At 45.2% G+C, this 71,329-nt stretch overlaps 3 protein-coding genes and 1 non-coding gene across 5 annotated transcripts; 1 reads left to right on the top strand and 3 right to left on the bottom strand.

Moving 5' to 3' along the window:
* Positions 1-1,737: 1,737 nt before the first annotated feature.
* memo1 (mediator of cell motility 1) lies at positions 1,738-27,165 on the bottom strand. Its single transcript, XM_031799295.1, has 9 exons — positions 26,691-27,165; positions 13,095-13,176; positions 12,791-12,859; positions 12,250-12,362; positions 9,947-10,058; positions 5,245-5,387; positions 4,461-4,537; positions 4,124-4,228; positions 1,738-3,001 (listed from the first exon to the last, which is right to left on the bottom strand). The coding sequence occupies exons 1-9, from the start codon at positions 26,749-26,751 to the stop codon at positions 2,870-2,872; spliced, it is 894 nt and encodes a 297-aa protein (XP_031655155.1). The 5' UTR covers positions 26,752-27,165; the 3' UTR covers positions 1,738-2,869.
* Positions 27,166-27,531: 366 nt separating this feature from the next.
* trnah-gug (transfer RNA histidin (anticodon GUG)) lies at positions 27,532-27,603 on the bottom strand. The gene has a single exon. It is a non-coding gene; the product is annotated as a tRNA-His (tRNA).
* Positions 27,604-30,651: 3,048 nt separating this feature from the next.
* LOC109881288 (protein dpy-30 homolog) lies at positions 30,652-36,739 on the bottom strand. Of its 2 annotated transcripts, none has more exons than XM_020473449.2 (4): positions 36,611-36,739; positions 34,663-34,703; positions 31,781-31,920; positions 30,652-30,974 (listed from the first exon to the last, which is right to left on the bottom strand). In XM_020473449.2, the coding sequence occupies exons 1-4, from the start codon at positions 36,618-36,620 to the stop codon at positions 30,902-30,904; spliced, it is 264 nt and encodes an 87-aa protein (XP_020329038.1). In that variant the 5' UTR covers positions 36,621-36,739; the 3' UTR covers positions 30,652-30,901. The 2 variants fall into 2 exon arrangements, with proteins under 2 accessions (XP_020329038.1, XP_020329037.1); XM_020473448.2 differs by having other exon boundaries at positions 31,781-31,923; positions 36,611-36,737.
* Positions 36,740-37,386: 647 nt separating this feature from the next.
* Positions 37,387-66,683, top strand: LOC109881287 (spastin). Its single transcript, XM_031799141.1, has 16 exons — positions 37,387-37,764; positions 38,007-38,090; positions 38,196-38,279; positions 39,807-39,967; positions 42,481-42,617; positions 43,309-43,402; positions 49,593-49,667; positions 49,850-49,921; positions 53,293-53,368; positions 54,070-54,161; positions 56,023-56,102; positions 61,943-61,985; positions 62,139-62,218; positions 62,332-62,402; positions 63,620-63,660; positions 63,790-66,683. Exons 1-16 carry the CDS (start codon positions 37,647-37,649, stop codon positions 63,913-63,915), a joined length of 1,434 nt encoding a protein of 477 aa, XP_031655001.1. The 5' UTR covers positions 37,387-37,646; the 3' UTR covers positions 63,916-66,683.
* The last annotated feature ends 4,646 nt before the right edge of the window (positions 66,684-71,329 follow it).

The raw sequence follows: 71,329 nt of genomic DNA, 5'->3' as shown, positions 1-71,329 counted from the left end.
AGACAATAGGTAGAGGGTGGACAACAGGAGATACCATCTCAGACAAAGGTAGAGGGTGGACAACAGGAGATACCATCTCAGAAAAAGGTAGAGGGTGGACAACAGGAGATACCATCTCAGACAATAGGTAGAGGGTGGACAACAGGCGATACCATCTCAGAAAAAGGTAGAGGGTGGACAACAGGAGATACCATCTCAGACAATAGGTAGAGGGTGGACAACAGGAGATACCATCTCAGACAATAGGTAGAGGGTGGACAACAGGAGATACCATCTCAGAAAAAGGTAGAGGGTGGACAACAGGCGATACCATCTCAGACAATAGGTAGAGGGTGGACAACAGGAGATACCATCTCAGAAATAGGTAGAGGGTGGACAACAGGAGATACCATCTCAGAAAAAGGTAGAGGGGGACACAGGCGATACCATCTCAGACAATAGGTAGAGGGTGGACAACAGGAGATACCATCTCAGAAAAAGGTAGAGGGTGGACAACAGGAGATACCATCTCAGACAAAGGTAGAGGGGGACACAGGCGATACCATCTCAGACAATAGGTAGAGGGTGGACAACAGGCGATACCATCTCAGAAATAGGTAGAGGGTGGACAACAGGCGATACCATCTCAGAAATAGGTAGAGGGTGGACAACAGGCGATACCATCTCAGAAATAGGTAGAGGGTGGACAACAGGCGATACCATCTCAGAAATAGGTAGAGGGTGGACAACAGGAGATACCATCTCAGAAAAAGGTAGAGGGTGGACAACAGGAGATACCATCTCAGAAAAAGGTAGAGGGTGGACAACAGGAGATACCATCTCAGAAAAAGGTAGAGGGTGGACAACAGGAGATACCATCTCAGAAAAAGGTAGAGGGTGGACAACAGGAGATACCATCTCAGAAAAAGGTAGAGGGTGGACAACAGGAGATACCATCTCAGAAAAAGGTAGAGGGTGGACAACAGGAGATACCATCTCAGAAATAGGTAGAGGGGGACACAGGAGATACCATCTCAGACAAGCGATCAGAACAGATCATATACTCTACTGTGTACTATAGGGCATATTAGGAGATATATTTCTGGGCACTAGGTGAGAGCAGAACTACATGTCAGGAGGTAAACAGTCTCAAATGAAAAAGCAAACATACTATATATATATATATATATCTAATAAAAACATACTATATATATATATATATATATATATATCTAATAAAAACATACTATATATATATATATCTAATAAAAAATATAACACTTTTTTTTGTTGGTATTTTACAGCAGAGGGTTAGTTAGTGAACTGGTTATCTATATCCCACATGGCACCCTGATCCCTTTATAGGGCACGACTTCAGACCCTATAGGGCAGTAACCTGATCCTCCCATCCTGAACACTGCCCTCTCGTTTCACTTCAATCCTTCAGAAGTATAGTATAGTATAGTATAGTATAGTATATATATATATATATATAAGCTTACGAGATCCGGATGGCCAAACGACTCCAATGGGGAAGTGCACTAGATAAGCTATAGGGTGCGATTTGGCACACATGTATTGTGTATGTTAATATGTATCTTAATATGTTAAACAATGGTGGAAGGTAGTAGCCACCTAGGATGCTATTCTCAGTTTGTCCCAAATTGCACCCTAAGGAGACTGGTCAAAAGTAGTGCATTACATAGGGCACAGGGTGCCATTTGGGACTCAAAGGAGGGTATAACTACTAAGACATTATAATAGCTTGTTAAGCAGTCAGTCAATTTATTTCCTTATCATCAGGGATCACTTTTCCATTTCCATTTGCAGTCAGATTACATGAGCACAGGTCTGTAAATCAGATTACATGAGCACAGGTCTGTAAATCAGATTACATGAGCACAGGTCTGTAAATCAGATTACATGAGCGCAGGTCTGTAAATCAGATTACATGAGCAGAGGTCTGTAAATCAGATTACATGAGCGCAGGTCTGTAAATCAGATTACATGAGCGCAGGTCTGTAAATCAGATTACATGAGCACAGGTCTGTAAATCAGATTACATCAACACAGGTTTTTAAATCAGATTACACGACCGTAGGTTTGCAAAGAGAGCAAATGTAAAGATTCATTAATGCTTATACATTATTTAAAATTGTAATATTCATTTGACTTTTCTCATTCGGGAAACCAGGGTCATATGGAACAAGTCGAGTGCCCTACAACAGCCCCAAATACCCCCCCTCCTTAACCCCCTACAAGACCCCAAATAACCCCCTCCTTAACCCCCAAATACCCCCCCTCCTTAACCCCCTACAAGACCCCAAATACACCCTCCCCTCAACCCCCTACAACAGCCCCAAATAACCCCCCACAAGACCCCCCTAAACGAGCCCCAAATACACCCCCCTTAACGAGCCCCAAATACACCCCCCCCCCACAACCATCCCTGCTCCATGCCAAAATAACACTCCTTCCCTTCAATCTCAAAAACTGCAACTGCACTCCAAGCAAAAGGTAAGACAAAGAAAAACTCTCCGACTCACAACTGCGGAGAGGGGGAGGGCAGGTAGGGGGTGCTGTGAATATAATATCTCTCCTCATTGGCTAGTCCAGATCATCGTTATGGCGATAGAAGTTTGGGTAGTTTAGAGCTGCAGTGGCACCCTATTCCCTATATAGTGCACTACTTTTGACCAGAGTCCTATGGACCCTGCGATAGACTAGCGTCCTGTCCAGGGTTTGTACTTGTATATCAAGCTGCCTCGCCGCTACAGAAACAGGAGATGGGCTCCTGACCTACGGGCCATTCCGGCTTGGACAAGGCTACCATGAGCCCTGGTCAAAAGAAGTGCACTATATAGGTAATAGGGTGCCATTTGGGACCACATCAATGTACAATGAGGGCCCCAGCTGCGTAGCTAACAGAGCTGTCCTGCCAGTTCCTGCACTGGGACGACTGGGCATAGTTCAGGAAGGAGAAGTTCATCTCTGTTCCACTCTTCCTCAGCTCAGACACGGCCTGGAAAACACAATCAATCAAGTAAGACAGGCATCACGTGACACGGGAGCAGTCAGACAGGCATCGCTGTTGTACCCGTATGCTAGCTGTTGTACCCGTATGCTAGCTGTTGTAACCCATATGCTAGCTGTTGTAACCCATATGCTAGCTGTTGTAACCCATATGCTAGCTGTTGTAACCCATATGCTAGCTGTTGTAACCCATATGCTAGCTGTTGTAACCCATATGCTAGCTGTTGTAACCCATATGCTAGCTGTTGTAACCCATATGCTAGCTGTTGTAACCCTATGCTAGCTGTTGTAACCATATGCTAGCTGTTGTAACCATATGCTAGCTGTTGTAACCATATGCTAGCTGTTGTAACCATATGCTAGCTGTTGTAACCATATGCTAGCTGTTGTAACCATATGCTAGCTGTTGTAACCATATGCTAGCTGTTGTAACCATATGCTAGCTGTTGTAACCATATGCTAGCTGTTGTAACCATATGCTAGCTGTTGTAACCATATGCTAGCTGTTGTAACCATATGCTAGCTGTTGTAACCATATGCTAGCTGTTGTAACCATATGCTAGCTGTTGTAACCATATGCTAGCTGTTGTAACCATATGCTAGCTGTTGTAACCATATGCTAGCTGTTGTAACCATATGCTAGCTGTTGTAACCATATGCTAGCTGTTGTAACCATATGCTATGCTAGCTGTTGTAACCATATGCTAGCTGTTGTAACCATATGCTAGCTGTTGTAACCATATGCTAGCTGTTGTAACCATATGCTAGCTGTTGTAACCATATGCTAGCTGTTGTAACCATATGCTAGCTGTTGTAACCATATGCTAGCTGTTGTAACCATATGCTAGCTGTTGTAACCATATGCTAGCTGTTGTAACCATATGCTAGCTGTTGTAACCATATGCTAGCTGTTGTAACCATATGCTAGCTGTTGTAACCATATGCTAGCTGTTGTAACCATATGCTAGCTGTTGTAACCATATGCTAGCTGTTGTAACCATATGCTAGCTGTTGTAACCATATGCTAGCTGTTGTAACCATATGCTAGCTGTTGTAACCATATGCTAGCTGTTGTAACCATATGCTAGCTGTTGTACTTGTTATGACTCACGTTTAGCAGCACTCCAATAGGGTGACGGCCACAGATGGTGTTGTGGTATTTCTTCAAGTAGTTGGTGAAGGACATGGGGTCCAGTGTTTCTATAATGCCCATACCCTGGAGAGACAAGAGAGAGAAGTTTAGAACCCAGTCTGAAAACCCTAACAGTTAGCTATATAACCCTAACCCTGGAGAAACTAGAGAGAGGGGTTTAGAACCCAGTCTGATACAGTAAACTATATAACCCTAACCCTGGAGAGAGGTGGTGATGTCTCAATTATATACATGGAAGGAGAGGAGGGGTTTCATGTTACAACTTGGTAGGAACTGAATATCAAAATGTGTTAACCATTTTATCAAGGTGTTCAATGGATCTGTGGATCTCTCCTTGAGCCTCGTCATAGTACGTGTAGCGGAACCGTTGGCCTGTGGGAAGGAGGTAAATATATTAAAGTCAGGCCCAACCGTGAAGGAGAGGGTTTTTCAAGGAGACAGAACCATTGTTTCTAGATTTAGAACCCCTTTCACAAGATTGTCCCGAACCAAACTGTGCTGGCTTTTCATATCTCTTGTCCCAAACCAAACTATGCTGGCTTTTCATATCACTTGTCCTGAACCAAACTGTGCTGGCTTTTCATATCTCTTGTCCTGAACCAAACTGTGCTGGCTTTTCATATCTCTTGTCCTGAACCAAACTGTGCTGGCTTTTCATATCACTTGTCCTGAACCAAACTGCGCTGGCTTTTCTTCTCTCTTGTCCTGAACCAAACTGCGCTGGCTTTTCATCTCTCTTGTCCTGAACCAAACTGTGCTGGCTTTTCATATCACTTGTCCTGAACCAAACTGTGCTGGCTTTTCATATCACTTGTCCTGAACCAAACTGCGCTGGCTTTTCATCTCTCTTGTCCTGAACCAAACTGTGCTGGCTTTTCATATCACTTGTCCTGAACCAAACTGTGCTGGCTTTTCATATCACTTGTCCTGAACCAAACTGTGCTGGCTTTTCTTTCACATGGTCTTTCCAGCACGGTTCCAGCAACTTCGATGAATGGATGTATAACCAGACTAGCGCAACTCAGCAGTGTGAACAGGGTATAATATATTGATCTCTACCAGTCCTGTTCAGTACGTACCCCAGTGGCAGAAGTCCGAGGAGATGATGAACAAGTTGGAGGGATCAGCCAGATACCTGCTGAGCAATTTCCCATAATCCTGTTCTTTAGACTCACTGAGGGCTCCAACCAGCACCGGGACAATGCTGAGCTCATCTTTATGACTGCAGTAGGAACCAGAGACAACACATTACAAGTCTGTATGGGTGTGGTGCACTGGGCAGTTACCTGACCGAGATGGTAGAAGCTGTTACAGGGACTGAACACATGTAAACCAACCGAAGGTATCTGTATTAATTAAACAGTGTGTGTGTTAATTAAACCCACCTCATTAAACAGTGTGTGTGTTAATTAAACCCACCTCATTAAACAGTGTGTGTGTTAATTAAACCCACCTCATTAAACAGTGTGTGTGTTAATTAAACCCACCTCATTAAACAGTGTGTGTTTTAATTAAACCCACCTCATTAAACAGTGTGTGTGTTAATTAAACCCACCTCATTAAACAGTGTGTGTGTTAATTAAACCCACCTCATTAAACAGTGTGTGTTAATTAAACCCACCTCATTAAACAGTGTGTGTTAATTAAACCCACCTCATTAAACAGTGTGTGTGTTAATTAAACCCACCTCATTAAACAGTGTGTGTGTTAATTAAACCCACCTCATTAAACAGTGTGTGTGTTAATTAAACCCACCTCATTAAACAGTGTGTGTGTTAATTAAACCCACCTCATTAAACAGTGTGTGTGTTAATTAAACCCACCTCATTAAACAGTGTGTGTGTTAATTAAACCCACCTCATTAAACAGTGTGTGTGTTAATTAAACCCACCTCATTAAACAGTGTGTGTGTTAATTAAACCCACCTCATTAAACAGTGTGTGTTTTAATTAAACCCACCTCATTAAACAGTGTGTGTGTTAATTAAACCCACCTCATTAAACAGTGTGTGTGTTAATTAAACCCACCTCATTAAACAGTGTGTGTGTTAATTAAACCCACCTCATTAAACAGTGTGTGTGTTAATTAAACCCACCTCATTAAACAGTGTGTGTGTTAATTAAACCCACCTCATTAAACAGTGTGTGTTAATTAAACCCACCTCATTAAACAGTGTGTGTTTTAATTAAACCCACCTCATTAAACAGTGTGTGTTTTAATTAAACCCACCTCATTAAACAGTGTGTGTGTTAATTAAACCCACCTCATTAAACAGTGTGTGTGTTAATTAAACCCACCTCATTAAACAGTGTGTGTGTTAATTAAACCCACCTCATTAAACAGTGTGTGTTAATTAAACCCACCTCATTAAACAGTGTGTGTTAATTAAACCCACCTCATTAAACAGTGTGTGTTAATTAAACCCACCTCATTAAACAGTGTGTGTGTTAATTAAACCCACCTCATTAAACAGTGTGTGTGTTAATTAAACCCACCTCATTAAACAGTGTGTGTGTTAATTAAACCCACCTCATTAAACAGTGTGTGTGTTAATTAAACCCACCTCATTAAACAGTGTGTGTTAATTAAACCCACCTCATTAAACAGTGTGTGTGTTAATTAAACCCACCTCATTAAACAGTGTGTGTGTTAATTAAACCCACCTCATTAAACAGTGTGTGTTAATTAAACCCACCTCATTAAACAGTGTGTGTGTTAATTAAACCCACCTCATTAAACAGTGTGTGTGTTAATTAAACCCACCTCATTAAACAGTGTGTGTGTTAATTAAACCCACCTCATTAAACAGTGTGTGTGTTAATTAAACCCACCTCATTAAACAGTGTGTGTTAATTAAACCCACCTCATTAAACAGTGTGTGTTTTAATTAAACCCACCTCATTAAACAGTGTGTGTTTTAATTAAACCCACCTCATTAAACAGTGTGTGTGTTAATTAAACCCACCTCATTAAACAGTGTGTGTGTTAATTAAACCCACCTCATTAAACAGTGTGTGTGTTAATTAAACCCACCTCATTAAACAGTGTGTGTTAATTAAACCCACCTCATTAAACAGTGTGTGTGTTAATTAAACCCACCTCATTAAACAGTGTGTGTGTTAATTAAACCCACCTCATTAAACAGTGTGTGTGTTAATTAAACCCACCTCATTAAACAGTGTGTGTGTTAATTAAACCCACCTCATTAAACAGTGTGTGTTAATTAAACCCACCTCATTAAACAGTGTGTGTGTTAATTAAACCCACCTCATTAAACAGTGTGTGTGTTAATTAAACCCACCTCATTAAACAGTGTGTGTTAATTAAACCCACCTCATTAAACAGTGTGTGTTAATTAAACCCACCTCATTAAACAGTGTGTGTGTTAATTAAACCCACCTCATTAAACACTCAAACAGGAAACAGGAAGGATCTGTCTTATTTCTGTAGATTTTCACAACATGATCAAAGGTATGTGGACACTCATTGAACATTTCATTCCAAAATCATTTTGGGTCTAGAGTGTCTCCCCTTTGAAGAGGGGGATGATCGAAGCTGCTTTCCAATCTTTGGGGATATCAGACGATGCGAAGGAGGTTGAACAGGCTAGTAAATAGGGGTTGCAACAATTTCGACAGATCATTTTAGAAAGAAAGGGTCCAGATTTTGCAGCTCTTTCAGAACATCAGCTATCTGGATTAGGATGAAGGAGAAATGGAGGAGGTTTGGGCAAGATGCTGTGGGAGGTGCCGGGCAGTTGACTGGGGTAGGGGTAGCCAGGTGGAAAGCATGGCCAGCCGTAGAAAAATGTTAATTGAAATTCTCAATTATAGTGGATTTATCGGTTATCGGTGGTGACAGCTGCCTCAGTGCAGTGGGCAGCTGGGAGGAAGTGCTCTTATTCTCCATGGACTTTACAGTGTCCCAGAACTTTTTTGAGTTAGTACTACAGGATGCAAATTTCTGTTTGAAAAAGCTAGTCTTGGCTTTCCTAACTGACTGTGTATATTGGTTCCCAACTTCCCTGAAAAGTTGCATATGACAGGGGCTATTCGATGCGAATGCAGTATGCCACAGGATGTTTTTGTGCTGGTTAAGGACAGTGAGGTCTGGGGTGAACCAAGGACTATATCTATTCCTAGTTCTAATTTTTTGGAATGGAGCATGCTTATTTAAGATGGTGAGGAAAGTACTTTTAAAGAATAACCAGGCATCCTCTACTGACGGAATGAGGTCAATATCCTTCCAGGATACCCGGGCCAGGTCGTTTACAAAGGGCTGCTCACTGAAGTTTTTAAGGGAGCGTTTGACAGTGATGAGGGGTGGTCGTTCGACCGCAGACCCATTACGGATGCAGGCAATGAGGCAGTGATCGCTGAGATCTTGGTTGAAGACAGCAGAGGTGTATTTGGAGGGCAGGTTGGTTAGGATGATATCTACGGAGGGTGTCCGTGTTTACGGATTTGGGGTTGTACCTGGTAGGTTCGTTGATAATTTGTATGAGATTGAGGGCATTTGTAGGATGGCCGGGGTATTAAGCATGTTCCAGTTTAGGTCACCTGACAGCACGAGCTCTGAAGATAGATGGGGGGGCAATCAATTCACATATGGTGTCGAGGGCACAGCTGGGGGCAGAGGGGGGTCTATAGCAAGCGGCAACGGTGAGAGACTTGTTTTTAGAGAGGTGGATTTTTAAAAGTAGAAGCTCAAATTGTTTGGGTACAGACCTGGATAGTAGACAGAACTCTTCAGGCTAACTCCACCCCCTTTGGCAGTTCTATCTTGTCAGAAAATGTTATAGTTAGGGATGGAAATGTCAGGGTTTTTGGTGGTCTTCCTAAGCCAGGATTCAGACACGGCTAAGACATCGGGTTGGCAGAGAATAAAACAAAAACGTAGGGAGGAGGCTTCTGTTAACATGCATGAAACCAGGGCTTTTACAGTTACAGAAGTCAACGAATGAGAGCGGCTGGGGAATAGGAGTGGAGCTAGGCACTGCAGGGCCTGGATTCACCTCTACATCACCAGAGGAACAGAGGAGGAGTAGGATAAGGGTACGGATAAAGACTATAAGAACTGGTCGTCTAGTAGGTTCGGAACAGAGAGTAAAAGGAGGAGGTTTCTGGGCGCGGTAGAATAGATTCAAGGCATAATGTACAGGCAAAAGGTATGGTAGGATGTGAGTACATTGGAGGTAAACCAAGGCATTGAGTGATGATGAGAGAGATATTAATATGGAGTTAGTCAAGAACATTAGTGAGGTCTGATGTTAGGCGATTAGGCCTGGCTCAGTCGGAGGCTCCAATTCATCCCAAAGGTGTTTGATGGGTTTAAGGTCAGAGCTCTGTGCAGGACAGTCAAGTATACACCCGTCAGCAACATTTGTGGCTGAAAAATCCACTAATTTGAAGGCGTGTCCACATACTTTTGGCCATGTTGTGTATTCCTGATAAAAGGTGTGTGTGGGTTCATATAGTGGGCCTATTAATTGAGCATGCAGACCTTACTTCATTAGTAAACAACCAATCATACGCCATAGTAAAGACTCAAACCATCATGGAACTGGGGGGAGGGGGGAGAGAGCGCTTAACAAAATGTCAAGACAAACCAGTCATGAATACCTGCTGGCTCCCACCACCACCCCTCCCAGGCAGACAGGCTAGGTCTGTAGAGCCTCTCAGTCCTATGTTACTGTACTCTCTACTGATGGATGGCTTAGTGATTATTGAAGCAGACAGGTCCTTTTTTATTTTATAGCTGCAGTGTGTTAGTCTGTCTTACCTCTCCATGGCTTTAGCAGTGTAAGGCAGATGCATTTCAATGCTGTGCTCCTCCTCGTCTGTCTGAAGACTCATCCTCTCAAACATCCCAGTCTTCCAGAGGTCAGCATAGACTAGAGGGAGGTGAGGATTCAATATACAGGAGGTCAGCATAGACTAGAGAGAGGTGAGGATTCAATATACAGGAGGTCAGCATAGACTAGAGAGAGGTGAGGATTCAATATACAGGAGGTCAGCATAGACTAGAGGGAGGTGAGGATTCAATATACAGGAGGTCAGCATAGACTAGAGAGAGGTGAGGATTCAATATACAGGAGGTCAGCATAGACTAGAGGGAGGTGAGGATTCAATATACAGGAGGTCAGCATAGACTAGAGGGAGGTGAGGATTCAATATACACATATTCATTATTACTGGCCATGTCATTATTACTGGCCATTTGAATTAGCATATTACAACGAGTCATTAGTTTAGACACTAAGGGGTGTAACCAGTGCGGACCTGGGTTCGGATACATAAAAGGAAAAGCAGGCCTGAGGGCTACGCTGCCTTGTACGCCACGACTACAATGATCAGAAATACAGTGGACATTGTTCATGTTGAAAATGACTATTGTAGCTGGAAACGGCTGATTTTGTATGGAATATCTACATAGGCGTACAGAGGCCCATTATCAGCAACCATCACTCCTGTGTTCCAATGACACGTTGTGTTAGCTAATCCAGGTTGATCATTTCAAAAAGGCTAATTGATCATTAGAAAACCCTTTTGCAATTATGTTAGCACAGCTGAAAACTGTTGTATTTTAGACTAGTTGAGTATCTGGAGCATCAGCATTTGTGGGTTCAATTACAGGCTCAAAATGTCCAGAAAATCCTCAGTCTATTCTTGTTCTGAGAAATGAAGGATATTCCATGCGAGAAATTTCCAAGAAACTGAAGATCTCTTACAACGCTGTGTCCTACTCCCTTCACAGAACAGTGCAAACTGGCTCTAACCAGAATAGAAAGAGGAGTGGGAGGCCCCGGTGCACAACTGAGCAAGAGGACATGTAGATTAGTGTCTAGTTTGAGAAACAGATGCCTCACACGTCCTCAACTGGCAGCTTCATTAAATAGTACCTGAAAAACACTGATAAATTTTATGTTATTTAAAATAATTGAAATTTATTCCCCCCGCTTTAAAAAAATAAAAAATCTAAGTGACACCAAACTTTTGAACGGTAGTGTACATCTAAGCTGAGAAAACATTTCAGGCTATTCCGTTATAACAACTAGAGCTGACACAGTCGTTGTAATCAAATCTTAAACTTGTACATTTCAAACTGTCTTTTTGAGAGATGCAGTGGGGATATAGTTCTGTACCTTGGTGAGTGGGTCGGGTTGATAAACCAGGAGGATTCTCCATCATCTTTTTAAATCTCCAGTTTGGGAACATTTTGGGTTCCCAGTAGATTACAACGGCGATGGACAGAAAGTTGTGGATAAAAAGTTTAACAGTATGTCGCCACGCTCAACCAGAATAGCCTGAGCAGCTGCCGACACCTCAAACACGTCGACACATTTGGGCCGACATCACCCCCAGTATCCTTCCACAGGAGCAAGACGGAAACACAAAAACGACACACCATCTCCCCTCTGCAATCAAGCAGCCCTTCACAGCCGATTCTGACCAGGCCAAAGAAATTACAAGATCGATAGCTATGTTTATAGCCGCAGATATGCACCCATTCTCAGTGGGTGAGAAGAATAGGAGTTTCGGTATCTCGTTAAAGTGCTCGAACCATGTTACGAACTTCCCTCCCCCATCCATTTCAGCAAACAGGAAGTAAATGCTCTATAGAAGAAAGCTAAAGCCGAAGATGTCATGGAATTGGCCAATTCACCCTGTGTTGGGCTTACTACAGATGGATGGACCATACCCGGGCCGCGATCCCAAAACATACCCGGCCCGCGATCCCAAAAGCACAACACATACCCGGGTCGTGATCCCAAAACATACCCGGGCCACGATCCCAAAACCACAATACATACCCGGGCCACGATCCCAAAACCACAATACATACCCGGGCCTACTAGACACACTGCAGCTTGTTTGGCAGCGCCAGTCAGATGGTTGGGTCCACTGAGGACATTTACGTTCCCCCCCCTACACGTGTCAAGCTTCACCGTTTAAAACAAAATCCACAGAAACATCAAAACTACCCTTCTGGTCAATCCAGAGATTGCCGAGTGGTGTTTTTAAACCTCAGCAGAGGACAAGGCACAGAATAGAATGTATGTATGCATGCATGTATGTACCTACCATTCTGGTCAATCCTGAGATCGTAGAGAGGTGTTTTATAAACCTCAGCAGAGGACAGGGCACAGCGGGACAGAGGAACATGGTGAGACGGGCCCAAGATGAACACCCTGCGACTACAGGGGGAAGAGAGGAGTCCGTCACCTCACTCTGTCACCTTTACCTCCCTGACTCACATTAGCATAGCAGCTCAGTGGACCCAGTCATTAGTAGCCTCGGCCCAGCAGGCTTTGCTCACGTCGTTCCAAGGTGAGGCTGTGACAGAGGCTAGGCCAATACTGCTAACTACTCTCTGTCTGAGGTAACTAAGGGGCAGATAGTTCCTTCAGGGTGAAACAGGGCAGGCAGATCTAAGGTTTGATAAGGAGGGAAAATGTAGAAACGAAAAAAAAACAAAAAAACAATACATTTACATTTTAAAACATCTAAAATTTCGATATAATATTATTATACTTTACACGGAAATTCATTTGGTTACTGACAAAAGCTGTTCCGTTTAGAAAGTTCCCTGGACATTTTTAACTAAACGTGGTAAATGACTTACGTGACAGAAGGGTCTATTTGTTTGTAGGCGTGTGCAGCACAAGCACCACAGTAGGAATATCCAGCGTGCCTGAAAACACAAATGTCTGTTAGGAGGAAATGACATCATGGCAGGCCAGACACCATTACAACACAAAACATGACATCCTTTGAGGATGTTCGACCCCCCCCCCCCCCCCCCATCAACATGTACACATTTTAGTCCTTCATACACCATTATCAAATCATATTTAGGAGTGACTCTTGATGACCAAGATGAGGCCTTTTCGCGTGACTGAGATATTATAATCAGCAGTGGAGCTTACGGTGCTATGATGGCTCTAGCGGGGCTGATCGTGGATTGTGCTTGAGACAACCAACCTTCTAGTTGTGTATTCAGCTGGGAGCCTGCAGAAAGGGAAGAGGGGGAAACAATTTGAAGAGAATTACACTTCACACAAAACAGAAATTAGTCTTCTGCTGTAGCCAACCACACTTATACAGCGCCTTCAGAAAGGTTTCACACCCCTGGACCTTTCCCACATTTTGTTGCGTTACAGCCTGAATTTAAAATGGATTACATTGAGATTGTGTCGATGGCTTACACACAATACCCCATTAATGTCAAAGTCTAATTGTTTCATATATAACACAAACTCAGCAAAAAAAGGAAGAAATAACTCCCCCTTTTCAGGACCCTATTTTTCAAAAGACAATTCGTGAAAATCCAAATAAGTTCACAGATCTTCATTGTAAAGGGTTTAAACACTGTTTCCCCATGCTTGTTCAATGAACCATCAACAATTAATGAACATGCACCTGTGGAACGGTCATTAAGACACTAACAGCTTACAGACGGTAGGCAATTAAGGTCACAGTTATGAAAACTTAGGACACTAAAGAGGACTTTCTACTGACTCTGAAAAACACCAAAAGAAAGATGCCCAGGGTCCATGCTCATCTGGGTGAACGTGCCTTAGGCATGCTGCAAGGAGGCATGAGGACTGCAGATGTGGCCAGGGCAATAAATTGCAATGTCCGTACTATGAGACGCCGAAGACAGCGCTACAGGGAGACAGGACGGACAGCTGATCGTCCTCGCAGTGGCAGGCCACGTGTAACAACACCTGCACAGGATCAGTACATCTGAACATCACACCTGCGGGATTGGTGAAGGATGCATCAACAACTGCCCGAGTTACACCAGGAAAGCACAATCCCTCCATCAGAGCACAGACTGTCCTCAATAGGCTCAGAGAGGCTGGACTGAGGGCTTGTAGGCCTGTTGTAAGGCAGGTCCTCACCAGACATCACCGGCAACAACGTCGCTTATGGGCACAAACCCACCGTCGCTGGATCAGACAGGAATGGCAAAAAGTGCTCTTCGCTGACGAGTGATGGTTTTGCATACCAGGGGTGATGGTCGGATTCACGTTTATCGTCGAAGGAATGAGTGTTACACCGAGGCCTGTACTCTGGAGCGGGATCGATTTGGAGGTGGAGGGTCCATCATGGTCTGGGGCGGTATGTCACAGCATCATTGGACTGAGCTTGTTGTCATTGCAGGCGATCTCAACGTTGTGCGTTACAGGGAAGACATCCTCCTCCCTTCCGGCATGACCCTCCAGCATGACAATGCCACCAGCCATACTGCTCGTTCTGTGTGAGATTTGCTGCAAGACAGGAATGTCAGTGTTCTGCCATGGCCAGCGAAGAGCCCGGATCTCAATCTCATTGAGCACGTTTGTGACCTGAATGTGCAAATAGAGATACTGGGGTGCAAAAGGAACACATTTTTTTTTTACAATATGGGGATGAGGGAGTTGGATGGGCCATGTACAGGTGCAGTGATCTGTGAGCTGCTCTGACAGCTGATGCTTTAAAGTTACTGAGGGTGATATGAGTCTCCAACTTCAGTGATTATTGCAATTCGTTCCAGTCATTGGCAGCAGAGAACTGGAAGGAAAGGCGGCCAAAGGAGGAATAGGCTTTGGGGGTGACCAGTGAGATATACCTGCTGGAGCGTGTGCTATGGGTAGGTGCCGCTATGGTGACCAGTGATCTGAGAAGGCAGGGCTTTACCTAGCAAAGACTTATAGATGACCATGAGCCAGTGGGTTTGGCGACGAATATGAAGCGAGGGCCAGAATACAGGTCGCAGTGGTGGGTAGTATATGGGGTTTTGGTGACAAAACAGATGGCACTGTGATAAACTGCATCCAATTTGTTGAGTAGAGTGTTGGAGGCTATTTTGCAAATGACATCGAAGAAGTCAAGGATCGGTAGGATAGTCAGTTTTACGAGGGTGTGTTTGGCAGCATGAGCGAAGGATGCTTGTTGCGAAATGGAAAGCCGATTCTAGATTTAATTTTGGATTGGAGATGCTTAAAGAGTCTGGAAGGAGAGTTTACAGTCTAACCAGACACCTAGGTATTTCTAATTGTCCACGTATTCTAAGTCAGAACAGTCCTGAGTAGTGATGCTGGACGGGCGAGCAGGTGCGGGCAGCGATCGGTTGAAGAGCATATATTTAGTTTTACTTGCATTTAAGAGAAGCTAAGGGGGAGAGTTGTATGAAATTGAAGCTCGTCTGGAGGTTAGTTAACAGTGTCCCAAGGGCCAGAAGTATACAGAATGGTGTCGTCTGCGTATAGGTGTATCAGAGAATTACCAGCAGCAAGAGCGACATCATTGATGTATACAGAGAAAAGAGTCGTCTGAGAATTGAACCCTGTGGTCCGGACAACAGGCTCTCCGATTTGACACACTGAACTCTATCAGAGAAGTAGTTGGATGAACCAGGGGAGGCAGTCATTTGAGAAACCAAGGCTGTCAAGTCTGCCGATAAGAATGTGGTAATTGACAAAGTCGAAAGCCTTGGCCAGGTCGATGAACACAGCTGCACAGTACAATCTTTTATCGATGGCGGTTATGATGTCGTTTAGGACCTTGAGCGTGGCTGAGGTGCACCCATGACCAGATTGCATAGCGGAGAAGGTACGGTGGGATTCTAAATGGTCGGTGATCTGTTTGTTCACTTGGCTTTCAAGGCCTTAGAAAGACAGGGTAGGATAGATATAGGTCTGTAACAGTTTGGGTCTAGAGTGTCTCCCCCTTTGAAGAGGGGGATGACCTCAGCAGCTTTCCAATCTTTGGGGATCTCAGACGAAATGAAAGAGGTTGAACAGGCTGGTAAATAGGGGTTGCAACAATTTCGGCAGATAATTTTAGAAAGAGAGGGTCCAGATTGTCTAGCCCGGCTGATTTGTAGGGGTCCAGATTTTGCAAATCTTTCAGAACATCAGCTATCTGGATTTGGGTGAAGGAGAAATGGAGGAGGTTTGGCAAAGTTGTTGTGGAGGGGTGCAGGGCTGTTGATCGGGGTAGGGGTAGCCAGGTGGAAAGCATGGCCAGCTGTAGAAAAATTATCGAAATGCTAAATTATTGTGGATTTATCAGTGGTGACAGTGTTTCCTAGCCTCAGTGCAGTGGGCAGCTGGGAGGAGGTGCTCTTATTCTCCATGGGCTTTAGTGTCCCAGAACTTTTTCGAGTTTGTGCTACAGGATGCAATTTCTGTTTGAAAAAGCTAGCCATCACTTTGCTTTCCTAACTGCCTGTATATATTTGTTCCTAACTTACCTGAAAAGTTGCATATTGCGGGGGCCTAATCCAAGCTTATAATTATAAAAGGCTAATTGATTGTTAGAAAACCCTTTTGCAATTATGTTAGCACAGCTGAAAACTGTTGTCCTGATTGAAGAAGCAATAAAACTGGCCTTCTTTAGACTAGTTGAGTATCTGGAGCATCAGCATTTGTGGGTTCGATTACAGGCTCAAAAATGGCCAGAAACTCCTCAGTCTATTCTTGTTCTGAGAAATGAAGGCGATTCCATGTGAGAAATTGCCAAGAAACTGAAGATCTCGTACAACGCTGTGTACTACTCCCTTTACAGAACAGCGCAAACTGGCTCTAACCAGAATAGAAAGAGGAGTGGGAGGACCCCGTGCAGAACTGAGCAAGAGGACAAGTAGATTAGTGTCTAGTTTGAGAAACGGACGCCTCACAAGTCCTTAACTGACAGCTTCATTAAATAGTACCCACAAAACACCAGTCTCAACGTCAACAGTGAAGAGGCGACTCCGGGATGCTGGTCTTCTAGGCAGAGTTGCAAAGAAAAGGCCATATCTCAGACTGGCCAATAAAAAGAAAAGATTAGGATGGACAAAAGGACACTTGACAGAGGAACTCTGCCTGTAATAATACCACTGTAATTACATGTTTAATATGATTTTTGAATGACCATGTCATCTCTGTAACCCACACATCCAATTATATGTAATGTCCCACAGTGGAGCAGTGAATTTCAAAAACAGACAACCACAAAGACCACGGAAGTTTTCCAATTCCTAACAAATAAACTCCAACTCTACCCATTGGTATTTGGGTAAAAAAGAAAAGGGGAAAAAAAAGCAGACATTGAACACCCCGTTGAGCTGAAGTTTTTAATTCCACTTGGATGGTGTATCAATACACCCAGTCACTAACAAAGATAACTGAGTTGCCAGAGAGGAATGAAACTTCTCAGGGATTTCACCATGAGGCAAATGGTGACTTTTAAAACAGTTATAGAATTTAATGGGTTGTGATAGGAGAAAACTGAGGATGGATCAACAACATTGTATAGTTACTCCACAAACCGAATCTAATTGACAGAGTGAAAAGGAAGCCTGTATCCAATACAAATATTCCACAACAAGGAACTAAAGTAATACTGCAAAAAAGTTGTGTTTGGGACAAATCAAATACAACACATTACAGAGTACCACACTCCATATTTTCAAGCATTGTGGTGGCTGCACCATGTTATGGGTATGCTTGTAATCGTTAAGGACTGGGGAGTTTTTCCAGGATTAAAAGAAATGGAATGAAGCTAAGCACAGGCAAAATCCTAGAGGAAAAGCTGGTTCAGTCTGCTTTCCACCAGACACTGGGAGATGAATTCACCTTTCAACAGGATAATAACCTGAAACACAAGGCCACATCTACACTGGAGTTGCTTAGCATGAAGACAGTGAATGTTCCCGAGTGGCTGAGTAACAGTTGACTTAAATCGACTTGAAAATGACTGTCCAGCAATGATCAATAACCAATTTGACATAGCTTTTGAGCATTTGAAGGGCAAATGTTGCACAATTCAGAGTGGAAAGCTCTTACAGACTTACCCAGAAAGACTCAAAGTTGTAATCGTTACCAAAAGTTATTTTACAAAGTATTGACCCAGGGGTGTGAATACTTCTGAGGTATTTCATTGGCAAAAAAAAAAAATCCTAAAATTTCTAAAAACACGTTTTCACTATCATTATGGGGTATTGTTTGTAGACGGTTAAGGGAGAGAAAAAAAAATGTCTTCCTTTTTTAAATTCAGGCTGTAAACACATTTACAGAAGGTCAAGAAGTCTAACTGTAACCGTTAGCTAGCTAACTAACGACTCTATTTAGAGTCCGCTCTCATCAATATCCGCAGCGGCATCAACGTCAAGCTCAGCACCAGGAACTAATGCAAGTCACCTCTCGATCACCTCACCTGGCGAGCAAATATATACACTGGAACTACGCATAGTCAAGTGTTCTGTTGGGTGAGTCTACAATTCAACTGCAACTTCTGCTGTCGTCATTTCTGTATTATTTCTGAGCATGGAATCGCTTAGCTGATTGGTTCATGTAAGGCTTGAATTGGAGAAAAGGGGGTATTCATAAGAGGGGATGGTGTGGGTGACTGACTGGTGTCTGTTGGACGTGAGTATTGTGTGTGAAGGTCAGTCAGTACACATGATATATTGACATGAGGGGGTGGATATAGTGCCTTGTTTGAGTGTGTATTGATAGGGACAAAGTAGTCAAATGTTGGCTACTGTGTACAGACTAACCCTGCTGCTGATAACACCAGCTTTAGTAGCACATGGTTTATTGTATGGTTACACATCCTCACAATCAGTCTTCATGGTCTTTCCAGGACAAACAAATCTGCAAGAGGTCGACTATAGAATGCCTATTACTAGCTTTTGTGTACAGGGCATTCAGAAAGTATTCAGACCCATTCACATTTGTGTTACGTTACAGCCGTATTCTAAAATGGATTAAATAGACCCCCCCCCCTCATCAATCTGAACACAATACAACAATGACTCTCATACTCCAGGCCTGGAGTTTAGTATACTACCACTGGTGTGCCATCCAGGCCTGGAGTTTAGTATACTACCACTGGTGTGCCATCCAGGCCTGGAGTTTAGTATACTACCACTGGTGTGCCATCCAGGCCTGGAGTTTAGTATACTACCACTGGTGTGCCATCCAGGCCTGGAGTTTAGTATACTGCCACTGGTCTGCTATCCAGGCCTGGAGTTTAGTATACTACCACTGGTCTGCCATCCAAGCCTGGAGTTTAGTATACTACCACTGGTGTGCCATCCAGGCCTGGAGTTTAGTATACTACCACTGGTCTGCCATCCAGGCCTGGGGTTTAGTATACTACCACTGGTGTGCCATCCAGGCCTGGAGTTTAGTATACTACCACTGGTGTGCCATCCAGGCCTGGAGTTTAGTATACTGCCACTGGTGTGCCATCCAGGCCTGGAGTTTAGTATACTACCACTGGTGTGCCATCCAGGCCTGGAGTTTAGTATACTGCCACTGGTGTGCCATCCAGGCCTGGAGTTTAGTATACTACCACTGGTGTGCCATCCAGGCCTGGAGTTTAGTATACTACCACTGGTGTGCCATCCAGGCCTGGAGTTTAGTATACTACCACTGGTGTGCCATCCAGGCCTGGAGTTTAGTATACTGCCACTGGTGTGCCATCCAGGCCTGGAGTTTAGTATACTGCCACTGGTGTGCCATCCAGGCCTGGAGTTTAGTATACTACCACTGGTGTGCCATCCAGGCCTGGAGTTTAGTATACTGCCACTGGTGTGCCATCCAGGCCTGGAGTTTAGTATACTACCACTGGTGTGCCATCCAGGCCTGGAGTTTAGTATACTACCACTGGTGTGCCATCCAGGCCTGGAGTTTAGTATACTACCACTGGTCTGCCATCCAGTCCTGGAGTTTAGTATACTACCACTGGTCTGCCATCCAGGCCTGGAGTTTAGTATACTACCACTGGTGTGCCATCCAGGCCTGGAGTTTAGTATACTACCACTGGTGTGCCATCCAGGCCTGGAGTTTAGTATACTACCACTGGTGTGCCATCCAAGCCTGGAGTTTAGTATACTACCACTGGTGTGCCATCCAGGCCTGGAGTTTAGTATACTACCACTGGTCTGCCATCCAGGCCTGGGGTTTAGTATACTACCACTGGTGTGCCATCCAGGCCTGGAGTTTAGTATACTACCACTGGTGTGCCATCCAGGCCTGGAGTTTAGTATACTGCCACTGGTGTGCCATCCAGGCCTGGAGTTTAGTATACTACCACTGGTGTGCCATCCAGGCCTGGAGTTTAGTATACTGCCACTGGTGTGCCATCCAGGCCTGGAGTTTAGTATACTACCACTGGTGTGCCATCCAGGCCTGGAGTTTAGTATACTACCACTGGTGTGCCATCCAGGCCTGGAGTTTAGTATACTACCACTGGTGTGCCATCCAGGCCTGGAGTTTAGTATACTGCCACTGGTGTGCCATCCAGGCCTGGAGTTTAGTATACTGCCACTGGTGTGCCATCCAAGCCTGGAGTTTAGTATACTACCACTGGTGTGCCATCCAGGCCTGGAGTTTAGTATACTGCCACTGGTGTGCCATCCAAGCCTGGAGTTTGGTATACTACCACTGGTATGCCATCCAGGCCTGGAGTTTAGTATACTACCACTGGTCTGCCATCCAAGCCTGGAGTTTGGTATACTACCACTGGTATGCCATCCAGGCCTGGAGTTTAGTATACTACCATTGGTGTGCCATCCAAGCCTGGAGTTTAGTATACTACCATTGGTGTGCCATCCAGGCCTGGAGTTTAGTATACTGCCACTGGTGTGCCATCCAGGCCTGGAGTTTAGTATACTACCACTGGTGTGCCATCCAGGCCTGGAGTTTAGTATACTACCACTGGTCTGCCATCCAAGCCTGGAGTTTGGTATACTACCACTGGTATGCCATCCAGGCCTGGAGTTTAGTATACTACCACTGGTCTGCCATCCAGTCCTGGAGTTTAGTATACTGCCACTAGTCTGCCATCCAAGCCTGGAGTTTGGTATACTACCACTGGTATGCCATCCAGGCCTGGAGTTTAGTATACTACCATTGGTGTGCCATCCAAGCCTGGAGTTTAGTATACTACCATTGGTGTGCCATCCAGGCCTGGAGTTTAGTATACTGCCACTGGTGTGCCATCCAGGCCTGGAGTTTAGTATACTGCCACTGGTGTGCCATCCAGGCCTGGAGTTTAGTATACTACCACTGGTGTGCCATCCAGGCCTGGAGTTTAGTATACTACCACTGGTGTGCCATCCAGTCCTGGAGTTTAGTATACTACCACTGGTCTGGCATCCAGTCCTGGAGTTTAGTATACTACCACTGGTCTGCCATCCAGGCCTGGAGTTTAGTATACTACCACTGGTCTGCCATCCAGGCCTGGAGTTTAGTATACTACCACTGGTGTGCCATCCAGTCCTGGAGTTTAGTATACTGCCACTGGTGTGCCATCCAGTCCTGGAGTTTAGTATACTACCACTGGTCTGCCATCCAAGCCTGGAGTTTGGTATACTACCACTGGTGTGCCATCCAGGCCTGGAGTTTAGTATACTGCCACTGGTGTGCCATCCAGGCCTGGAGTTTAGTATACTACCACTGGTGTGCCATCCAGGCCTGGAGTTTAGTATACTACCACTGGTGTGCCATCCAGGCGTGGAGTTTTCCCTGGTCTGCCATCCAGGCCTGGAGTTTCCCCAGACTTAAAGGCTTTAATTGCATCAAGAAGTCCCTCCTCTGTAATTCGTCCTTCACATGAGTCTTTCTGTACAGATGTTAATTTTACATTATTAAATAGAACATAAATCTTTACAATTAACTTTGGTTAGTGGAGATAGAGACTGAGACGAAAACATATGTTTACAAGTACTCTGCTTCCTCTTTCAAAAATTAGTTTGGTGAATCATGGGTGACTCATTTTATCCAGTTCACTTTATTTAAAAAAAAATATATATATATATATTACACATGATCTTTCTTGAATCAGTTCCTCCATTCCTTTTTGTTTCTCCTCTTAACTTATTCTCTGCCTCTACGGTTCAGTTTTTATTGCTGTCTAACTGTTAGTCGCCTTATTTCCTTCGCTCATATAAACTCGACCTAAAATGCTTTCGTTTTAAAGACGAGCACGGAATGGATGGCAGACCAGTGGCAGTATACTAAACTCCAGGCCTGGGTGGCAGACCAGTGGTAGTATCCACAACTTAAATCTAAACAGATATGATATCCCTTCTCTTTTAGCCAGATAAATACTGATAGTATTTTCTGCTAAGTCATTACAATTATAACTGGCTAAGAGATGCCAAAGTTTCAATTATATTTATCATAATATGAGTGTCCATTTTGCTGTACCAAGATATTTGTTCTCCACTATACCACACGCTAAACCCCCCTAATCCCATATTGGGTTGTCGTCCCAGTGACTGGCTCCCCATCCATCCCACCTGGATCCTACAATTTTACTGCTAAATCAAAACGATGCAGGGAGTTGGTGTATCATTTAATCTTGTATTTCTTGGCAAGTAAACATGTTTCAATAAACCAGTAGATTAGTCTGTCAATAAAGCAAATAAGGTTTTGTATTCAAGACAGAGTTTATTTCCTCTGGAGACCAAGGTGAGTTTACACAGCAGTATGCAGGAACGATGATGACACACATACATACAAAAGGAGTGACATATAGGGAAGGAACCAAAGGGAGTGACATGGGGCAGGTAATCAAGGAGGTGATGGGAGTCCAGGTGAGTGTCATTATTTATGCGCTGATAGACGTAATGATGGAGGCACGTGTGCACCATAACGAGCAGCTTGGTGACCTCGAGGCCGGAGATAATAAATATGCAATGATCAGATTAACAATGATGTGTGTGGACGTGCTGACCAAATTAATGCACACCAGTAGACCTTTCCAAAAGCAATCAAAAGTTACAACTGACCACGGAATAAAGACCCACCTGACCACGGAATAAAGACCTACTGACCACAGAATAAAGACCCACTGACCACAGAATAAAGACCCACTGACCACGGAATAAAGACCCAAAGACCACGGAATAAAGACCTACTGACCACAGAATAAAGACCGTTGGAATAAAGACCTACTGACCGTGGAATAAAGACCTACTGACCACGGAATAAAGACCTACTGACCACGGAATAAAGACCTACTGACCACGGAATAAAGACCGTTGGAATAAAGACCCACTGACCACGGAATAAAGACCTACTGACCACGGAATAAAGACCTACTGACCACGGAATAAAGACCTACTGACCACGGAATAAAGACCGTTGGAATAAAGACCCACTGACCATGGAGTAAAGACCATGGAATAGAGACCGTGATGACTTATGTGAGCAGCTCTACACCACACGGGTCAGTATAATAAACGGTGATTTGATGTGTACCGGCATGCTGTTACGGAGCTATAGGACTGAGGAGTGTGTTTCCACACTCTTGCTCTATAGGGCACAGCTTTAGTCTGTATGCAACAGCGCGCTGGTTTACTGGGAGAAGAGAATTCCCCTACCCAAGAATAGTAAAGTACTGGTTCTAACAACCGACCAATCAGCTTGCTGCCAACTCTTATCAAACTTCTGGAGAAATTTAAATAAATAAATGGTGTTCAACCAGATGCAATGCCATTTCTCTGTAAACAAATTGACAGACTTACAGAATGCACTGCACTGACAACAAACGACCGATGATTGGTTGAAATACATCGATAATAGAATTGTGGGAGCTATAGTGTTAGATTTCAGTGCAGCCTTTGATGTTATTGACTATAACCGGTAGGGATGAGATCTGGAGGTTTAAGGACGACATGCTGCTTACTTAGCGAGTAACAGATTTCATCTGCTACACTAATCCCTTCAAGATCTAGCAAAGTTAGTCATCAAAACAGAAAATAGTGCGGTTTGGTGACCCACGCTTGTGTGATGAGATACTTGGCAGAGACCTGAAGACGTGTTAGTTAGACAAGTCTCTTGCAAGAGTACTCATTATAAAAGGGGTAATGTGACTGACTGGGTTAAGATGGTTAGCCTACTGAGCTAAAGCCTAGGCATTGATTCTGTCTCTTTTGAGGTCAAAAGGTACCTGGTTCACACCCAGTCAGTCAGAAGATCAAGATGAATTAGGGAGTGTTATTGGTCTATGACAGGGCTATTCACACTCCATTATAACGTGTCTATAGAGGGGAACAGAAGGCTAAGAGAGTCTTTCAGAAATGGGATCATAACAGTGGATAGGCAAACGGTTCAAACGCTAGAGCCAATTTCATTGGAAGCAAATAAATGACACTTTGAGGAACTTGAAATTATAGTTTGGAAACTTGATACAAACAATGCATGTAATATTTACCGTATTGAAACTGAATAATTATTGAATTTCAAAATGTAATTAGAAATTTAAAAACTGAATGCAATATTAATTCAATTCAGTTTCAAACCATGAAATACAAGTTACATTTATGATTTAAAATAGAACATTTGTGCATTTCCAAACTATTACTTTAAAATTCAATATCCAAATTCAAAAAATATTGAATTCAAATGCAGTTTCTTTTGGCACTGAAATTGCTCCGTAGGGGGCTCTGTGTTGAAGCCACAGTGCCTCCATCTTGGTACTCCCTCATCATTGTGTTGAAGCCACTGTGCCTCCATCTTTGTACTCCCTCACCATTGTGTTGAAGCCACTGTGCCTCCATCTTTGTACTCCCTCACCGTTGTGTTGAAGCCACAGTGCCTCCATCTTGGAACTCCCTCACCATTGTGTTGAAGCCACAGTGCCTCCATCTTGGTACTCCCTCACCATTGTGTTGAAACCACAGTGCCTCCATCTTGGAACTCCCTCACCATTGTGTTGAAGCCACAGTGCCTCCATCTTGGTACTCCCTCATCATTGTGTTGAAGCCACAGTGCCTCCATCTTGGTACTCCCTCACCATTGTGTTGAAACCACAGTGCCTCCATCTTGGAACTCCCTCACCATTGTGTTGAAGCCACTGTGCCTCCATCTTTGTACTCCCTCACCATTGTGTTGAAGCCACAGTGCCTCCATCTTGGTACACCACCTATTGTAAAAAATATTTTTGGAAGCTATAGAAATGAATTCATTAATGTCTACATTCGTTTTATATATTATATTACAGACAGATTATTGCAAACATGTAATATAATTTTAGATTATTAATGCTACTGTCCCTACTACAACAAAAATAATTAAATATATGAGATTTTGTCCTTGAAACACTTAATTGAAACACTATAGAATTCCATCCATTCCTATGGAGGACTGCTCCTACTGGGGGTGCCAATATGGCCGACTGGTGGCTTCAAAGCCTCTCACTGGCCAATACGTAATATCAGCAATCTAAGGTTTATATGACCAGTCCATTTCATCTCGCCAGGACAGAAAAAAAAAAAAAGACAAATAAACATTTGCAGGTTTTGTTGCTCTCAACCAACTGAGAGAGAGCACGGTCTGTCCTTTCCTTCCTCCTTCTGCTGCTGCTATCCTCCTCAATTAGTCAACTAGCTAGCAACCCATCTATACTGAACAAATATATACATGCAACATATAAAGTGTTGGTTTCATGAAATAAAGGAACTCAAATGTTCCATACGCACAAAAAGCTTACTTAGCTCAAATTGTGCACATGTTTGTTTACATCCCTGTTAGTGAGCATTTCTCCTTTGCCAAGATAATCAATCCACCTGACCGGTGTGGCATATCAAGAAGTTGATTAAATAACATCATTACACAGGTGCACCTTGTGCTGGGGGGTGATAAAATACCACTAAAATGTGCAGTTATGTCAGTGCCACATATGTCTCCAGTTGAGGGAGCGTGTAATTGACATGCTGACTGCAGGATTGTCCACCAGAGCTGTTGCCAGAGAATGTAATGTTAATTTCTCTACCATAAGCCGCTGATTTTAGAGAATTTGGCTGTATGTCCAACCGCAGACCACATGTAACCACGCCAGCCAGCATCTGAGACCATGAAAGCTGATGAAATTGAGAGTATTTCTGTGCTCCTTACCAGTCATGTGAAATCCATAGATTAGGACATAATTTATTTATTTCAATTGACTGATTTCCGTATATGAAGTGTAACTCTGTAAAATAATTTCCAGGACACCAGCCCAGAGAGACTAGTCTGCAGCTAGGTAGGCTTGCTATAGTAACCCTGCTAACTAGGTACTACCCCTCACAACAGCCCCTGAAAGACAGGTCAGCTAGCTAGCTTGGTTAGCTAACCCAGCTAGGAACTTCCCTGGACAACAACTCAAACATTACAGAGACCAGTCTGCTAGCTAGTTAGCTTGGTTAGATAACCCTGATAGCAACTTCACTGGAAAACAACCCAAACATTACAGAGACCAGTCTGCTCGCTAGCTAGGTTAGATAACCCTGCTAGTAACCCCCCTGGACAACAACCCAAACATTGCTAGCTAGCTTGGTTAGCTAACCCAGCTAGCAACTTCCCTGGACACCAACCCAAACATTACAGAGACCAGTCTGCTAGCTAGCTAGCTAGCTTGGTTAGCTAACCCAGCTAGCAACTTCCCTGGACACCAACCCAAACATTACCTAGACCAGTCTGCTAGCTAGCTAGGGTAGATAACCCTGCTAGCAACTTCCCTGGTCTCTGGCCCATTCCCCCGGTTCAGTTCTATACCTGAGGCGGCGTACCAACTGCCAGCGTGACTTGCTTCTCTGCACACTGTTCGGTTAGACATCTTAACTCCGGAGCTGCCAATCTTGGTAAACTGGAACCTTGTCAGGTAGAAAAAGTTAAAACTCCGGGAGTGGGGGGGGAGAGAAAAAAAACAACTGGCCAGATAGAAACCACCAACAAAAACAAAACGTCGACTAAGACAAAGAAGGAATGCAAAAAAAAAAATAGGAAGTTAGCCAGCCAGCTAACGTTAGATAAAAAAAAATGCTGAGAAAAGTGATTCTATTTGATAGTTAGCCAGCAGACTACTTTAAAATACAATACTTTTAAACGATAATTACGGATGAACAAAATCTCAATGCAGTGTTGTCAGTTGGTTGTCATAAATAACACCATTTTACTTGACTAAAACCGGTATGACATAAATCGGGATAGCTAGTAGCTCACTGGGCATCAGATTCTTTTTACGCCTGCTGCTTTCGTTAGATCCGACTCCAAGTAAATAACAACCAGCCATTGGCCGGCACCATATTTTACTTTACACGGATTGGTTGCTTCTTGATGGCAGGTAATAAGGCGGTGTTAAACGTTTACTAAAAATGACGTAAGGCTGCGTGGATTGGCTGCTCGAAGAGCATGTGAAACGATTCGTTAAAAAAACATGTGTTAGGCGTGGCTATGACCCAGCTGTAGAAAGAGTCGGTTCACCGGCATAACAAATATGATATATTTCTTAATTTCTTCCCATGAAATACTTAAATAGATATGGTAACAAAGAATAGTTATTACGTTTTGAAGCTATTCAAAAAGAGCCCTTTTGCCGTGATATTGTATACCGCAATGCCGTGACCCGGATTCGAACCGGGGTTGCTGCGGCCACAACGCAGAGTACTAACCACTATACGATCACGGCGAGCTACCAGGGCATATATGTACATGGGATATATCCCCCTCCCATAGAACGCGCATTCACCGCATTTCGTTGGAAGTGTTGCTTATCCTGTAATTCTCATTTAATTGAAATCATGGTACAAAGCTGATTTTTCTCTAAGTTAGACAATTTTCGGGACATCTTTGGGACACCATGGCCCGGTTCCCCGTTTGAGTGGAGATTTCAGTTAAGGACCAACGGATTGATCTAAAATGTACAAACTCTGCCCACCACTGGGCCATGCAAAACGAACTCGCCCATTGTTGTGTATAAATAGGCGGATTCGATTTTGCTGAGCGGCGGGCACCGGACATCTGCTCGTTTCATCATCGGGAATCTGTGCCACTCCGTAATTTGGTCAACAAGGGCAGAAACATAAAATAAAGGTTTTAATTGTCTAACTTGTCTTCATTCGGAAAGGCAGATAAAGCCCAAAAGCAATCACTTTTACATGTGAAAACAAAGAGGGCTACTCATTACTCCACATGTCCTTTAAATCACTTTGTTTTAAGCCTATTTCGCAGTGGGCTTTGAATCAATAGGAATAAATAATCAATAAATCAGGATGTTGCCTTGTAGACCGTTTCATATATAAGGCTCCCTGCAGACAGCCTACTAGGCACCGTCCTGATTTATCAGTCTCTGAGGCTGCTATTGAATCTGATAAGCCTGCCAGGAATAGAGCCCACCCAGTCTTGATCATATACATAATGCACTGACTGCTAATCTGCCTGCCAGGAGCTTTACCTATGAAATTGCCTACAAGGTAGAATCCTGATTTATCAGCCACTGAGACTGCTATTGAATTTGATCAGACTGTCAGGCATGGAGCTCACCCACTGTAAATATAAATATTATCCATAAAACATGAAGTGTCCCTTACAATTATACACATATCAGTTATGCATGCTAAAAACTAGCATATATAACTAGCTCGCTAACTAACAAGACTACCTGGCTAGCTAGCTCGCTCACAAGACTAGCCAAGTTAGCTGCTTGCATGCGATTGGCTTTGGTCTTGGGGGTGGCATGCAACCTGGGAGGCTTAGTCGCCTGTCAGGCATTGTTTAGGGCTCAGATGCCCCAATCTCTTAGCTCACGGCAAGGAACATTTAGCCTGCTAACACTCTAATGTATAAACTGATAATGAGCACCAAACACAAATGAAAGCATAATGTTAGCATGACATGTCTAGTGTAGCAATCAATTAAAACACGTCCTGATCCACAGTGGGCTCTGCCGGCTCAACCATACTGTCAACCTATCATAAATTATTATATTCCTATTTATAGAGTTAATCTCGAAAAAAAAAAAAGTGGAATGTCATGATCATGAGAAAATTATCTCGTGACCTTGACAAAACAACTTTTGTTATGTCGTGATCATGAGATAAATAGTGATCTAGACATGAAGGAATAATTTTTGTATCTCTATGTCCTCTGTGGGCTTCTGTAGTATTAGCATACATCTCTTCTATAAAACAAAGTAGCCTATCACCGGCCCAGATTCATATGTAACGGATGTGAAACGGCTAGCTAGTTAGCGGTGGTGCGCGCTAAATAGCGTTTCAATCGGTGAGGTCACTTGCTCTGAGGCCTTGAACTAGTGGTTCCCCTTGCTCTGCAAGGGCTGCAGTTTTTGTGGAGCAGTGGGTAAAGATGCTTCGTGGGTGACTAATGTTGATGCAGAGGGTCCCTGGTTCGCGCCCGGGTATGGGGGTTATAAAGCTATACTGTTACACACACCAAGGCAAAAAAGGTTGACCAATGCGCAATAAAGGCGGGATCTGCATTGAATAGTAATGCAGAGTGGGGATTCATTTCCTGAATCTGAATTGTTTATGTTTGTTGACCCACTAGTCTGTCAATCTGTGCATTGCGGAAAATTGAAAATGCGCCAACCTGAACGCACATGATTCCAAGTTAAAGTAATTCACACTTTTAAATATTATGAATCGTTTAAAAAAAAATCTACATATCAGCCATCATGGCCTTTTAGTGCATGTCTGTGTGCTGGATGTGAACCAGCGTGAGGATAGAGCAAGCGATATTTCAGCAGCAGGTATATAATAACGACTAAATAGATAACCAATTAAAAACTTAGCTATAGTTACCTAACGAGAACTGCTATAAGTTAACTAAGCATTCATGTTGACCCCTTTCTGCCGGCACAGTAGATAGCCTAAATAAATATGTACCGTTGGAAAGCTGGGCTTCCCCTCAATTAAACAGTAGCCATGTATATTCGATAAGGTTCAAAAATATAAGAATAGCCTAATGGACAAATAATTTGCTGTGCATAGATCTCCCCTGGAACGTGTATATTAGAGCATACTATATACTGTATGTGAACATGTCTAGTTAGATACAGTTCCTGGCTCTAAAGTAGCTGACCTTATCCATTTGATCCCCTGATTCATTGAATGAGGGAATAATATGGTTGTAATATTTTATATCAAGGGTGGCAACCATCCTCCAGGATAGCTACTGGGTGTGCAGGTTTTTGTTCAAGCCCTGCTCTAACCACATTGTAGCCTAAACATCAGCTGCTCAACAGGACCTTGGGCAGACTTGGGTGTTTCAGGGTTGGATCAAAAGCCAAGCCTTCACTAAACAGGAGCTCTCCAGATGGAGGGTTGACCACATGTTGACAAGGGCACAACGACAGGAGATGGTAGGCCTACATGGGAATCAGACACAGCAGCCTTCAAAATGTCAATAATGCTTACTTTTCCAGGCTATAATGAAAACGTGGTTAAAAGTAATTTGAGAAGTAATGGAAAATGTGTATGAACCCTTAACAGTGAATTATCAGAGGTTTCTATATAGCATAATGTCATTTGTGAATTTCAGTGAACAGATTTGGGAAATGACAGCTCCTGAACTTATTTCAACCCAAGTCAAGCACTGCTTACGAGCAATGATTTAGCTGATCGTTACTTTACACGATTTAAGTTTTTCTTACCATGACTGTGATATTTGGTTCTCTTATGAATGCAGAATGTTCTGAATCAGAATATCAGACATTTGATATCAGTCATGGGTGTTTAATGGGAATATGTGGGGAAGTAACACTAACACGTACAGTCAATTACAGAAACAAACAAAAACAAGTGTTTGTTCAACAAACATGTATGATAGAAAATAATAAGAAATCAGTATACTCCAGCCGGTACATACAGTATAGGACAAAAAATAAAAAAAACGTTACAATTCAGATGCTAAATGAAAACACACAGCTTGTCTCTGATAAGTCGAGCAGTGTAGTTTCGTCAGAGGGGTTAGATGCGGTCCTCATATTGAAACTGGTTCTGGTGGAGATGTGCAGCTAGAAATTCAATGGGATTATGAGGCCTAGAAGAGGAGAAGAGCTAGGATTAATACAAAAATCAGTCATCAAATAAAACGTAAATAACACGATACAAAATCTTTATTGGTCCATTATACAGAAACTGAAATGTGTTGTTTTATTTGGCATAGTGTTCAATAAAAACAACGAGGGCATTATTCAGTGTGCGGGTATCTATTCTTCATTTCAGTGCCCAGCCTGACCACACAACACAGGCTGATGTTGTGAGACTGGGGTTATACAGCATAAAAGACAGGGAAAGGACATGTCCATCCAATCTACCTCATCCCCATACTGTATTTATTTATCTATCTATCTAGCTCCTTTGCACCCCAGTATCTCTACTTGCACATTCGTCTTCTGTACATCCTACCATTCCAGTGTTTAATTGCTATATTGTAATTACTTCACCACCATAGTCTATTTATTTCCTTACCTCTCTTATCCTACCTCATCTGCACAAGCTGTATATAGATCTACTGTATTATTGATTGTGTTTGTTTACACCATGTGTAACTCTGTTGTTGTACGTGTCAAACTGCTTTGCTTTATCTTGGCCAGGTCTCAGTTGTAAATGAGAACTTGTTCTCAACTAGCCTACCTGGTTAAATAAAATGTATTGGTGCCTGGGTTCGTCTATTTTTCTTCCTAGGTTCCTGCCTTCTAGGGACTTTTCCCCCTAGCCATTGTGCTTCTGCCTCCGCATTGCTGGCTCTTTCAGGTTTTAGGCTGGGTATCTGTAAAGCACTTTGACGTAAAAAAAATAAAAATAATAAATAACTTTATAAAAATGTGATTTATTTAAGCCCACCGTTCTTTGGCTAACACAGAGAGCCCCTGTAGAAGGACTGGCACAACAGTCTGGTCCAGATATGCCCGTGTTGGGAGAGACTGAAGATCCACTTTCTGTTTAGACGACTTCTCCGTGTTGGACCTCTCGGTATCCTCCATCTTCTGGAGGGGAGGAGTAATGTAGAAGCATGTCAGCCTGCATTTCCCTAGCTTCACAAGTTAGTGCAGACAGTATACAGTATGATCGATGTCTATAACATGTGTTAATAGTTCCCTAGCTTCACCATCATGTAGACAGTAGTTATTATTAAACAGTAACATTGGTCTATAACATGGGCTAATATTTTCCTAACCTCAGTTCAAGGCTTCATTCACTTTGAGGTGAAACACTGTAGCAGAGGCTAATATTTCCCTAAAACAGTCTCACACACACACACACACACACACCAGCATCTGGGCTTACAGGAGACGTTAAATATGACGATTCTCCTTTAAACCCAAGAAGCATCCATTCAACTTACCATTCACCAGCTTTTCAGGTTTAGCCATGTCAAAATATGTTCGAAGAAGAGGTTCGCTGAGCAACTATCGTCATTACTGTCAGTATGTACATCCAAAACAGGTTTAAATAAAAAGTTACAAGGCAACTGGAAAATTGTCTTGTCTGGAAAGAATATGAGTATTGTATTTGACCATCCGTCAAATCCACCTCTTCTGCCTCTCTTGCAATATTAGTCATATGATTAAAATACACTGAATAAATCCCATGTAGAAACATACAATCACTGTAAACATGTATCCTAGTGTCTACTGAATAAATCCCATGTAGAAATATACAATCACTGTAAATATGTATCCTAGTGTCTACTGAATAAATCCCATGTAGAAATATACAATCACTGTAAACATGTATCCTAGTGTCTACTGAATAAATCCCATGTAGAAACATACAATCACTGTAAACATGTATCCTAGTGTCTACTGAATAAATCCCATGTAGAAACATACAATCACTGTAAACATGTATCCTAGTGTCTACTGAATAAATCCCATCTAGAAATATACAATCACTGTAAACATGTATCCTAGTGTCTACTGAATAAATCCCATGTAGAAACATACAATCACTGTAAATATGTATCCTAGTGTCTACTGAATAAATCCCATGTAGAAATATACAATCACTGTAAATATGTATCCTAGTGTCTACTGAATAAATCCCATGTAGAAACATACAATCACTGTAAACATGTATCCTAGTGTCTAGTGAATAAATCCCATCTAGAAACATACAATCACTGTAAACATGTATCCTAGTGTCTAGTGAATAAATCCCATCTAGAAACATACAATCACTGTAAACATGTATCCTAGTGTCTAGTGAATAAATCCCATCTAGAAACATACAATCACTGTAAACATGTTTCCTAGTGTCTACTGAATAAATCCCATCTAGAAACATACAATCACTGTAAATATGTATCCTAGTGTCTACTGAATAAATCCCATGTAGAAATATACAATCACTGTAAACATGTATCCTAGTGTCTAGTGAATAAATCCCATCTAGAAATATACAATCACTGTAAACATGTATCCTAGTGTCTACTGAATAAATCCCATGTAGAAATATACAATCACTGTAAATATGTATCCTAGTGTCTACTGAATAAATCCCATCTAGAAATATACAATCACTGTAAATATGTATCCTAGTGTCTACTGAATAAATCCCATCTAGAAATATACAATCACTGTAAATATGTATCCTAGTGTCTACTGAATAAATCCCATGTAGAAACATACAATCACTGTAAACATGTATCCTAGTGTCTACTGAATAAATCCCATGTAGAAATATACAATCACTGTAAATATGTATCCTAGTGTCTAGTGAATAAATCCCATGTAGAAACATACAATCACTGTAAACATGTATCCTAGTGTCTACTGAATAAATCCCATGTAGAAACATACAATCACTGTAAATATGTATCCTAGTGTCTACTGAATAAATCCCATGTAGAAACATACAATCACTGTAAACATGTATCCTAGTGTCTACTGAATAAATCCCATCGAGAAACATACAATCACTGTAAACATGTATCCTAGTGTCTACTGAATAAATCCCATCTAGAAATATACAATCACTGTAAACATGTATCCTAGTGTCTACTGAATAAATCCCATCTAGAAATATACAATCACTGTAAACATGTATCCTAGTGTCTACTGAATAAATCCCATGTAGAAACATACAATCACTGTAAATATGTATCCTAGTGTCTACTGAATAAATCCCATGTAGAAACATACAATCACTGTAAATATGTATCCTAGTGTCTACTGAATAAATCCCATGTAGAAACATACAATCACTGTAAACATGTATCCTAGTGTCTACTGAATAAATCCTACGTAAAATGTGTCAACTAAATCTACTTACATAAAATATTATTACATTTAGCTCGGCTGAAACAGATTGTTGTGACGTAAAAACACTGTTGTTGTAGGTGATAAAACCCCAATGACCTTTCCTGCTGCTGGATCAGCCGACCTGTAGGTGGCAGTAATGAGTCATTTTTTATTGGAGGTGCAGAAGAGGTGGATTTGGACACATGCACACTTGGTCAAAAATAATACTTTGAATTTTTCCAGACAAGGTATTTTCCCCGGGCCCATGTAACTTTTTATGGAAGCCTTTTGTGGGAGTACACACCGGCTGCAATGACGTTAGTTGTTCAGCGAAACTACATTCTTTGTATGTATTTTGACATTTATTAAGCTTGAAAATGTGGTGAATGGCAAGTTGAACGGCTGATTTGTGGGTTTAAAAGAGAATGTTCCATGTCTCCTGTAAGCCCAGACTCTGATTCAACACACAGTACAGTGACTTACAGCTGTATGGCTCTCCCTGCTCTGGTCCATGCCTGTGTGATCTGAATGTCAACAAAACACAATGTGAGTAAAAAGGCAAAGATGTTGATCAGGTATCAAAGTCAGGGCTTGAAACAAAGTGACATAGCTATTCTATTTCAACGATAACATTGGTCTCCGTTCTGATCTAGGATGTCAAAGCAACCAACCAGCTGAACGCGACGGCGGGGTTGGGGAAGCTGAACATGACGGCGGGGTTGGGGAAGCTGAACATGACGGCGGGGTTGGGGAAGCTGAACATGATGGCGGGGTTGGGGAAGCTGAACATGATGGCGGGGTTGGGGAAGCTGAACATGACGGCGGGGGGGTTGGGGAAGCTGAACATGACGGCGGGGGGGTTGGGGAAGCTGAACATGACGGCGGGGGGGGGTTGGGGAAGCTGAACATGACGGCGGGGGGGGGTTGGGGAAGCTGAACATGACGGCGGGGGGGGGTTGGGGAAGCTGAACATGACGGCGGGGGGGGTTGGGGAAGCTGAACATGACGGCGGGGGGGTTGGGGAAGCTGAACATGATGATGGCGGGGAATGAAATTACTTCACACTGGAGGAAGTTAAGCTACACTAAAGCAATCCTTCATAAAAAATATAGTTTACTGAACTAAAGTTACCTCAGGAAATTAAAAATAAATAAAAATAAAAACATAAATATTTACTACACAACAGAGGATAAAAAAAAACTAAAGAATAACAAAAATGGAACTACTAAAAAGCACCGTAAGGTAAAGCAAATCTAAAAAAAGGTGTGTTTTAAGATCTCTTCTAAATATGTCCAGTTTCAGGCCCCCTCAGGTTCTCTGGCAGGCCGTTCCAGAGGCTGGGGGCGTAATAACTAAAGGCTGTCTCTCCATGCCTCTTGGTCCCCCTCAGGTTCTCTGGCAGGCCGTTCCAGAGGCTGGGGGCGTAATAACTAAAGGCTGTCTCTCCATGCCTCTTGGTCCTGGGCTTCAGGATAGTTAACAGGCCAGAGGATCTGAGGGACCTACTGGGTACATAACATAAAGCATGTCTGCTAGGTATTGAGTTGCACAATGGTGGATTGATTTAAAAACCAATAGTGGAATCCTAAAATGAATTCTAACACTCTCAGGCAGCCAGTGCAGAGACCTTAACACCGGTGTAATGTGTCCTCTCCATCTGGTCTTGGTCAGTACCCGTGCTGCAGCATTCTGTATGTTTTGCAGTTGACCAATGGCTTACATGAGTAGACCAGACAGGAGACCATTACAGAAGTCAAGCCTGCTTGTAATTAAAGCGATGAGTCTCTCTGTATCAGCCTGAGAGAGAAACGGCTGCACCGTGGCAATGTTCCTCAGGTGGTAAAAAGCTATTTTCGTCACATTCTTAATATGAAAGTCAAAATGCCAGCAACTTTACACAGCCATTGAAGACGAGTGGGACAACAGTCCACAGGCCACAATCAACAGATTCATCCACTCTATACAAACGAGGTGATGTGTTGCGCTGCATGAGGCAAATGGTGGTCACACCAGATACTGACTGGTTCTGATCCAAGACCCTACTTTTTTTTGTCCTCATTTTTTGTCCTTCTAAGGTATCTGACCAACAGATATTAGGAATCTGTATTCCCTTTCATCTTTAAAGCCATATATTAATGCCCGATTTATTTACATTGACTGATTTCCTGATATGAACTGTAACAGTAAAATCTTCGAAATGATTTAGCTTATATTTTCTTTCTATATACATGTAACGTTAAATTGTTAATTACTCCCCAACAATGGACAAGTCACCAACTACGAGCTAGCTAATGTTAGCTCGCTAGCTACTCGACGTGGTCTCTAATCTACGGTTTCCAAAAACGCTTATAAATCTGAAACTGGCTGCAAAATAAATATTTTCTACGTGATCTTAGGCGTTAGATATTCGTATAATCGTATTTTTGGTTACCTTCTGCCATGGTTTACGTTGGTTTCCTAAATTGATGTCGCCGCCGAAACAACTACAGCGGTGGAGAGATAACTGAGCAGGCGTCAGAAAATAAGGCGCTCTGATTGGCTATCCAAAACCCGGAAATGCGACATTTAAAGGGATAGTACTGACATTTCTGAACGCAGAGCCACAGATGATCTATGATGTATGACCAGATGCTCAAGTGACCGTTCAAACAATGAAAATAAATGTCTTCAGAAATGGAAGGCAGTCGGGAGGACGCAAGATCAGGTGGGACCAATGAGAGGGCAGATATGCGCTTGAACAACTCCGATTTAAGTGTTTTTCTCCCCTCAAAGTTGGCGGGATGTCACTTGTCCTACTTATATATCAGTACACTCGTAAGAACCTAAACATTACGACACGTTTATTCGATTAAATAAGACACAAGTAACAAATAAACCATTCAATTGTGTTTAATTAACCAAACGCGACACTCATTGACCTGCATACAAAACTCGCCGCTTGTTGAGCGGGGGAAAAAGTGCACCTGGAGATGACAGATTTTGTGTCCAGTTATCCCTCTCGCTTCGCATCTTCCCCTGTTATTTCTAAAATAAAAAAACGAATATTACATAACTTTTGGTATGCCACGGTAAACTTCCACCCTATTTATCTACTGTCAGTGCGTATCGATTTACGTGACCGTATTACATTATATTTGCGTCTATACACTTATTACCGTATTTAGGATCTTGTTTAAATGTTCGACAAGTGCGCTAGTTCCACGCATGCGTAACGCCAACTTCCTGTTTCAACAAAACACCGATGTCTTGGAACTGTGTGGACTGGGTCTCTGCATTGGTTTTGATATTATTGTAAAAATAGACACGTTTACGATCATCTGTCGGATATGAAAATGGTTAGAGATACAATAATACATTGCTGAGTTCGCGGACGCCCTTTTCTGGTGTTTAGATCTCTCTGTTTACTCCTGTATTTGAGATTCTGATGTAGCTAGCGACTGTAACTAGTTGTAAATTATTTCACTACCATGTCGGCCAAAGTTAGGGCGGGGGACAGCAACGACAACGGAGAAATCATTAGAAACTACCATAAACGAGCATTTGAATACATATCCGTGGCACTAAAGATCGATGAAGATGACAAAGGTTGAATGCATCTCCTTATCTTAAAATATATATATATATATATATATATATATATATATATTTGATATGTTTATCACACATTAGTAGCTTCAATGAAACCAAGAGAGTTTTACAATGTCAAAACTCTTGGTTGCATCGAAGCCAATCGTACATGTTGTGTGGCTTTGCAATGGCTCACTGGGAGTGTCTGTCTGTCTACTCTCTCACTCTCTGTGACTGAGCCTGTGGGTTTGTTATGGCAGGTGTTAAGGAGGAGGCAGTACAGTGGTATCAGAAAGGCATTGCAGAGCTTCAAAGGGGGATTGCTATTGAAGTCACAGGACAAGGTAAACTAATTCCTACCTCATTGTCTTTCAAGTTAATATGAGGTTGTTTTGCGTTGTGGCCGTTGGCCAGTGACCGCGTTTCGCTGTCTTTCACTTTCACTTTAGGAGAACATTGTGATCGTTCGAAGAGGCTTCAAACTAAGATGATCAACAATCTCACCATGGCAAAGGACCGACTCGCTCTTCTAGGTCAGCTCTCTGACGATGTTGAGAACGTTGTTTTAGATTGTATCACATCATGATGACTTCCCATACTGGTAATATATGAGGCATGCTGCAGTCTTCATGATGACTTCCCATTCTGGTAATATATGAGGCATGCTGCAGTCTTCATGATGACTTACCATACTGGTAATATATGAGGCATGCTGCAGTCTTCATGATGACTTACCATACTGGTAATATATGAGGCATGCTGCAGTCTTCATGATGACTTCCCATACTGGTAATATATGAGGCATGCTGCAGTCTTCATGATGACTTTCCATACTGGTAATATATGAGGCATGCTGCAGTCTTCATGATGACTTACCATACTGGTAATATATGAGGCATGCTGCAGTCTTCATGATGACTTCCCATTCTGGTAATATATGAGGCATGCTGCAGTCTTCATGATGACTTCCCATTCTGGTAATATATGAGGCATGCTGCAGTCTTCATGATGACTTCCCATTCTGGTAATATATGAGGCATGCTGCAGTCTTCATGATGACTTCCCATTCTGGTAATATATGAGACATGCTGCAATCTTCATGATGACTTCCCATTCTGGTAATATATGAGGCATTGTGCAGTCTTCATGATGACTTCCCATACTGGTAATATATGAGGCATGCTGCAGTCTTCATGATGACTTCCCATACTGGTAATATATGAGGCATGCTGCAGTCTTCATGATGACTTCCCATTCTGGTAATATATGAGGCATGCTGCAGTCTTCATGATGACTTCCCATACTGGTAATATATGAGGCATGCTGCAGTCTTCATGATGACTTCCCATACTGGTAATATATGAGGCATGCTGCAGTCTTCATGATGACTTCCCATACTGGTAATATATGAGGCATGCTGCAGTCTTCTCTCATAACACTTTGAAGTGATGCCACACTTAGATTTTGAGCTACACAGATTTGTGTTGTAAATAAATCCCTGACTAAGATCAGTACTTCTCACTCAAAAAGGTTTAAAATAGATTGACATTTCAATTGTTATATTAGCAGCTATGTGTTTTAGCAATTTGCAAATTGTTATATTACTAATGTTTTTGTTTTTTAAAATTTAACCTTGTAGGGTCTCTCTCTCCATTCTCGCTTACTCTCTCTCACCCTCGGTCTCTCTCCATCCTCTCTCTCTCACCCTCTGTCTCTCTCCATCCTCTCTCTCTCCATCCTCTCTCTCTCACCCTCTGTCTCTCTCCGTCCTCTGTCTCTCTCCGTCCTCTCTCTCTCACCATCCTCTCTCTCCGTCCTCTCTCTCTCACCCTCGGTCTCTCTCCGTCCTCTCTCTCTCTCACCCTCTCTCTCTCACACCCTCTCTCTCACACCCTCTGTCTCTCTCCATCCTTTCTCTCTCAACCTTTCTCTCTGTCCTCTCTCTCACCATCCTCTCTCTCCGTCCTCTCTCTCCGTCCTCTCTCTCTCCGTCTTCTCTCTCTCACCCTCTGTCCTCTCTGTCTCTCTCTCTCTGTCTCTCTCTCTGTCTCTCGCCACAGAAGGTACATTGGCGTCTAAAACGAGCCACAGCCCTCAGAGTCCACCAGGCCATCTCCCTACCCCTCCAGTGAGGCCTACTGGTCCAAAGAACAAGCCAGGACCAGGACCAGGACACAGTAAGCCAGCAAGCACTGGCTCAAGCAGGACCAACAATATCAAGGTATCCCTGGTACAGGTCCTGTCCCTGGTCCCATTAAAGTACAGGCCTTGTCCTGTCTCTGTCCCTGGTCCCATTAAAGTACAGGCCTTGTCCTGTCTCTGTCCCTGGTCCCATTAAAGTACAGGCCTTGTCCTGTCTCTGTCCCTGGTCCCATTAAAGTACAGGCCTTGTCCTGTCCCTGGTCCCATTAAAGTGCAGGCCTTGTCCTGTCTCTGTCCCTGGTCCCATTAAAGTACAGGCCTTGTCCTGTCTCTGTCCCTGGTCCCATTAAAATACAGGCCTTGTCCTGTCCCTGGTCCCATTAAAATACAGGCCTTGTCCTGTCCCTGGTCCCATTAAAATACAGGCCTTGTCCTGTCTCTGTCCCTGGTCCCATTAAAATACAGGCCTTGTCCTGTCTCTGTCCCTGGTCCCATTAAAGTACAGGCCTTGTCCTGTCTCTGTCCCTGGTCCCATTAAAATACAGGCCTTGTCCTGTCTCTGTCCCTGGTCCCATTAAAGTACAGGCCTTGTCCTGTCTCTCTCCCTGGTCCCATTAAAGTGCAGGCCTTGTCCTGTCTCTGTCCCTGGTCCCATTAAAATACAGGCCTTGTCCTATCCCTGTCCCTGGTCCCATTAAAATACAGGCCTTGTCCTGTCTCTGTCCCTGGTCCCATTAAAATACAGGCCTTGTCCTGTCCCTGGTCCCATTAAAGTACAGGCCTTGTCCTGTCCCTGGTCCCATTAAAATACAGGCCTTGTCCTGTCCCTGGTCCCATTAAAGTACAGGCCTTGTCCTGTCTCTGTCCCTGGTCCCATTAAAGTACAGGCCTTGTCCTGTCTCTGTCCCTGGTCCCATTAAAGTACAGGCCTTGTCCTATCTCTGTCCCTGGTCCCATTAAAGTACAGGCCTTGTCCTGTCTCTGGTCCCATTAAAATAAAGGCCTTGTCCTGTCTCTGTCCCTGGTCCCATTAAAATACAGGCCTTGTCCTGTCCCTGGTCCCATTAAAATACAGGCCTTGTCCTGTCTCTGTCCCTGGTCCCATTAAAGTACAGGCCTTGTCCTGTCTCTGTCCCTGGTCCCATTAAAGTACAGGCCTTGTCCTATCTCTGTCCCTGGTCCCATTAAAGTACAGGCCTTGTCCTGTCTCTGTCCCTGGTCCCATTAAAGTACAGGCCTTGTCCTGTCTCTGTCCCTGGTCCCATTAAAATACAGACCTTGTCCTGTCTCTGTCCCTGGTCCCATTAAAATACAGGCCTTGTCCTGTCTCTGTCCCTGGTCCCATTAAAATACAGGCCTTGTCCTGTCTCTGTCCCTGGTCCCATTAAAATACAGGCCTTGTCCTGTCTCTGTCCCTGGTCCCATTAAAATACAGGCCTTGTCCTGTCTCTGTCCCTGGTCCCATTAAAATACAGGCCTTGTCCTGTCTCTGTCCCTGGTCCCATTTAAAATACAGGCCTTGTCCTGTCTCTGTCCCTGGTCCCATTAAAGTACAGGCCTTGTCCTGTCTCTGTCCCTGGTCCCATTAAAGTACAGGCCTTGTCCTGTCTCTGTCCCTGGTCCCATTAAAGTACAGGCCTTGTCCTGTCTCTGTCCCTGGTCCCATTAAAATACAGGCCTTGTCCTGTCTCTGTCCCTGGTCCCATTAAAATACAGGCCTTGTCCTGTCTCTGTCCCTGGTCCCATTTAAAATACAGGCCTTGTCCTGTCTCTGTCCCTGGTCCCATTAAAGTACAGGCCTTGTCCTATCCCTGTCCCTGGTCCCATTAAAATACAGGCCTTGTCCTGTCCCTGGTCCCATTAAAATACAGGCCTTGTCCTATCCCTGTCCCTGGTCCCATTAAAATACAGGCCTTGTCCTATCCCTGTCCCTGGTCCCATTAAAATACAGGCCTTGTCCTGTCTCTGTCCCTGGTCCCATTAAAGTACAGGCCTTGTCCTGTCTCTGTCCCTGGTCCCATTAAAATACAGGCCTTGTCCTGTCTCTGTCCCTGGTCCCATTAAAGTACAGGCCTTGTCCTGTCTCTGTCCCTGGTCCCATTAAAATACAGGCCTTGTCCTGTCTCTGTCCCTGGTCCCATTAAAATACAGGCCTTGTCCTGTCCCTGGTCCCATTAAAGTACAGGCCTTGTCCTGTCCCTGGTCCCATTAAAATACAGGCCTTGTCCTGTCTCTGTCCCTGGTCCCATTAAAGTACAGGCCTTGTCCTGTCTCTGTCCCTGGTCCCATTAAAGTACAGGCCTTGTCCTGTCTCTGTCCCTGGTCCCATTAAAATACAGGCCTTGTCCTGTCCCTGGTCCCATTAAAATACAGGCCTTGTCCTGTCCCCGTCTCCTACCCTCTAGTCCCATAAATGATTTAGTCCTAGTTTTATAACCTCCCCGCTAACAGTTTACGGAAAACAACGTTTCTGAGTCGTAATTTGTCTTAAATGCTGTTTCAAATGGGACGTTGTTGCTCATAGTGTATCCTGTTTTATGTGTATTTGTATGGTCCTATGATATTGTGCACTTACGGAGTGTTCTCTCTAAGGTTGTCCCTCGGGCTGCAGGGAGAGGACAGAATGGTAGACCAGCAGCATCGAAGGAACCACAGAAGAGGGATATGAAGAACTTCAAGAATGTGGACAGCAAGTTGGCCAGCTTCATACTGAATGAAATCGTAGACGGGTAGGACAGATGAGCAATATGTGTAGCCCGGTCCCCGGAGCTATCCGCGTAGCCCGGTCCCCGGAGCGATCCGCGTAGCCCGGTCCCCGGAGCGATCCGCGTAGCCCGGTCCCCGGAGCGATCCGCGTAGCCCGGTCCCCGGAGCGATCCGCGTAGCCCGGTCCCCGGAGCGATCCGCGTAGCCCGGTCCCCGGAGCGATCCGCGTAGCCCGGTCCCCGGAGCGATCCGCGTAGCCCGGTCCCCGGAGCGATCCGCGTAGCCCGGTCCCCGGAGCGATCCGCGTAGCCCGGTCCCCGGAGCGATCCGCGTAGCCCGGTCCCCGGAGCGATCCCCGGAGCGATCCGCGTAGCCCGGTCCCCGGAGCGATCCGCGTAGTCTTTTGGTCATTGTCTGGGGAGTTTGCTATACAGAACTAACAGACGTGTGACCAGGCTATGACGGAGAAGACCCTCAGCACATTCAATGGAGGGATTCTAGAGTCGATGATAGTGGATAGCGCAGTGGACTGCAGTCAGGATCAAATTACACGTTGAACATCTTGGGGACGACAATCTCTTCGACCTTTGAGGCGACACACACTGATACTTTTGTTACGGCGGGTTTCTAGCTCTCCTGTATTTACAACCCATGACTGTAATTGAGACTGCTGGGGTTCTGGAGTCATTTAAACATTGTGTGTGTGTATTTCAGTGGGTCGTCAGTGAGCTTTGAAGACATAGCGGGTCAGGAGCTGGCTAAACAAGCTCTTCAGGAGATAGTTATCCTGCCTGCACTCAGACCTGAGGTGAACACGTTTGCTTTCTACTCTGTGTTATGAGCTGCTGTCTGTCAGTTATGCCTGATTCTCATTCGAGGGTCAAACCTACCCAAGCTGAGCTTCTTCGATCTGGTCTGTTTACACATCCCCGAGCAGGGCACAGTACAGTTGAGGTCGGCCCTATTGTGGGAATCAGGCTTCACAGTTGTCTTGCTGTCTCTTGTCCAGTCTGTTGTCTCTACACAAATCAAAGTTTATTTGTCATGTGCGCCGTATACAACAGGTGTAGACCTTACAGTGAAATGCTTACTTACAGCCCCTAACCAACAGTGCCATTTTTAAGGTATTAGGTAAACAATAGATAAGTAAGGAAATAAAAAATAGTAAATAACAGTGAATAATTACAGTAGAGAGGCTATATACAGTAGAGGGGCTATATACAGTAGGGAGGCTATACACAGTAGAGGTTATATACAGTAGAGAGACTATATACAGTAGAGAGGCTATATACAGTAGAGAGGCTATATACAGTAGAGAGGCTATATACAGTAGAGGGGCTATATACAGTAGAGGGGCTATATACAGTAGAGGCGCTATATACAGTAGAGGCGCTATATACAGTAGAGGGGCTATATACAGTAGAGGGGCTATATACGGTAGAGAGGCTATATACGGTAGAGAGGCTATATACAGTAGAGGTGCTATATACAGTAGAGGGGCTATATACAGTAGAGGGGCTATATACAGTAGAGGGGCTATATACAGTAGAGGGGCTATATACAGTAGAGGGGCTATATACAGTAGGGGCTATATACAGTAGAGGCTATATACAGTAGAGGGGCTATATACAGTAGAGGGGCTATATACAGTAGAGGGGCTATATACAGTAGAGGGGCTATATACAGTAGAGGGGCTATATACAGTAGAGGTTATATACAGTAGAGGTTATATACAGTAGAGGTTATATACAGTAGAGGTTATATACAGTAGAGGTTATATACAGTAGAGGTTATATACAGTAGAGGGGCTATATACAGTAGAGGGGCTATATACAGTAGAGGGGCTATATACAGTAGAGGGGCTATATACAGTAGAGGGGCTATATACAGTAGAGGGGCTATATACAGTAGAGGGGCTATATACAGTAGAGGGGCTATATACAGTAGAGGCTATATACAGTAGAGGCTATATACAGTAGAGAGGCTATATACAGTAGAGAGGCTATATACAGGAGAGGCTATATACAGTAGAGAGGCTATATACAGGAGAGGCTATATACAGTAGAGGGGCTATATACAGTAGAGGGGCTATATACAGTAGAGGGGCTATATACAGTAGAGGGGCTATATACAGTAGGGGCTATATACAGTAGGGGCTATATACAGTAGGGGCTATATACAGTAGGGGCTATATACAGTAGAGGGGCTATATACAGTAGAGGGGCTATATACAGTAGAGGGGCTATATACAGTAGAGGGGCTATATACAGTAGAGGGGCTATATACAGTAGAGGGGCTATATACAGTAGAGGGGCTATATACAGTAGAGGGGCTATATACAGTAGAGGGGCTATATACAGTAGAGGGGCTATATACAGTAGAGGGGCTATATACAGTAGAGAGGCTATATACAGTAGAGGCTATATACAGTAGAGGCTATATACAGTAGAGGCTATATACAGTAGAGAGGCTATATACAGGAGAGGCTATATACAGTAGAGAGGCTATATACAGTAGAGGGGCTATATACAGTAGAGGGGCTATATACAGTAGAGGGGCTATATACAGTAGGGGCTATATACAGTAGAGGCTATATACAGTAGAGGCTATATACAGTAGAGGGGCTATATACAGTAGAGGGGCTATATACAGTAGAGGGGCTATATACAGTAGAGGGGCTATATACAGTAGAGGGGCTATATACAGTAGAGGGGCTATATACAGTAGAGGGGCTATATACAGTAGAGGGGCTATATACAGTAGAGGGGCTATATACAGTAGAGGCTATACAGTAGAGAGGCTATATACAGTAGAGGGGCTATATACAGTAGAGGGGCTATATACAGTAGAGGGGCTATATACAGTAGAGGGGCTATATACAGTAGAGGCTATATACAGGAGAGGCTATATACAGTAGAGAGGCTATATACAGTAGAGAGGCTATATACAGTAGAGAGGCTATATACAGTAGAGGGGCTATATACAGTAGAGGGGCTATATACAGTAGAGGGGCTATATACAGTAGAGGGGCTATATACAGTAGAGGCTATATACAGTAGAGGCTATATACAGTAGAGGCTATATACAGTAGAGAGGCTATATACAGTCGAGGGGCTATATACAGTCGAGGCGCTATATACAGTCGAGGGGCTATATACAGTCGAGGGGCTATATACAGTCGAGGGGCTATATACAGTCGAGGGGCTATATACAGTCGAGGGGCTATATACAGTCGAGGGGCTATATACAGTCGAGGGGCTATATACAGTAGGGGCTATATACAGTAGAGAGGCTATATACAGTAGAGGGGCTATATACAGTAGAGAGGCTATATACAGTAGAGGCTATATACAGTAGAGAGGCTATATACAGTAGAGGCTATATACAGTAGAGAGGCTATATACAGTAGAGGCTATATACAGTAGAGGCTATATACAGTAGAGGGGCTATATACAGTAGAGGGGCTATATACAGTAGAGGGGCTATATACAGTAGAGGGGCTATATACAGTAGAGGGGCTATATACAGTAGAGGGGCTATATACAGTAGAGAGGCTATATACAGTAGAGGGGCTATATACAGTAGAGGGGCTATACAGTAGGGGGCTATATACAGTAGGGGGCTATATACAGTAGGGGGGCTATATACAGTAGAGAGGCTATATACAGTAGAGGGGCTATATACAGTAGAGGGGCTATATACAGTAGAGGGGCTATATACAGTAGAGGGGCTATATACAGTAGAGGGGCTATATACAGTAGAGGGGCTATATACAGTAGAGGGGCTATATACAGTAGAGGGGCTATATACAGTAGAGGGGCTATATACAGTAGAGGGGCTATATACAGTGAGGGGCTATATACAGTAGGGGGGCTATATACAGTAGAGTGGCTATATACAGTAGAGAGGCTATATACAGTAGAGGGGCTATATACAGTAGAGGGGCTATATACAGTAGGGGGGCTATATACAGTGAGGGGCTATATACAGTGAGGGGCTATATACAGTAGAGGCTATATACAGTAGAGGCTATATACAGTAGAGGCTATATACAGTAGGGGCTATATACAGTAGGGGGGCTATATACAGTAGAGGGGCTATATACAGTAGAGAGGCTATATACAGTAGAGGCTATATACAGTAACCAGGCTATATACAGTAGGGGGGCTATATACAGTAGAGGGGCTATATACAGTGAGGGGCTATATACAGTAGAGGGGCTATATACAGTAGAGGGGCTATATACAGTAGAGGGGCTATATACAGTAGGGAGGCTATATACAGTAGAGGGGCTATATACAGTAGAGGGGCTATATACAGTAGAGGGGCTATATACAGTAGAGGGGCTATATACAGTAGAGGGGCTATATACAGTGAGGGGCTATATACAGTGAGGGGCTATATACAGTGAGGGGCTATATACAGTGAGGGGCTATATACAGTAGAGGGGCTATATACAGTAGAGGGGCTATATACAGTAGAGGGGCTATATACAGTAGGGGGGCTATATACAGTAGAGGGGCTATATACAGTAGAGGGGCTATATACAGTAGAGGGGCTATATACAGTAGCGAGACTATAAAAGTAGCGAGGCTATATACAGTAGAGGCTATATACAGTAGCGAGGCTATATACAGTAGCGAGGCTACAGACAGTAGAGGGGCTACAGACAGTAGAGGGGCTACAGACAGTAGAGGGGCTACAGACAGTAGAGGGGCTACAGACAGTAGAGGGGCTACAGACAGTAGAGGGGCTACAGACAGTAGAGGGGCTACAGACAGTAGAGGGGCTACAGACAGTACAGGGGCTACAGACAGTAGAGGGGCTATATACAGACACCTGTTAGTCGGGCTGATTGAGGTAGTATGTACATGTAGATATGGTTAAAGTGACTGTGCATATATGATTAACAGAGAGTAGCAGCAGTGTAAAGAGGGGGGTGGGGCAATGCAAATAGTCTGTTTAGCCATTTGATTACCTGTTCAGGAGTGTTGGGGCTTGGGGGTAAAAACTGTTGAGAAGCATTTTTGTCCTGGACTTGGCACTCCGGTACTAGTTGCCATGCGGTAGTAGAGAGAACAGTCTATGACTGGGGTCTTTGACAATTTTTAGGGCCTTCCTCTGACACCGCCTGGTGTAGAAGTCCTGGATGGCAGGCAGCTTCGCCCCAGTGATGTACTGGGCTGTACACACTACCCTCTGTAGTGCCTTGCGGTCGGAGGCCGAGCAATTTCTGAACATTTCTGATGGTGCAGCTGTAGAACATTATGAGGATCGGAGGACCCATGCCAAATCTTTTTAGTCTCCTGAGGGGGAATAGGTTTTGTCGTGCCCTCTTCCCGACTGTCTTGGTGTGTTTGGACCATTCTAGTTTGTTGGTGATGTGGACACCAAGGAACTTGAAGCTCTCAACCTGCTCCACTACAGTCTCTTTAGTAGTGATTCCGTTGTTTCAACTGGATCAACATGATTGTCAAAAAAATGCCCAGCTTTAGCAAAATCCTCATTAACAATGTCAAGCAGTTTATTCTTGTCAGTCACATCCATTGAATTTGAGGGCAATTTCAGCGGAAGACCAGGGGACTTTGTGTTATTAACATTCATGGATTTAAATGGTTTTCCCATAAAGGAATTTGAAGCTCCCAACCTGCTCCACTACAGCCCCGTCGATGAGAATGGGGGCTGCTCATGCTCCTTTTCCTGTAGTCCACAATCATCTCCTTAGTCTTGGTTACATTGAGGGATAGGTTGTTATTCTGGCACCACCCGGCCAGGTCTCTGACCTCCTCCTTATAGGCTGTCTCGTCGTTGTCCGTGATCAGGCCTACTAGTGTTGTGTCGTCTGTAAACTTAATGATGGTGTTGGAGTCGTACATGGCCTCGCAGTCGTGGGTGAACAAGGAGTACAGGAGGGGACTGAGCACGCACCCCTGAGGGGCCTCCGTGTTGAGGACTCAGCATGGCAAATGTGTTGCTACCTACCCTTACCACCTGGGGGCGGCCCACCAGTAAGTCCAGGATCCAGTTGCAGAGGGAGGTGTTTAGTCCCCAGATCCTTAGCTTAGTGATGAGCTTTGAGGGCACTATGGTGTTGAACGCTGAGCTGTAGTCAATGAACAGCATTCTCACATAGGTATTCCTTTTGTCCATGTGGGAAAGGGCAGTGTGGAGTGCAGTAGAGATTACATCATCTGTGGATCTGTTGGGGCGGTATGCAAATTGGAGTGGGTCTAGGGTTTCTGGGATAATGGTGTTGATGTGAGCCATGACCAGCCTTTCAAATCACTGTCTCTAGTCCAGTCTATGGTGGTGTTGTCTCTACTACAGTCTATAGGGTTGTCTCTACTCCAGTCTATGGTGTTGTCTCTACTCCAGTCTATAGTGTTGTCTCTACTCCAGTCTATAGTGTTGTTGTCTCTACTCCAGTCTATAGTGTTGTTGTCTCTACTCCAGTCTATAGTGTTGTTGTCTCTAGTCCAGTCTATAGTGTTGTCTATAGTGGTGTTGTCTCTACTCCAGTCTATAGTGGTGTTGTCTCTAGTCCAGTCTATGGTGGTGTTGTCTCTACTCCAGTCTATGGTGGTGTTGTCTCTACTCCAGTCTATGGTGGTGTTGTCTCTACTCCAGTCTATGGTGTTGTCTCTAGTCCAGTCTATGGTGTTGTCTCTAGTCCGGTCTATGGTGGTGTTGTCTCTACTCCAGTCTATGGTGGTGTTGTCGCTACTCCAGTCTATGGTGGTGTTGTCTCTACTCCAGTCTATGGTGGTGTTGTCGCTACTCCAGTCTATGGTGGTGTTGTCTCTACTCCAGTCTATGGTGGTGTTGTCTCTACTCTAGTCTATGGTGGTGTTGTCTCTACTCCAGTCTATGGTGGTGTTGTCTCTACTCCAGTCTATGGTGGTGTTGTCTCTACTCCAGTCTATGGTGTTGTCTCTACTCCAGTCTATGGTGGTGTTGTCTCTACTCCAGTCTATAGTGTTGTGTTTGTCCCCCTCTAGCTGTTCACTGGTCTCAGATCCCCGGCACGAGGTCTGCTCCTCTTCGGTCCCCCAGGCAACGGAAAGACCATGCTGGTGAGTCAAACGTTTGTGACCATCAAATGACATCACATGGTGTTGACTGCATGTTGAAGACATTATGCCTCTTTCTCATGATAATAAATGTATCTATTGTGTCCCTCTACCCAGGCCAAAGCAGTAGAAATGGAGTCCTCTTTCTCATGATAATGATTGATCTGTTTTGTCCCTCTACCCAGGCCAAAGCCGTAGCCATGGAGTCCCATGCCACCTTCTTTAACATCAGTGCTTCCAGTCTGACCTCTAAATGGGTGAGGAGTCTTAAGACTCATTTACTGTGTTCAAAATGGCACCCTATTCTCTGAGTAGTGGACTACTGTTGACCAGGGTAGTGGACTACTGTTGACCAGGGTAGTGGACCAGGGTCTATAGGGTAGTGGACTACTGTTGACCGGGGTCTATAGGGTAGTGGACTACTGTTGACCGGGGTCTGTCTATAGGGTAGTGGACTACTGTTGACCAGGGTCTATAGGGTAGTGGACTACTGTTGACCGGGGTCTATAGGGTAGTGGACTACTGTTGACCGGGGTCTATAGGGTAGTGGACTACTGTAGACCAGGGTAGTGGACTACTGTAGACCAGGGTCTATAGGGTAGTGGACTACTGTTGACCAGGGTAGTGGACTACTGTAGACCAGGGTCTATAGGGTAGTGGACTACTGTTGACCAGGGGGGTGGACTACTGTTGACCAGGGTAATGGACTACTGTAGACCAGGGTCTATAGGGTAGTGGACTACTGTTGACCAGGGTAGTGGACTACTGTAGACCAGGGTCTATAGGGTAGTGGACTACTGTAGACCAGGGTAGTGGACTACTGTTGACCAGGGTCTATAGGGTAGTGGACTACTGTAGACCAGGGTAGTGGACTACTGTAGACCAGGGTAGTGGACTACTGTTGACCAGGGTAGTGGACTACTGTTGACCAGGGTAGTGGACTACTGTAGACCAGGGTAGTGGACTACTGTTGACCAGGGTAGTGGACTACTGTTGACCAGGGTAGTGGACTACTGTTGACCAGGGTAGTGGACTACTGTAGACCAGGGTAGTAGACTACTGTAGACCAGGGTCTATAGGGTAGTGGACTACTGTAGACCAGGGTCTATAGGGTAGTGGACTACTGTTGACCAGGGTCTATAGGGTAGTGGACTACTGTTGACCAGGGTCTATAGGGCAGTGGACTACTGTAGACCAGGGTAGTGGACTACTGTAGACCAGGGTCTATAGGGTAGTGGCCTACTGTTGACCAGGGTAGTGGACTACTGTTGACCAGGGTAGTGGACTACTGTTGACCTGGGTAGTGGACTACTGTAGACCAGGGTAGTGGACTACTGTAGACCAGGGTCTATAGGGTAGTGGACTACTGTTGAACAGGGTAGTGGACTACTGTTGACCAGGGTAGTTGACTACTGTAGACCAGGGTCTATAGGGTAGTGGACTACTGTTGAACAGGGTAGTGGACTACTGTTGATCTGGGTAGTGGACTACTGTTGACCAGGGTAGTGGACTACTGTAGACCAGGGTCTATAGGGTAGTGGACTACTGTTGACCAGGGTAGTGGACTACTGTTGACCAGGGTCTATAGGGTAGTGGACTACTGTAGACCAGGGTAGTGGACTACTGTAGACCAGGGTAGTGGACTACTGTAGACCAGGGTAGTGGACTACTGTTGACCAGGGTCTATAGGGTAGTGGACTACTGTAGACCAGGGTAGTGGACTACTGTTGACCAGGGTAGTGGACTACTGTTGACCAGGGTCTAAAGGGTAGTGGACTACTGTTGACCAGGGTAGTGGTCTACTGTTGACCAGGGTAGTGGTCTACTGTTGACCAGGGTCTATAGGGTAGTGGACTACTGTAGACCAGGGTATTGGACTACTGTAGACCAGGGTATTGGACTACTGTAGACCAGGGTATTGGACTACTGTAGACCAGGGTAGTGGACTACTGTTGATCAGGGTCTATAGGGTAGTACACTACTGTAGACCAGGGTAGTGGACTACTGTAGACCAGATAGTGGACTACTGTTGACCAGGGTAGTGGACTACTGTTTACCAGGGTAGTGGAGTACTGTTGACCTGGGTAGTGGACTACTGTAGACCAGGGTCTATAGGGTAGTGGACTACTGTAGACCAGGGTAGTGGACTACTGTTAACCAGGGTAGTGGACTACTGTAGACCAGGGTCTATAGGGTAGTGGACTACTGTAGACCAGGGTCTATAGGGTTGTGGACTACTGTAGACCAGGGTCTATAAGGTTGTGGACTACTGTTGACCAGGGTAGTGGACTACTGTTGACCAGGGTCTATAGGGTAGTGGACTACTGTAGACCAGGGTAGTGGACTACTGTTGACCAGGGTCTATAGGGTAGTGGACTACTGTAGACCAGGGTAGTGGACTACTGTTGACCAGGGTCTACAGGGTAGTGGACTACTGTTGACCAGGGTCTACAGGGTAGTGGACTACTGTTGACCAGGGTCTATAGGGTAGTGGACTACTGTAGACCAGGGTAGTGGACTACTGTAGACCAGGGTAGTGGACTACTGTAGACCAGGGTCTATAGGGTAGTGGACTACTGTAGACCAGGGTCTATAGGGTAGTGGACTACTGTAGACCAGGGTCTATAGGCTAGTGGACTACTGTAGACCAGGGTCTATAGGGTAGTGGACTACTGTAGACCAGGGTCTATAGGGTAGTGGACTACTGTTTACCAGGGTAGTGGACTACTGTAGACCAGGGTCTGTAGGGTACTGGACTACTGTTGACCAGGGTAGTGGACTACTGTAGACCAGGGTCTATAAGGTAGTGAACTACTGTTGACCTGGGTAGTGGACTACTGTTGACCAGGGTCTATAGGGTAGTGGACTACTGTAGACCAGGGTCTATAGGGTAGTGGACTACTGTAGACCAGGGTAGTGGACTACTGTAGACCAGGGTAGTGTACTACTGTTGGCCAGGGTAGTGGACTACTGTTGACCTGGGTAGTGGACTACTGTTGACCTGGGTAGTGGACTACTGTTGACCAGGGTAGTGGACTACTGTAGACCAGGGTAGTGGACTACTGTAGACCAGGGTAGTGGACTACTGTAGACAAGGGTAGTGGACTACTGTAGACCAGGGTAGTGGACTACTGTAGACCAGGGTAGTGGACTACTGTAGACCAGGGTAGTGGACTACTGTAGACCAGGGTAGTGGACTACTGTTGACCAGGGTAGTGGACTACTGTTGACCAGGGTCTATAGGGTAGTGGACTACTGTTTGACCAGGGTCTGTAGGGTAGTGGACTACTGTAGACCAGGGTCTGTAGGGTAGTGGACTACTGTAGACCAGGGTCTATAGAGTAGTGGACTACTGTAGACCAGGGTCTATAGGGTAGTGGACTACTGTAGACCAGGGTCTATAGGGTAGTGGACTACTGTAGACCAGTACCCAGGTAGAAATATGTCCCAACTAGTGGATTAGCTCACTAGTTGATCAGTTTAACTATCAATAAACAGATAAGTCTTTAAACTGCTTAGGAACTCTTTTAAAACCACTTTATAAAGTTGACCTTTTACGTTCCAGTGTAAAGTGTTCGTACCAGTAGTTGTACTTGAGTGACCTCTGACCTGTATCTCTCCTTCCCAGGTGGGAGAGGGAGAGAAGCTGGTCAGAGCTCTGTTTGCTGTGGCCAGAGAACTACAGCCTGCCATCATCTTCATTGGTTGGTTTGAGTGATTTTACTGGATACTCAACATCTTCCAACAGTGATCTGACGTCCAACATTAACATTAGAACTTGACATAGTTTTTTTGTTGTTCGTCTAGGACTAGGCTTTTAGTCTGTCCAAAGAAACCGACCGTTCATTACATTTGTTTAATAGTAATAATGGATTGGATTTTTATAGCGACTTTCTACATAGTGAGTTACTAAAGTTAGCGCTTTACATAGTAACGGGTGAATTGGACTAGTTAAAAGATGCAGAAATTACTCTGCCATTTCCTGGTTGCTAATATTCCAATAGTTTTGCCTAATTTCAGTTTATGTGACAAAACAAGCAGGTATAGTGTATAGAATCATTGTACCATAGAAAGCGCTTTTCTATCACCAAAAATATTGTATTTTCAGCTGTTCGTAGCTGGTGTACAAAACCGAAAGTAAAAGACGCAAAAAACTAAACATAAGAACGAGAAGCATAGAACTAGCGCACATAGATCAGATGTACAGCTTCTTAGACAGGCTGTCAATGAGAGTGACAGATCTATAACACACATTTCTATGTGAATTTGGTCAGGTCGTCCCCAAAAAAGTGCCATTTTACAGCTTTTAATAAAAATGTTGTTTGTTTGTTTCTGAGAGACTGAACAGACAGTAGCTGTTGTGGTGACGTTCGCTATGATCCCTGTCTGTTTGCCTTCCTCCCAGATGAGATCGACAGCCTGCTCTGTGAGAGACGGGAAGGAGAACACGATGCCAGTCGGCGTTTAAAGACAGAGTTTCTCATACAGTTTGACGGGGTAAGACCAACGACCATTTTAGTTATGTCACGGTAATGTTACTCCCGTCTGCAATTATCAACGGCAGTCGCAATGTCTATGTACTGTTTACTGAGTGTTTCCTGTATGGGTTATGAATGAGCTATAAAATACCTTATGAGTGTTTCCTGTATGGGTTATGAATGAGCTATAAAATACCTTATGAGTGTTTCCTGTATGGGTTATGAATGAGCTATAAAATACCTTATGAGTGTTTCCTGTATGGGTTATGAATGAGCTATAAAATACCTTATGCACACTACATGACCAAAAGTATGTGGACACCTGCTCATCGAACATCTCATTCCAAAACGGGTGGGTATTAGTGTGGAGTTGGTCCCCTCCTTTGCTGCTATGACAGTCTCCACTCTTCTGGGAAGGCTTTCCACTAGATGTTGGAACATTGCTGCTATAACAGCCTCCACTCTTCTGGGAAGGCTTTCCACTAGATGTTGGAACATTGCTGCTATAACAGCCTCCTCTCTTCTGGGAAGGCTTTCCACTAGATGTAGGAACATTGCTGCTATAACAGTCTCCACTCTTCTGGGAAGGCTTTCCACTAGATGTAGGAACATTGCTGCTATAACAGCCTCCACTCTTCTGGGAAGGCTTTCCACTAGATGTTGGAACATTGCTGCTATAACAGCCTCCACTCTTCTGGGAAGGCTTTCCACTAGATGTAGGAACATTGCTGCTATAACAGCCTCCCCTCTTCTGGGAAGGCTTTCCACTAGATGTTGGAACATTGCTGCTATAACAGCCTCCTCTCTTCTGGGAAGGCTTTCCACTAGATGTAGGAACATTGCTGCTATAACAGCCTCCACTCTTCTGGGAAGGCTTTCCACTAGATGTAGGAACATTGCTGCTATAACAGCCTCCACTCTTCTGGGAAGGCTTTCCACTAGATGTAGGAACATTGCTGCTATGACAGTCTCCACTCTTCTGGGAAGGCTTTCCACTAGATGTTGGAACATTGCTGCTATGACAGTCTCCACTCTTCTGGGAAGGCTTTCCACTAGATGTAGGAACATTGCTGCTATAACAGTCTCCACTCTTCTGGGAAGGCTTTCCACTAGATGTAGGAACATTGCTGCTATAACAGTCTCCACTCTTCTGGGAAGGCTTTCCACTAGATGTTGGAACATTGCTGCTATAACAGCCTCCACTCTTCTGGGAAGGCTTTCCACTAGATGTAGGAACATTGCTGCTATAACAGCCTCCACTCTTCTGGGAAGGCTTTCCACTAGATGTAGGAACATTGCTGTGGGGACTTGCTTCCATTCAGCCATAGGCTCATTAGTGAGGCCGTCCACTGATGGTTGTATATATGATATCCTTCAACAGTCTCCTGGATGGTTGTATATATGATATCCTTCAACAGTCTCCTGGATGGTTGTATATATGGTGTTCTTCAACAGTCTCCTGGATGGTTGTATATATGGTATCCTTCAACAGTCTCCTGGATGGTTGTATATATGGCATCCTTCAACAGTCTCCTGGATGGTTGTATATATGGTATCCTTCAACAGTCTCCTGGATGGTTGTATATATGGTGTTCTTCAACAGTCTCCTGGATGGTTGTATATATGGTATCCTTCAACAGTCTCCTGGATGGTTGTATATATGGTATCCTTCAACAGTCTCCTGGATGGTTGTATATATGGTATCCTTCAACAGTCTCCTGGATGGTTGTATATATGGTGTTCTTCAACAGTCTCCTGGATGGTTGTATATATGGTATCCTTCAACAGTCTCCTGGGTGGTTGTATATATGGTATCCTTCAACAGTCCCCTGGATGGTTGTATATATGGTATCCTTCAACAGTCTCCTGGATGGTTGCAGGTGCAGTCGGAAGGGGCAGAGAGGGTTCTGGTGATGGGAGCTACAAACAGACCACAGGAGCTGGACGAAGCTGTGCTCAGGTACTGGACACAACACACACAGGAAGCTGTGCTCAGGTACTAGACACAACACACACAGGAAGCTGTGCTCAGGTACTGGATATGATGCACTCACACACAGGAAGCTGTGCTCAGGTACTGGATATGATGCACTCACACACAGGAAGCTGTGCTCAGGTACTGGACACAACACACACAGGAAGCTGTGCTCAGGTACTGGATATGATGCACTGACACACAGGAAACATGGGAACCAGTTAATAACGCTCTGCACACAAAATAAAGTTCTGAACCGGTTCAAACTAAACATTAGAAAAATAATAGATAAAACGTTTTCAATGCTAATTAAGTATACTATATTTATCACTTCTCGCGTTGGATTTATTAACTACAAAAAAAAAGATAAGACAAGTTTTGATTTGGCTTCCGGTGACGCTCCGCACACACAAGCTTATTAGCTAGCTAACTCTGGCTTAACATTGGACCAAAACCAGGAAGTTCAAAGACATTCAAAGGTTCCTTCCTTCATAGAAGCTGCTATGTCACATGTCTAATTCTGTGGGCCAAATTTCAGATAATGCATATCATAACAACATGCCCAGTGCTACAAGCCAAACCCTCCTCCTTCACCTTCTCTCCCCACCTGCCAAATGTTTTGTCACATCTCGCACCCTACACTGGTCTGTCCTCAATGCATATACTGTACATAGTAAGCTGCTCTATCCGCACTGAGTGGTCATTTAAATGTCGAGCTAAATGTAAACAACAACAAAAGACACGTTTTTAAAAAATGTGTTCCTTTCTGTTGTTTTTTCAAATCTCTGAAATCGTTGTTTTGTTGTTGTTGTTTACATTTGTTAAGCCAGAGTTAGCTAGCTAATAAGCTTGTGTGTGCGGAGCGTCACCGGAAGTCAAATGAAAACTTGTCGTATCTTTTTTTTTGTAGTGTAACGGCGTTCTCGGTCCGTGTGTGGTGGGTGATTCTGTAACGGCGTTCTCGGTCCGTGTGTGGTGGGTGATTCTGTAACGGCGTTCTCTGTCCGTGTGTGGTGGGTGATTCTGTAACGGCGTTCTCGGTCCGTGTGTGGTGGGTGATTCTGTAACGGCGTTCTCGGTCCGTGTGTGGTGGGTGATTCTGTAACGGCGTTCTCGGTCCGTGTGTGGTGGGTGATTCTGTAACGGCGTTCTCGGTCCGTGTGTGGTGGGTGATTCTGTAACGGCGTTCTCGGTCCGTGTGTGGTGGGTGATTCTGTAACGGCGTTCTCGGTCCGTGTGTGGTGGGTGATTCTGTAACGGCGTTCTCGGTCCGTGTGTGGTGGGTGATTCTGTAACGGCGTTCTCGGTCCGTGTGTGGTGGGTGATTCTGTAACGGCGTTCTCGGTCCGTGTGTGGTGGGTGATTCTGTAACGGCGTTCTCGGTCCGTGTGTGGTGGGTGATTCTGTAACGGCGTTCTCGGTCCGTGTGTGGTGGGTGATTCTGTAACGGCGTTCTCGGTCCGTGTGTGGTGGGTGATTCTGTAACGGCGTTCTCGGTCCGTGTGTGGTGGGTGATTCTGTAACGGCGTTCTCGGTCCGTGTGTGGTGGGTGATTCTGTAACGGCGTTCTCGGTCCGTGTGTGGTGGGTGATTCTGTAACGGCGTTCTCGGTCCGTGTGTGGTGGGTGATTCTGTAACGGCGTTCTCGGTCCGTGTGTGGTGGGTGATTCTGTAACGGCGTTCTCGGATCGTGTGTGGTGGGTGATTCTGTAACGGCGTTCTCGGTCCGTGTGTGGTGGGTGATTCTGTAACGGCGTTCTCGGTCCGTGTGTGGTGGGTGATTCTGTAACGGCGTTCTCGGTCCGTGTGTGGTGGGTGATTCTGTAACGGCGTTCTCGGTCCGTGTGTGGTGGGTGATTCTGTAACGGCGTTCTCGGTCCGTGTGTGGTGGGTGATTCTGTAACGGCGTTCTCGGTCCGTGTGTGGTGGGTGATTCTGTAACGGCGTTCTCGGTCCGTGTGTGGTGGGTGATTCTGTAACGGCGTTCTCGGTCCGTGTGTGGTGGGTGATTCTGTAACGGCGTTCTCGGTCCGTGTGTGGTGGGTGATTCTGTAACGGCGTTCTCGGTCCGTGTGTGGTGGGTGATTCTGTAACGGCGTTCTCGGTCCGTGTGTGGTGGGTGATTCTGTAACGGCGTTCTCGGTCCGTGTGTGGTGGGTGATTCTGTAACGGCGTTCTTCGTTTGTTGAAAGAGAGTCGGACCGAAATGCAGCGTGGTGGTTACTCATGTGTTTAATGAATGAAAGTGACGATACATGAAATAACTAATGAATACAAAAACAACAAACGGAACGTGAAACCTAATTACAGCCTATCTGGTGAACACTACACAGAGACAGGAACAATCACCCACGAAATACAAAGCGAAACCCAGGCTACCTAAATACGGTTCTCAATCAGAGGCAACGAGAATCACCTGACTCCAGATTGAGAACCGCCTCAGGCAGCCCAAACCTAACTAGACACACCCCTAATCATAGCAATCCCAATCCTATAAAACCCCAATGCGAAACACAACACGTAAACCCATGTCACACCCTGGCCTGACCAAAATATATATAACGAAAACACAAAACACTAAGACCAAGGCGTGACAGAACCCCCCCCCCCCCCCCCCAAGGTGCGGACTCCCGGACGCACCTCAAAACCATAGGGAGGGTCCTGGTGGGCGTCTGTCCATGGTGGCGGCTCCGGCTCGGGACGTGGACCCCACTCCATAAATGTCATAGTTCCTCCCCTTCGCGTCCTGGGATAATCCACCCTCGCCGCCGACCATGGCCTAATAGTCCTCACCCAGAACCCCACAGAACTGAGGAGCAGCTCGGGACTGAGGGGCAGCTCGGGACTGAGGGGCAGCTCGGGACTGAGGGGCAGCTCGGGACTGAGGGGCAGCTCGGGACTGAGGGGCAGCTCGGGACTGAGGGGCAGCTCGGAACTGAGGGGCAGCCCGGAACTGAGGGGAAGCCCAGTACTGAGAGGAAGCCCAGTACTGAGAGGAAGCCCAGTACTGAGATGAAGCTCAGGTAGGTAGTAGGCTCCGGTAGATCCTGGCTGGCTGGCGGATCTGGAAGATTCAGGTTGACTAGCAGATCTGGAAGATTCTGGTTGACTAGCAGATCTGGAAGAATCTGGTTGACTGGCCGATCTAGCTGCTCTATGCAGACTGACAGCTCTGACTGCTCCATGCAGGCTGACAGCTTTTTGCAGACTGGCGGCTCTGGCTGCTTCATGCAGACTGACAGCTCTGACTGCTCCATGCAGGCTGACAGCACCCTGCAGACTGGCAGCTCCTTGCAGACTGACAGCTCCTTGCAGACTGACAGCTCTGACTGCTCCATGCAGGCTGACAGCTCCTTGCAGACTGGCAGCTCCTTGCAGACTGGCAGCTCCTTGCAGACTGGCAGCTCCTTGCAGACTGACAGCTCCCTGCAGACTGGCAGCTCCTTGCAGACTGGCAGCTCCTTGCAGACTGGCAGCTCCTTGCAGACTGACAGCTCCTTGCAGACTGACATCTCTGGCTGCTTCATGCAGACTGACATCTCTGACTGCTCCATGCAGGCTGACAGCACCCTGCAGACTGGCAGCTCTTTGCAGACTGGCATCTCTGGCTGCTTCATGCAGACTGACAGCTCTGACTGCTCCATGCAGGCTGACAGCACCCTGCAGACTGGCAGCTCCTTGCAGACTGGCAGCTCCTTGCAGACTGGCAGCTCCTTGCAGACTGACAGCTCCCTGCAGACTGGCAGCTCCTTGCAGACTGGCAGCTCCTTGCAGACTGGCAGCTCCTTGCAGACTGACAGCTCCTTGCAGACTGACATCTCTGGCTGCTTCATGCAGACTGACATCTCTGACTGCTCCATGCAGGCTGACAGCACCCTGCAGACTGGCAGCTCTTTGCAGACTGGCATCTCTGGCTGCTTCATGCAGACTGACAGCTCTGACTGCTCCATGCAGGCTGACAGCACCCTGCAGACTGGCAGCTCCTTGCAGACTGACAGCTCCCTGCAGACTGACAGCTCCTTGCAGACTGACAGCTCTGACTGCTCCATGCAGGCTGACAGCTCCTTGCAGACTGACAGCTCTGGCTGCTTCATGCAGACTGACAGCACCCTGCAGACTGGCAGCTCCTTGCAGACTGACAGCTCCTTGCAGACTGACAGCTCTTTGCAGACTGACAGCTCAGGCTGCTCCGAACAGGCAGGAGGGAAGGAAGGCTCTGATAGCGCTGAACAGACAGGAGACTCCGGTAGCGCAGGAGAGGAGAAAGGCTCCGACAGCGCTGGAGAGGCGGGAGACTCCGACAGCGCAGGAGAGGCGAGGCGCACTGTAGGCCTGATGCGTGGTGCTGGCACTGGTGATACTGGAGCGAGGACACGCACAGGAAGCCTGGTGCGGGGAGCTGCTACCGGAGGACTGGAGTGTGGAGGTGGCACAGGATGTGCAAGGCTAGGGATGTGCACAGGAGGCCTGGTGCGTGAGGCTGGCACCAACTTCACCAGCCGACTAACACGCACCTCAGGACGAGTATGGAGCGCTAACTCAGGTGCCATCAAATCCCCGACACGATCCGTCGGACGAATATGATATCTATAGCACCAAGCTAGCAACTCCCTCATTACTCTCCACTCCACTTTCCCCATTAACTCCTTCACAGTCTCTGCTTCGCTCACCTCTAACACCGGCTCTGGTTCTGGTCACCTCCTTGGCTCCTCACAATAAACAAGGAGAGTTGGCTCAGGTCCATCTCCTGACTCAGCCACTCTCCCTCTGAGCCCCCCCCAATACATTTTTTGGGGTGACTCTCGGGTTTCGCTCTGCGCCGCCGTGTCTGTTTCTCCAACTCCATTCGCCTATAGCCTTCTTCACACTGCTCCAGCGAATCCCATGCGGGCTCAGGCACTCTCTCTGGGTCGGCCGCCCACCTGTCGATTTCTTCCCACGTCGTATACTCCATGCCATTGCTGTCCATAACGTCCTCCTTTCTCTGCTCCTGCTGTCGCTGCCTGTTACCACGCCGCTCGGTCCGTGTGTGGTGGGTGATTCTGTAACGGCGTTCTTTGTTTGTTGAAAGAGAGTCAGACCGAAATGCAGCGTGGTGGTTACTCATGTGTTTAATGAATGAAAGTGACGATACATGAAATAACTAATGAATACAAAAACAACAAACGGAACGTGAAACCTAATTACAGCCTATCTGGTGAACACTACACAGAGACAGGAACAATCACCCACGAAATACAAAGCGAAACCCAGGCTACCTAAATACGGTTCTCAATCAGAGGCAACGAGAATCACCTGACTCCAGATTGAGAACCGCCTCAGGCAGCCCAAACCTAACTAGACACACCCCTAATCATAGCAATCCCAATCCTATAAAACCCCAATGCGAAACACAACACGTAAACCCATGTCACACCCTGGCCTGACCAAAATTTATAACGAAAACACTAAGACCAAGGCGTGACATGTAGTTAATAAATCCAACGCGAGAAGTGATAAATATAGTTTACTTAATTAGCATTGAAAACGTTTTATCTATTATTTTTCTAATTTAAAAAAATCTCTCATCTCTCCCTAATTTCTGAATCAGTCTTGTAACGTCAGTAGGCTAATGTAGCCTATGCTTCAGATGGGGAGAGGCAGTTAGCCTAAAACGGCTGGGGGAAATAACAGTTCTGTTCCAAAACCAGTATAGATCACTTTCATTCCCTGTTGTGATTCTGTTCATGTCATTTGTTTTTCTTCTGTTTTCGGTTCTGTTCCCTGAACCGGTTCAAACCCCTGGTGACAATATTTAATTTGTTATTTTGTTTTTCCCTCAACAGGCGATTTGCCAAAAGGGTGCATGTGGCCTTACCAACAGAGGAGGTAAACCCTTGTTGCATGTTTCCTCTTGGTAGGACCAACACTGAACTTTGTTATGGCTTGAGTGGTTTACTGGGTAGATTTAAAAAAACAGTAATAATAAAAATAAAAATAATATATTTTTTTACCAATGTTATGTGTTTGCTATCATCACAGACGCGTTTCAAGTTGCTGAAGAATCTATTGGGAAAGCATGGACACCCACTCAATCAGAAGGAATTAGCCCATCTAGCAAAGTAAGTTCTCACACTGTTACACTATGCCATGCCACCCCCCCCTCCCAGCATAAACCGTAGAGATAAAACTATACAACCTAAACATGCTCTAACCGAAATATAAACCTTCTCAGAATGACGGGGGGCTATTCAGGAAGTGATCTTACATCGTTGGCTAAGGATGCTGCTCTTGGACCAATCAGGGGTGAGTAAAGGCCTATCTTTCAGCCTGTCCCAATGCCCAAAAGTTATGGCTATGTGCAATAGTAATAGACAATGTACCTATTATACACTATCTGGACAGTTTATTAGGTACACCTCGGATTGCTCCTACTATATAAAACAGGCAGATGGGCATCGAGGCATTCAGTTACTGTTCCACTGAATGTTAGAATGGGCTAAACTAGTGACCTAAGTGACGTTGAGCGTGGTGTCATCGTCGGTGCCAAGCCGACCGGATCCATAATCACTGAAACAGACGCCCTCCTGGGCTTTTCACGCAGGACAGCGTCTAGGGTTTCCTGAGAATGGTGTCGACAACACAAAACATAAACATCCAGTCAGCGGCAGTCCTGTGGGGGAAAATGTTGATGAAAGAGGTGAAAAGGAGAAAGGCAAGAATGGCTCAAGCTAACAGGCGCGCCACAAACAGGCAAATAACGGCGCAGTGCAACAGTGGTGTGCAGAAAGGCAACTCGGGGGAACGCACAACTCGGGCGATCCTTGTCATGGATGGGCTATTGCAGCTGCCGACTCCTATCAGTTAAAAACAAGAGGAAGCAGCTCCAGTAGACAATTGAAGAGTGGAAAACCATTTCCTGGAACGTGACGGTCAGTTCAGTGTATTTGAGTGGCCTGGTCAGTCCCACACCTCGACCTAATAGAGTCTAATGGGATGAGATGGAACGAGCAGCATGAATATACTGCCGTCCAATCTGCAGCAACTGCATGATGCCAACGGGTCAGCATGGACCGACATCCTTGTGGAACGTTTCCGACACCTTTGTAGAATGCCCCGAATAATTCAGGCCGTTCTGGAGGCAAAGCGGCGTCCGTCCCCTGTACTAGTTGGGTGTACCTAATAAACTGTCTGGTCGGTGTATATTATAATATTGTAGCAAACTTGAGGGGGGATTAAGGTCGCTACAGTGTCTTTATGCCTTGACGAGGTCGCTAAGTGTTGGGTTAAGGTCGCTAAGTGTTGGGTTAAGGTCGCTATAATGTCTTTATGCCTTGACGAGGTCGCTAAGTGTTGGGTTAAGGTCGCTAAGTGTTGGGTTAAGGTCGCTACAGTGTCTTTATGCCTTGACGAGGTCGCTAAGTGTTGGGTTAAGGTCACTACAATGTCTTTATGCCTTGACGAGGTCGCTAAGTGTCTTTATGCCTGGCCCCTGATCATGTTTGTTTTGTCTGTTCACACAGAACTGGGACCAGAGCAAGTGAAAAACATGGCTGCTAGTGATGTAAGTTATAACAGCTCAAAGCTATAATAGACTGTCTGACATGAATAAAGAATACATTTCTGTGTATGAAATAGAGAACATATTTCTGTGTATGAAATAGAGAATATATTTCTGTGTATGCTGTTACAGATGCGTAACATCCGCTGCAAGGACTTTGAGGATTCTCTGAAGCGTATTAAGCCCAGTGTCAGTCCCACAACCCTCGACCTCTATGTACGATGGAACACTGACTACGGAGACTCTACAGCCTTCTAGAACCATGGAACTAACTAATTTCCCAGCTAGCACATAACGTTCTGAGAACCATATGTTTCTTAGAGCGTGGTTGTTGTTCTATGTTTATTTTGCCATAAAACCTTTTCACAACTTTCTGGGAATGGTACAGGGAGTCGCTTGGCTTTGGAACATTCTCAGCACATTTAAGGAACTTGACAAAACATTTTTTTTGCGGTATTTCATTGCTTTAACCAGAATGTTTCCTAAACGTTCAAACATGGTTACGTTCTGGGAACGTTCTCCAGCTGGTTTGACGTTGGGAATGTTCTCAAATTGTTCAGAGAATGCTAAGAAACAACGTTCTTCTGTGGGAATTTCAGTACTTTAACATAACGTTCCCTTCAGATTGCTTCATGGTTCTATTTAAAGTCAAATAATAATCTGAGAGCGTTAAAACGTTCCATAAAAACCACAAGACAACTTTAACGTTCACAGAACAGTCTAACAATCTTATTTAAAAACATACCGTTTTCAGCGTCAACAAAACTTTCTCTATCCTCTATCTTGTTAATAAGTGTGTTCAGGTGTGTTGGCCGTAACCCACTAATTGACCACAGCTGATCTTAATGAGTGCTTGTTTCCTTTTGAAATGTGGTCTGTTTTTAAAATAGACTAAAAATGAACAGCTTCGTATGAGTTTTTAAAAAAACACGGCATTCCAGCTGCATCCTGGTGGTGCCGTGGACTCATTTCATGGATAAAGAACAGAAGGTTATAAGTTTGAATCTCACTGATGCCGTGTCACAATAAATAAAATAACTGTGTTATGGATGATTTAATACCTAAGCGAATTCATTTCCATGTGTCCTATCTGTGCTGGGAGTTCCAAACAAGCAGTGTTATTAAAAGTCTCATTTAAATATTCAGTGAAAGTTTTAAGGACGTTTTTCAGAAACCTCCAAAATAACCTATAATTTCCATTTTCACTGCACTAATTAAAACCCCCCCGGGAAGTATAGACTTTACCATTAAATGGTTCCTTACGAGTCCTTTCCCAACAATGCAGTTTAAAAGTTATACAACTAACAAATAGAAGAAAGAAATAACAAAAAGTTTTATCAAGGAACCAGAGGAAAACGTTCTCAGAACCTCCCTGCAACCTAAAAATTAAACCCAGAACAGTCAACGTTTTCACTTCTATTCTCAGAACGTTTAAAAAAAAATATATATGTTCGGGAAGCATATGGCTTCGTTCCCACAACCAATGTGAAACCTAAATCATATGTTCCCTTAACTTCCAACGAACCAAATCTGCTAGCTGGGTTAGTTCCATCTGAGACGTGATGGAACCAGGGTGTGTGTTCATTAGTGCACACCACCATAGCAAACAGTCTCTCCCAGTTTCAACGTTTTGCTTCAGTTTTGTGGGAGGGAAATGGAGATGCATAGAATAGACCACTGTAGAATTTGATTGATTTAAAAATGTAGAAAATTGCATAGAGAATTACGTTCTGATATGCTGCTATTGTTTTATTGACTGCTTTGAGAGTCGCAATTCTACTACTGTGTATATAGCTACTGCTTAAAGACAGGATAATACCCCCACCCCCACCCCTTACTCCCATATTGCCTCCTCAAGGTGTCTAAAGCATTCCACAGAGAAGCTGGTCCATGTTGACTCCAATGCTTCCCACAGTTGTGTCAAGTTGGCTGGATGTCCTTTGGGTGGTGGACCATTCTTGATACACACGGGAAACTGTTGAGTGTGAAAAACCCAGCAGCGTTGCAGTTCTTGTCACAAACCGGTGCACCTGGGGCCTACTACCATACCCTGTTCAAAGGCAATTAAACCTTCTGTCTTGCCCATTCACCCTCTGAATGGCACACACACCCAATCCATGTCTCAAGGCTTAAAAACCATATTTAAAAAATAATAATAATCTGATTTGAAGTGGATTTAGCAAGTGACATCAATAGGGGATCACCCTGTCATGGAAAGAGCAGTCGTTCCTAATGTTTTGTCCATTCAGTGTACATGTCAGCAACCACAGCTAGTGAAACCACGGCAACTCTCTAAACAGAGTTTTAGAATAGATGGTCGGCAGGGTAGCCTAGTGGTTAGAGCGTTGGACTAGTAACTAGGCAAGTCAGTTAAGAACACATTCTTATTTTCAATGACGGCCTAGGAACAGTGGGTTAACTGCCTGTTCAGGGGCAGAACGACAGATTTGTACCTTGTCAGCTCGGGGGTTTGAACTTGCAACCTTTTGCAACCTTTTCAAACCCCCGAGCTGACAAGGTACAAATCTGTCGTTCTGCCCCTGAACAAGGCAGTTATCCCACTGTTCCTAGGCCGTCATTGAAAATAAGAATGTGTTCTTAACTGACTTGCCTGGTTAAATAAAGGGAAAATAAATAAATAAACTAGTCCTGAACATCTCTAAAACTAAGAGTATTGTATTTGGTACAAATCATTCTTCGCAAGTTCGACATCTCTGCTGAATCTGGCAGTGAGCAAATTGAGGAGACTTAACTTCTTGCTATCACCTTTTTAAACCAAGGCTCATCAACTAGATTCAACCGCGGGCCTATCCCTATCTGACCTAGTAATCTAGTTAAGTCATGTAGTCATGTAGTCATGTATTCATGTATTCATGTAGTCATGTAAGTCTGTCTATGTTCATGTGTTTACAGACTAAAACACGTTACCATTTTTAATGTATTTTTCGTTATTTGTCGAACCCCAGGAAGACGGGCTGTCGCTCTTAACGGGGATCCCAATAAAACGTATGTGTTATAAAGTTGCATCCTACAACTCCAGATTTCTGATTGATTGATGAACTTATTTTGTAAAGTAACTGATAATCCGTTTTAGTTTTATTCCCATCATCCTCTGATTTGCTGTCTACATCTTACAAACTTCATCTGAGGCTGGGGGGGGGGGGTGTCCCAACTCATTCCATGGAGGGCTGGGGGGGGGTGTCCCAACTCATTCCATGGAGGGCTGGGGGGGGGTGTCCCAACTCATTCCATGGAGGGCTGGGGGGGGGGGGGGGTCCCAACTCATTCCATGGAGGGCTGGGGGGGGGTGTCCCAACTCATTCCATGGAGGGCTGGGGGGGGGGGGGGGTGTCCCAACTCATTCCATGGAGGGCTGGGGGGGGGGTGTCCCAACTCATTCCATGGAGGGCTGGGGGGGGGGTGTCCCAACTCATTCCATGGAGGGCTGGGGGGGGGGGGGGGTGTCCCAACTCATTCCATGGAGGGCTGGGGGGGGGGGGGGGGGTGTCCCAACTCATTCCATGGAGGGCTGGGGGGCTGGGGGGGGGTGTCCCAACTCATTCCATGGAGGGCTGGGGGCGGGGGTGTCCCAACTCATTCCATGGAGGGTTGGGGGGGGGGGTGTCCCAACTCATTCCATGGAGGGCTGAGAGGCTGCTGGTTTTAGTTTCCTTCCAGTTCAATTAAAATCTGAACACCTTCCGGGTGGCGCAGTGGTCTAAGGCAGTGCTAGCTGTGCCACCAGATACTCTGGGTTCGTGCCCATGCTCTGTTGCAGCCGGCCACGACCGGGAGGTCCATGGGGCGACGCACAATTGGCCTAGCGTCGTCCTGGTTAGGGAGGGTTTGGCTGGTAGGGATATCCTTGTCTCATCTCGCACTAGCGACTCCTGTGGCAGGCCGGGCGCAGTGCCCTCTAACCAAGGTCGCCAGCTGCACGGTGTTTCCTCCGACACATTGGTGTGGCTGGCTTCCGGGTTGGATGCGCGCTGTGTTAAGGAGTGCGGTTCGGATGGGTTGTGTTTCGGAGGACGCATGACTCTCGACCTTCGTCTCTCCCGAGCCCGTACGGGAGTTGCAGCGATGAGACAAGACAGTAACTACTAACAATTGGACACCACGAAATTGGGGAGAAAAGGGGGTAAAAATAAAATTAAAACCTTCAGTTCCCAAGAAACGTTGTCGAACGTTGCAGATAGAAATTCCGTGAATGGCTTGTCTTCCAACATGATTCCTTGGTCTACATATTTCTATCTGATCCTCCCAAAATGTTGTGTCCTGGTATTGGGTGTTTTATAACTCATAAGTAACATTTTGTTAATTGATCAATCAAGTACAAGGGAGGAGTCACGCTGCCCTCCGTGGAATGATGAGTTTCACACCTCTCGGCTAAAGGATGATTTCACTGAGAATGATTATATCGTCCGGTCACCCAGCTGCTGTAACTGCCACTGGAGGGGGTTGGAGTGGCCTGTCTTCCAACTAGAGGGGGTTGGAGTGGCCTGTCTTCCAACTAGAGGGGGTTGGAGTGGCCTGTCTTCCAACTAGAGGGGGTTGGAGTGGCCTGTCTTCCAACTAGAGGGGGTTGGAGTGGCCTGTCTTCCAACTAGAGGGGGTTGGAGTGGCCTGTCTTCCAACTAGAGGGGGTTGGAGAGGCCTGTCTTCCAACTGGAGGGGGTTGGAGTGGCCTGTCTTCCAACTGTAGGGGGTTGGAATGGCTTGTCTTCCAACTGGAGGGGGTTGGAATGGCCTGTCTTCCAACTAGAGGGGGTTGGAGGGGCCTGTCTTCCAACTAGAGGGGGTTGGAGGGGCCGGTCTTCCAACTAGAGGGGGTTGGAATGGCTTGTCTTCCAACTGGAGGGGGTTGGAAAGGCTTGTCTTCCAACTGGAGGGGGTTGGAATGGCTTGTCTTCCAACTAGAGGGGGTTGGAGTGGCCTGTCTTCCTACTAGAGGGGGTTGGAGTGGCCTGTCTTCCAACTAGAGGGGGTTGGAATGGCTTGTCTTCCAACTAGAGGGGGTTGGAGTGGCCTGTCTTCCAACTAGAGGGGGTTGGAATGGCCTGTCTTCCAACTAGAGGGGGTTGGAGTGGCTTGTCTTTCAACTGGAGGGGGTTGGAATGGCTTGTCTTCCAACTGGAGGGGGTTGGAATGGCTTGTCTTCCAACTGGAGGGGATTGGAATGGCTTGTCTTCCAACTGGAGGGGGTTGGAGTGGCCTGTCTACCAACTGGAGGGGGTTGGAATGGCTTGTCTTCCAACTAGAGGGGGTTGGAGTGGCCTGTCTACCAACTAGAGGGGGTTGGAATGGCTTGTCTTCCAACTGGAGGGGGTTGGAGTGGCCTGTCTTCCAACTAGAGGGGGTTGGAGTGGCCTGTCTTCCAACTAGAGGGGGTTGGAGTGGCCTGTCTTCCAACTAGAGGGGGTTGGAGTGGCCTGTCTTCCAACTAGAGGGGGTTGGAGTGGCCTGTCTTCCAACTAGAGGGGGTTGGAGTGGCCTGTCTTCCAACTAGAGGGGGTTGGAGTGGCCTGTCTTCCAACTAGAGGGGGTTGGAGTGGCCTGTCTTCCAACTAGAGGGGGTTGGAGTGGCCTGTCTTCCAACTAGAGGGGGTTGGAGTGGCTTGTCTTTCAACTGGAGGGGGTTGGAATGGCTTGTCTTCCAACTGGAGGGGGTTGGAATGGCTTGTCTTCCAACTGGAGGGGATTGGAATGGCTTGTCTTCCAACTGGAGGGGGTTGGAGTGGCCTGTCTACCAACTGGAGGGGGTTGGAATGGCTTGTCTTCCAACTAGAGGGGGTTGGAGTGGCCTGTCTACCAACTGGAGGGGGTTGGAATGGCTTGTCTTCCAACTAGAGGGGGTTGGAGTGGCCTGTCTACCAACTAGAGGGGGTTGGAATGGCTTGTCTTCCAACTGGAGGGGGTTGGAGTGGCCTGTCTTCCAACTAGAGGGGGTTGGAGCGGCCTGTCTTCCAACTAGAGGGGGTTGGAGCGGCCTGTCTTCCAACTAGAGGGGGTTGGAGTGGCCTGTCTTCCAACTAGAGGGGGTTGGAGTGGCCTGTCTTCCAACTAGAGGGGGTTGGAGTGGCCTGTCTTCCAACTAGAGGGGGTTGGAGTGGCCTGTCTTCCAACTAGAGGGGGTTGGAGTGGCCTGTCTTTCAACTGGAGGGGGTTGGAATGGCTTGTCTTCCAACTGGAGGGGGGTGGAATGACCTGTCTTCCAACTAGAGGGGATTGGAATGACCTGTCTTCCAACTAGAGGGGGTTGGAATGACCTGTCTTCCAACTAGAGGGGATTGGAATGACCTGTCTTCCAACTAGAGGGGGTTGGAATGACCTGTCTTCCAACTAGAGGGGGTTGGAATGACCTGTCTTCCAACTAGAAGGGGTTGGAATGACCTGTCTTCCAACTAGAGGGGGTTGGAATGACCTGTCTTCCAACTAGAGGGGGTTGGAATGACCTGTCTTCCAACTAGAGGGGGTTGGAATGACCTGTCTTCCAACTAGAAGGGGTTGGAATGACCTGTCTTCCAACTAGAGGGGGTTGGAATGACCTGTCTTTACTTGTGTGAAAATAAACCAATGTTTTTGTTTTTAATCATGTGTTGTTATGACACAGAGACGTCTAAAGAATAATCCACTCTGAAAGTGTTGTTTTGTGTATCTCGAAATTGCATCCACTGTTTCTCTGCAATAACCTATCCTGAAACACAATACCATGGGTAATTCAATGTTACCTTACGAGGACCTGTTCGTTTTTTTACTGCTAGTTTTCTGTTATACCTGATAACGAATTGGTGTCGTAGATCTAAATCAGTCCCCTGCTTAAAGGGGAACAATGAAAAAGGTAAGTGGAACTGGCTTCAAGGTTCGAATTTGAGGATACTGATACGACACGCTTGGGGCTCACTCAGAGAACACACTTGGGACTCACTCAGAGAACATATCCCAGGTCTTGTAGCTAGATGGCACCACAGTGCTAGTTTGCTCAACTTCTCAATAGCTGCACTTAACCCCATTTCAAAACACACAGTGAACCACAACACAAACGGATTCATATTAATATGTAGGTCAGAGATTCTTATATGTCCTTTTGTATGAGGTTGTATTTCTGTTGTACATTCCTGTCCAACTTTGCTGAGCACAGTACATCATGAAGGATGTTTTCTGGTTGGTTGGCTTCCATAGGTTGAGTGAGGAGGCTGGATGAGATGTGCAGGTGTGAGTATAAATCACAAGTGGGGTGGGTTCAGTTTTGGGGAGTGTTTGTGTGTATCAGGTAGTCATAAATCCACATATGAGTACAGCGCCACATCCCCAACCCAGCCTCCTACCTGTCCCTGTGTAGTCCTCAGCCCTCCTACCTGTCCCTGTGTAGTCCTCAACCCTCCTACCTGTCCCTGTGTAGTCCTCAACCCTCCTACCTGTCCCTGTGTAGTCCTCAACACTTATACCTGTCCCTGTGTAGTCCTCAACACTTATACCTGTCCCTGTGTAGTCCTTCTACCTGTCCCTGTGTAGTCCTCAACCCTCCTATCTGTCCCTGTGTAGTCCTCAACCCTTCTACCTGTCCCTGTGTAGTCCTCAGTCCTTCTACCTGTCCCTGTGTAGTCCTCAGTCCTTCTACCTGTCCCTGTGTAGTCCTCAGCCCTTCTACCTGTCCCTGTGTAGTCTTCAA

This window comes from Oncorhynchus kisutch, linkage group LG20, assembly GCF_002021735.2.
Source record: "Oncorhynchus kisutch isolate 150728-3 linkage group LG20, Okis_V2, whole genome shotgun sequence".
Taxonomy (NCBI): domain Eukaryota; kingdom Metazoa; phylum Chordata; class Actinopteri; order Salmoniformes; family Salmonidae; genus Oncorhynchus; species Oncorhynchus kisutch.
This window is presented reverse-complemented; position numbering and strand designations above follow the sequence as displayed.

What these genes read in the sequence shown, in the direction of transcription:
- memo1 (XM_031799295.1), bottom strand. Translation starts at nt 26,751, where the DNA reads ATGTCTAACCGAACAGTGTGCAGAGAAGCAAGTCACGCTGGCAGTTGG. An exon ending in GCTAGAGCCATCATAGCACC is followed by an intron (nt 12,860 to 13,094) that starts GTAAGCTCCACT and finishes TTGTGTTTTCAG; the next exon opens with GCACGCTGGATATTCCTACT. An exon ending in CTCGGACTTCTGCCACTGGG is followed by an intron (nt 4,538 to 5,244) that starts GTACGTACTGAA and finishes TCCTTCCCACAG; the next exon opens with GCCAACGGTTCCGCTACACG.
- LOC109881288 (XM_020473448.2), bottom strand. An exon ending in GCAGGGAGAGCCATACAGCT is followed by an intron (nt 31,924 to 34,662) that starts GTAAGTCACTGT and finishes CCTCCCCTCCAG; the next exon opens with AAGATGGAGGATACCGAGAG. An exon ending in TCTGTGTTAGCCAAAGAACG is followed by an intron (nt 30,975 to 31,780) that starts GTGGGCTTAAAT and finishes CTCCTCTTCTAG; the next exon opens with GCCTCATAATCCCATTGAAT.
- LOC109881287 (XM_031799141.1), top strand. Translation starts at nt 37,647, where the DNA reads ATGTCGGCCAAAGTTAGGGCGGGGGACAGCAACGACAACGGAGAAATC. An exon ending in GCCTGCCATCATCTTCATTG is followed by an intron (nt 53,369 to 54,069) that starts GTTGGTTTGAGT and finishes CCTTCCTCCCAG; the next exon opens with ATGAGATCGACAGCCTGCTC. An exon ending in TGCTCTTGGACCAATCAGGG is followed by an intron (nt 62,403 to 63,619) that starts GTGAGTAAAGGC and finishes CTGTTCACACAG; the next exon opens with AACTGGGACCAGAGCAAGTG.